The following is a 72,089-nucleotide window of genomic DNA, read 5'->3' as shown; positions in this document are numbered from 1 at the left end:
TATCTCATGACAATCTAATAAAATCAAACATTTAAACCATCTAAACTATATGTTATTATTTTTTTTTATTGTTTATAGGATATAACTTTAGTATATAATTATACATTATAAAAAAAGCAAAGTAAATGTAGAAAAAATAGCAATTAAGGGTTTGAACCCTATTACACAAAAGGTTAGCTTGTAAGATACATAAGTTCTTAATGTAAAACAAAATCAGTGAAAAAATGTAAATGCATGGAATTCTACCCAGATCTCTGTGTTAATACAAGATGTTCATACGAAGTATGCTGGAGGCTATTTTCTATTTTGAAGTAACAAATGACGAAATTATTAAATACATACCGATATAAATTTGCGGCCCCTAAGTTACTATGGACCCTGGGCAACAGTTTGCCCTCCTCCTAAACCGGGCCTGACCTCCCCCGAGACCAAGACATTTAATCATGACTTCTGTCTGTTGCATATCCTGATCTAGTACTTCACGAATATCATTTTCTGCTACGGTTTGAGCAGCAAATGGTGTCCCTGTTCTTGCACCTCGGAATTCAAAAAGTACCGATAGAGTACGACGAAACCACTCACCCCGTTACATCTGTAACAATCAACCGGTCATATGGATAAAATTTAAAAAATTTCAAATAATTTAGAGATAAACAAAACACGAAAAAAATTCAGTAACTAAATGTTAAAAATCTTTTACCCTTTCAAATTATTATCCTTTTAATTTAAATTGGGGTAAGAACGAAATTTAATACATTAAATATTACTGTAATAGGTACAAGGCGTGGACTATGCAAAAAAACAAAAGTAGAAAGATGACTGGTCTGCTTTTCTAAGTCTCCGTCTGGCAACAAGCAATTATTTCAACCCTTTTGACCAACACGATCTTGTTTGACCTGCCCGAAAATATGTGTCCATCCGTTATTTTTTATAATTACATATTTCAATAAATACGCATAAGGATTTAGTATTCGTGTTTGACCCGTAAGCAACAATTTATAAAAACGACATCTTTTGCTAATGGAATAAAACATCTAGCAACAAAATAAAAGTAATTCATGATTTTTTTTTTCTACATATATACTCCTTAATAAATGAAGATTTTTTTTCTACATATCAATCTCTCATGAGTTTTAAAACTTATCATTTTGTGATATTTTATAAATAAATATTATCTATTTGTCAATTTTTAAAATTAAAATCATATACTTATATATGTAAAGTATTAAATATCATATATATGATATTAAATTACAATAAATATGTTTCTTTTTTTCTTATTTTAAAATTGTACATTATAAATTATTTTCTATTTACACTTTAATTTAATGTATAATTTTTGTTTAAATCAACCCGTGTAATACACGGGTCACACATCTATATATATATATATATATATATATATATATATATATATATATATATATATATATATATATATATATATATATATTAAGGGTATGTTCGTTATCTTATAAATGTTTAATTTTTTGTGTTATTGTAAATATTAATAAAAATGTCTAAAAGTTAACAAAATAAATTAAATTTTCAAATTTTTTTAAATAATAATTTTCATTTTTTTAACAAAATGCGGATTTTTTAAATATTTAGAACACATGGTTTATTTTTTTTAATTGCAAATTTTTTAAAAAGCTGCAACTTTTTTAAAAACGGTAATTAAAAAAAAAAAACTAAAATATTTAAAAGAAAAAAACTATAATTTTTTTAATAAAAAATATTAACATTTCTTGTGCATATATGCATATTTTTTCAAATGCATATATGAATATTTCGTATACTATAATGTTCGTAAGTAAATTAAAAAAAAAAAACACTATTTTTATTATCTATAAACACAATAGTAGTAGTTTTTTATTCGATATATAAAATATAAAAAAACAAAAAATGCGAAAAAGATTCAAAGTGTTATCGTGTATTCATATCAAGATTTACATATTTATTTCAGTTTATCAGTTTTCACATTTTCAACATTTTTCATAAATTCTTCCTAATCTACAAGGAACTATTAAAAAATTTTGATTAATACAAGAACACTCACAAAATGTTTATAAATATATTATGTAAGATTCACATGTGATTATATAAATATAATGTGATATGCATATGTGATTGTATCTTTTAGGATACAAATGTGAAATTCATAAGAAAATTTTAAAAAATAATTATCGAAGAACGCTCACACAAAATGCATGTGTATATATAGACGTCATTCATATGTGATTAACTTGTGATTTATATATTAATTACATGTAATTCATATGTGATTCACTTTTGATTTATATGTGAATTACATGTGATTCATATATGATGCACTTATAATTTACATGTGAATAACATGTAATTCATATATGACTCACTTGTGATTTACATGTGAATTACATGTGTTTCATATGTGAATTACTATTGATTTACATGTAATTCATCTCTGATTCATATATGAATTACATGTGATTAATATGTGATTTACTTTCGATTTACATTTGAATCACTACATACCTAATATTCTAGTAGGTAAGAAAATCAAGTTGAATAAAGAGGATAGAAATATGAAAATAAAATATACTTGAGAGCCAACTGGTATGTTGAAGTTGATAGCAGAACATAACAATATCCCCATAACTTTCCATGGTATCAGGATGATCCAATCCTAATTCTGTCTCGTTTATGTCTAAAACTTTCAATTGGTAGATTGTGGCTCCTTGAAAGGCGATTGTCAACATATCATCATTGTAGTTCCATTGTCACAAACAATGGACTGAATATCCTCATAAATATAACATGATATATTTCTCCATTAACTAAGTCCTTTAACACATATTAAATCAGCAAAATGAGTAATCTTTCATTAACCAAATAGAGTAAAAAGTGGTGCGCAATCATTGATACCTAAAATTTGTTACACAAACTAAACGAATACCAACATCAGCTGATGCATGACAAGAAACTAGAACAACATCTGATACATATACTCCTTAATAAATGAAGATTTTTTTCCACATGTCAATCTCTCATGAGTTTTGACACTTATCATTTTTTGGTATTTTTGAAATAAATATTATCCACTTGTCAATTTTTAAAATTAAAGTCATATACTTATATATGTAAAGTATTAAATATCATATATATGATATTAAATTGTAATAAATATGTTTCTTCTTTTCTTATTTTAAAATTGTACATTAAAAATTATTTTCTATTTACACTTTAATTTAATGTATAATTTTTGTTTAAATCAACCCGTATAATACATGGGTCACACACCTAATATATATATATATATATATATATATATATATATATATATATATATATATATATATATATATATATTCATTAAGGGTATGTTCGTCATCTTATTAATGTTTAATTTTTTGTGTTATTGTAAATATTAATAAAAATATCTAAAAGTTAACAAAATAAATTAAATTTTCGGATTTTTTTTAAATAATAATTTTCATTTTTTAACAAAATGCGGATTTTTTTAATATTTAGAACACATGGTTTTTTTTTTTAAATTGAAATCTTTTTTTTTAGTTGCAAATTTTTTAAAAGGCTGCAACTTTTTTAAAAACGGTAATTTAAAAAAAAAAACTAAAATATTTAAAAGAAAAAAACTATAATTTTTTTAATAAAAAATATTAACATTTCTGGTGCATATATGCATATTTTTTCAAATGCATATATGAATATTTCGTATACTAAAATGTTCGTAAGTAAATTAAAAAAAAAACACTATTTTTATTATCTATAAACACAATAGTAGTAGTTTTTTATTCGATATATAAAATATAAAAAAACAAAAAATGCGAAAAAGATTCAAAGTGTTATCGTGTATTCATATCAAGATTTACATATTTATTTCAGTTTATCAGTTTTCACATTTTCAACATTTTTCATAAATTCTTCCTAATCTACAAGGAACTATTAAAAAATTTTTATTAATACAAGAACACTCACAAAATGTTTATAAATATATTATGTAAGATTCACATGTGATTATATAAATATAATGTGATATGCACATGTGATTGTATCTTTTAACATACAAATGTGAAATTCATAAGAAAATTTTAAAAAATAATTATCGAAGAACGCTCACACAAAATGCATGTGTATATATAGACGTCATTCATATGTGATTAACTTGTGATTTATATATTAATCACATGTAATTCATATGTGATTCACTTTTGATTTATATGTGAATTACATGTGATTCATATATGATGCACTTATAATTTACATGTGAATAACATGTAATTCATATATGACTCACTTGTGATTTACATGTGAATTACATGTGTTTCATATGTGAATTACTATTGATTTAAATGTAATTCTTCTCTGATTCATATGTGAATTACATGTGATTTACTTTTGATTTACGTTTGAATCACTACATACCTAATATTCTAGTAAGTAAGAAAATCAAGTTGAATAAAGAGGATAGAAGTATGAAAATAAAATATACTTGAGAGCCAACTGGTATGTTGAAGTTGATAGCAGAACATAACAATATCCCCATAACTTTCCATGGTATCTAGATGATCCAAACCTAATTCTGTTTCGTTTATGTCTAAAACTTTCAATTGGTAGATTGTGGCTCCTTGAAAGGCGATTGTCAACATATCATCATTGTAGTTCCATTGTCACAAACAAGGGGCTGAATATCCTCATAAATATAACATGATATATTTCTCCATTAACTAAGTCCTTTAACACATATTAAATCAGCAAAATGAGTAATCTTTCATTAACCAAATGGAGTAAAAAGTGGTGCGCAATCATAGATACCTAAAATTTGTTACACAAACTAAACGAATACCAACATCAGCTGATGCATGACAAGCAAGTACAACAACATCTGATACATGCTACATAAAACATACTCACATATGAATATTTTAGATCAATAACTTAGATGCATCATTAAAGATTAACATGTCACAGGGCTATAATGTGCACAAATAATATGTAAGAAACTTAGAATCCTGAGTTAGAGAAACATATATAACCATGTTATTAGTTATTAGTTATTACCACTAAGTCTGCCTTGATGGAGTTGAGCCACTCAACTTCTGTAGCCAAAATAGAAGCACGATGTGTAACAGCTATCTCATTATACTTTATCATCAAGTTGGCCCTCCAGCTATCTTATTTTTTGTGTTTGGTGTGATGTTCTCAAGAACATGCTTTTATTTTTGATGTGTTTTCATTTGTGTTTTGTTTTGAATTTGTAACCGAATGATAATGTTAGTTTCCTTGTTTTACACTCGAATTTGGTTTATTTTTGGTTGCATAAGAAATAGGTTTAATGTTCGATAGAAAAAAAATTCGTGACATAATGTTTGAAGACTATAATCAAGAGCCTAAGTGTGGGGTGCACGTCGAGTTTGTGAGAGATTTTTAATTTTATGATGGATTCATAAAGTTTATTTTGAGCCTTGTGATGTTTATACATTGGAGCATCATATACATATGATAAGTTTTAGAAGATTTTTAGTTCTGAGATGCTTGATTCGCATGACATGGATGTTCTATTGCCACGTCATGGAGGTTTACTTTATTGCGATTTCAAAAGACAGTCTTCTTTCCCATGGCGCGGTCGACACTTTCCTACGTCATGGCATCTGCATTGATTGTGATATGTAATTTTTCAGATTCGATGCCATGGCATCGTTAATAACTTACACACGTCATGTTCATTGTTCATTCGATAATTTTGCAAGCTTTTGCACTACCTTTCAGAAGTTGGTGTTCTTGATTCGTCTTCTGGCACATTCAAAAGTAGTAAATTCCATTTTCCACCTTAAATTTGGAGACCTCAATGCTTTTTCCCACAATAATCGATTCGATCTCGCCACTACTACCTAAGGGAGTCTATGCATTTTTCTTCCTTTTATTTCTTTATTGGTTTTATGCATACAATCAGGGCATTGTATGAAATAACTGTAAGGTAGGAGGTCAAAAAAAATTCCAAACATTAAAAGCTTTAGTATTGAAAAATGCTTGATTTAAAAATTCTAAATTATATTATATAGACTTGCAAAAATAGTCTAATTAAAAAAATATGGTACCTTTTTTTAAATTTGATATTATTGCGCTAGGACGAGTTTGGTAGTGTTATGCGAGATGGTTCAAAGAAAACTCTAAGATTTAGTTGAGCCAGTTTGTTATAATGTATTTATGGCTTCATAGACTTAATGAAATCAAGAGAAAAAAATGCGACATTATGCAGTTTGAAGGACATAATATTTTTCAGATTTGATATATGTTTATACCCTAATAAAAGCCTACCGGTGACGATTTATCTCTTAGGTCCTGATTTAAAATAGACTGAGTCAATTTTCCAAGTATTATATGTTTAATTTGTACATTTTGAGTCTAACTATATATAATAAATAATTAATAGTTTAGGAGTGAGATCAATAAGTGGCCTTTGAGACTTGGTGAGTATCCCCTAGGGATATTTATATCTATCCACCTATATGTAAAAACTTGGATGGATGGGAAGAAAATCACTACATGGGCATCGAAAATCACAGGTTCCATTAGTGACCTATGGAATTCCGAATACTCAAATGAATTTCTTAAAAATTCACGAACTATAGTATAGAATAAATAAAGTTGGAAATTATTATTTGCTTGTTTATATGTGAAAGTTGAAATTTAAATCATTGATAAAAGATAGAAAATCTGAAAAATTGTGAAAAAGAGAAATAAAGTTGCAATAAAGTTTAGTTATATTTTTAGGACAATTATATTATATAGTATATTATTTTAAGTCATTTCTCTTGGAAGCTTTACAATAACTTTTGAAATGAAGTGGGTAATAAAAATGTATAAATTGAAGGAATGCAAAAATGAATGTTTTTAAAATGAGGGGGGAATGTTTGTGAGGAAAGTAAGTATTTAGGATTTTAGAAGTACTTAGGTAAAATTAGACACAGATAAATGCATTGAGGCAATGTATAATCAGTAAGTTCAAATTAGATTGTTTTGGGCAATGTTTTGATGTGATGTATTGAAATAAAGTTTTGCTTGGGGACAATCAAAAAACAAATGTGGGGTATTTTGACATTGTTATATTTATACATATATTTATGCATTATTTTAATACATGTTAGCTTTATTTTGGTTAAATACAAAGATATTTGGTACTTATAAAGTATAAATTATATTTTGTAGCCAAAGAAGGGCATTCTCAGGAAAAGAGATCAAAACTAAACAATGTTGGAAAATTAGAAGAGGGGGCTTGCATAAAAAAGAAGAAAAGAAGAATCGTTCATAAAAGAAGAATCCACAACGTGACATTTCCTGATCCACAATGTGTATATGAGAACCTTCTCGATTGGAAGGTGGTCAGACTTGCGGAATACATGTCTAATATGATTTCCATGGTGTCGTGATCATATGGCCACGACTTGGAAGCTAATTTTTGGAGAGTATACATATCGATTTTTAGGTCAAAATTCGGGATGCGTGAAGAGAGAGCTGTTGATATGTTTGATGAAAAGCAACGAAAACCTCTGAGAAAACCCTTGGAGCACTAATTTCATTTGAAGAAAGAGATTTAAAGAGATTGGAGTAAAGATTCATCATTAATCTTTTAATTTTCCTAGATTTTACAATGTTTAACCTAGATTACTTTTTGATTAAGTGTGTTTTTGTTGTAAATACTTTTGTTTAGATTAGATGAACCTTACTACTATGTGTAATTTTATACTTTTATGGATTAATGATGTTGGTTTTAACTTGTGTTTGATAAATCATCATCGTAGCATGTTAAAGTTTCGATCTTTATTGCTTTGCCTTTGAGTTCTATGTAGTTAGATGACCAATTTGATTGTGTGAACTTGTTTCCTAGTTGTTTATGATCATTTAATTTCTAGAGCTAGTGATCGAACAAGTCCTAGTGTAGGTGGTAAAGATAATTACTTTAACTATGTTAGAAAGCATTATTACATCAGAATATGTGCTTGATTGTTTATCTTAACCATAGATAAATACTTTTAGATCTTTTCATTCATAGTCTAAATATATCTTACAATCAACTTGGTGTTCTTAATTTACATGCTCAATGTAGTTAAAGCTCATAAATTGATATATCCTAGCATTGGACTAACATAACTAGCAATATCTAAACTGGTAACCAACAAAATTAATCCATTGTCTTGAAGTTAACCATACGAAAAAGGGGATTCGAACCTAAACGAAAGTATCTTATAAATCTTGATTAAATCTTGTTTTCTAGTTGTTTTATTTAGTTTGAAGTGTTTTTTTTAGTGATTGCTTGAGTACAATTTTTCAGAACTTGAAAATCAGATAAAAACCCTCATTTAAAGTTTATTTCTTTAGTTTAATTTTTAGCATTATTTTCATTAGAATATCGTTCTTTGTGATCGACTCCTTACTTATACTACTTTACTACTACACGACTAAGTACACTGCCTATTGTGTTTAGTTGAGTTGAATAATTAGAATATAAATTTGAAACTTGTGTTCAAACATGTCACACTGTTCGACAACTCGACAGTCCACCACCACTGTCTTTCACCTCCATCTCCACTTAAACTTTAACGTCACTTCATCTCCGCCAAAAAATCATCCCAAAAACAAAAACCATACACACAATTTGGGTTTGTTCTTGAGTTTGTTCCTATCTGACCAATACACACACACACACACAAAGTCAGATATGATGAACACACAAAAAATCAGATCAGATGTATGTACACATACACTACTACAAAAGGGGAAATAGAGTACGGTTAAAATAGGTAATAGAGTACGGTTATAGGAGCGTACTCTAAGGGGGGAGTTTCCTATTTAACGACTAAATAGGGTATGGTTGTATAATCGTACTCTCTAAGTATTATAAAGTACTGTTTCTTAGAAACAACCGTACTTTATAACTAACAAAATTAATAAAAAAAAAATACAATTTAGTGGCTGATACAATGTTATGGCCACCAAATTGTTTCTTTGAGACACCATTTTTTACTCCAATTCATGGAGTCTAATTTATTTTACACTTTGAAACAATACAGGTAGGAGAAATCAAATAAATCATGCATGACTTGATATAAAACATAACAAGCCAAATACCTTATAGTGAGAAATGTGGAGACTCCATCATCAAGTCATTGTAATCATTAAGTTTTTGGTCATCCAAAGCATAATAAGCATTCACACCTGCAATTTCTAAAATAGTGTTAATATCATGGGATGTCGATCAAAAAATATATTTTGTGCATTATGGATTCCAATTGAAGATAATAAAATGAAAGATGTTACATATTGACAAATCCAGAGCTCAACACGTTGTAATCGCTTACAATATTACAACGTACATATTCTGGTAGTGTGTAGCAATTATGAAAAACAAATCTACAAAAAAAAAATAGAAATTAGAAAATGAGGACATCAAGTTAAGTTAATTTTGACTTTCCCAGTACCAAATCAGACCAGACCTAAGGTCAAATACAAGTCCCCAATACTAACTAGATAAATAAAAACAACTTGGTAAGCAAAAATGTTCAAGAAGCAAACCTTGCCTTAAGTATAAGCAAATCTCAATGGAACAAGTGTCCACATAAACATCCTAGGGCCCAAACATGTTCATGAAACAAACATGTTCTCAATGTCACTCTACACATGAACACCTGTTCACAATATGGTAAAATTAATATAGAAAAGCATGACATTATCTGTTTGAATAATCATTTTTTCGCATTTATATGATTACCCATAACCACATGTTGATATTGAAAAAGTCTATTACATTACTTTTCCTTTAATACTCTGGATAGTTAAAAACATTGTAAAGCATATATAGAATTGTAGAGAAAAATTCATCGAAAAGTGGGAACGTAACGAAACTCACCAACATGGGTGATTTAAAGAAGTCTTGTCTCTGATAACTTCCAGCTAATTCATATAAGCTTTTATTTATTCCAATATCATCCTGTAATATAAATATGCAACAAACATTCTAAGAATAAAAATATAAGTTGAGAAATCTAATCTGGATGTGAATGTGAATAGCTCATGTTAAGGATACCAAAAATCTAAAAGAATTTATATCATACCAACATTAGTTCAATTAATCCTTAGAATATTCATGCAATATATATATATATATATATATATATATATATATATATATATATATATATATATATATATAACTTCAACACTGTATTAGCATAAATACAATAAAGAATACGCATGTTGCCACTAAATTCAAGGGAAAAACCAAGGAACCAACAAACCTTGATTTAAATGCTCTTGGTGCCACAATGACTGCATAGTTGCTTCATTAAGTCTTTAAATGCAAGAGAAAGCATTCCCATGTGGCATGTTTGAAAAAGTATAACACTTTTCAAAAACTAAGAACTTATTCAATATTTACCAAACCAAAGTTGCAACATCCTTATGTATGAGGTTGGTCATGTCAAAGACCATTATGAAAAAAAAAACCCCTAAGAAAACTGAAGATCGTAAATACCATAATAAAAAACTTAGGCAAAAAATGTATAGCAATTTTAAAATCCAATTATCCTAAGCAACAAAGGAGGCACCAAAATCTTAAAGATTTAGAATCGCTGATTAATGATTAAGATAATTAAGAAGTAATCTCTTGAACGAACAAATGGTGTGTGCAGAGAAGGCATGACAGTCATGGTGGTGGCAACAGTCGCCGGTGGCTATTGTGGAGCAACATCAATTGGTGGCTATGGTGGTGGCGGCAACAGTTCCTAGTTGTGGTGATGATGCGGCAATCGTAGGATTATAGGAAAGAAACGAACGGTGGTAGAATTAGGGTAAGGACGAGATACAAATTAAAAGATATTTGGCAAATATATTTAGGCGGCAAAATAAATTAATTAGATGAAAAACCGTAATGCATCTTTTTTGATAACCTAATAAAGTACGATCCATTAAAGATGAACGTATTTTTTTTTAGAAAATAAATAGCGCCTTCTAGAATAAAATACCGAATTCTTAAAAACATATTTTAAGGAGAGTTTTCTATTAACCATTTTGTAGTAGTGATACACACATGAAATCTGATGAACACACACACACACACATACATGAAATCAGATGAGCACACACACACAAACACGAAATTAGATGAACACATACACATAGAAAATTTGATGAAAACACACACCCTAACCAAACCATAAACTCTCGATGAACAAAATTGAAGTAGATCTAACAATGAAAAGAAGATTGAACGAAAAAGAAGCATATCTACGTTGCACCTTTCTCAGATCTTTGACGTCGCCCCCTTTTTCTCAGATCTTACATTGACATCGAAGAAGAAGGATTGCCACCCTCAACCATCGTCGAGGTTTGAACATCTATTTTCTCGTTGTCACCCTTGATGTTCCCCAGATCTAGAAGAGGAAAACCCTAACCGAAGAACGAAGTTGTCGTCGAAGAAGAAGATTGTTGAAGCTTTCGTCATTGCTACAAACCCTAGCTTCGATCTATGCGTTGCCACATGAAACACTTAGGGTTAGGTTTTCGCTGTAGGAGTTTGCTAGAGAAGACGAATGGTTTGACGGTATATCTGGGGGTGGTATCCGGTGACCTTGTAGATCTGACTAGACAGAAACGAAAAGAGCAGTCTTCGATGTTTCTTCACCTAGAATACCACTTTGCTTGTGCCTCTCTACTAAATTAACAAGTGTTTCTTCAAGTGGTTCTGTAACTCTATCCAAGTCTTTGTAATTTATCAGATGTAACTAAAAGTATCCCATTTGGATCCGTAAATCTACAACCCAATTGAAGTAAGGTGTGTATTGTAGAGAGAGAGAGAGAGAGAGAGAGAGAGAGAGAGAGAGAGAGAGAGAGAGAGAGAGAGAGAGAGAGATGTATTTTATGGTTCTATTTTTTTATTTCTGTAATAAAAAAAAGTAAAAAATAATAAAATACAAAGGGCAAAATCAGTATTTAAAAAAAAAATTCAAAATAAATTGTACCAATTTGCAACGAAATGAAACCTTTTGAAAGGTAGAGTAGTCCAAACTTGTTTAGACTAAAATGACAATTTTCGAAATACCAAATCATTATTCTTGCAATTTTGTCTTAAAAAAAAAAAAAGGAAACCGGGCGCAATTAACCCGCCGTATGTATTGGATGCTGAAAATTCTGAATTGGTACATTAATAAAAGTTTTGAACATAATAATAATTCAAGGAGAGACCCACACGCACCAACAGCCGCAATCTCTTACCATATCCATACATTACCCAATTTAATATAGATGCAGATCCATATAGCAATCCAATAATCATTCGTTTCATTTGTTGTCTTCCAATTCTTTTAAAATAATGGATGACCGAGAAGTCCCCCACTATTTCATTTGTCCAATTTCTCTGCAAATCATGAAAGATCCGGTGATTGTCGCCAGCGGCATCACCTACGACAGAGAGAGTATTCAACGGTGGCAGTTCCATGGAAAAAACAAGAGTTGTCCAGTCACCAATCAACCGCTACCCATCGCCTCAGAATTCACTCCTAACCACAATCTCCGTCGCCTCATCGAAGCATGGTGTGCATCCGATCGAGTTGTTCCAGCACCATCGAAGCAATCCTCTTTGCAGCTGAAGGTAATCGCCATAAACCTCATCAAGAACCTCAAGCAACAGGAGCTGCAACTTGAATCACTTAAAACTTTGGAAAGTCTTGCATCCGAAAGTAAAAATAATAGAATTTGCTTCAAAGATGTTGGTGTTGTTAGAGCCATGGTTACCATCGTTGTTTCCTGTTATCAGAATCGCACAACCGTTGGTCTAAAAGAAGCTCTTAACGTTCTTTATCTTGTTGGATTTACAGAAGACGAAACACACTCAGTTCTTGAAGAATACGATCGAATCCTAAATTCCTTAACATGGGTATTGGGTTTTGATGCTAGTACTTATAATGATACAACAATGAAACCCCACGCATTAGTTTTATTAAAAGACCTCATAAACTACGCAAAGTCGCATGTTCTTGAGAGATTGAAGCTGGATTTTTTCAAGACGATTGTAGTTATTCTTAGACAACGAGAAAATAAGAATCTTGAACAAAGAATCAAGGAGGGTTTACATGTGTTGCTTAGCACTTGTACCTGGCCAAGAAACTGCTCGATGATGATTCAAGCAGGAGCTGTTTTTGAGCTTGTGGAGCTCGAGCTTGGGTCACCAGACAAGGAAACCACCGAGTTGATTATGGCAGTGTTGTTTCATTTATGTTCTTCAGCCGATGGGAGAGCTCAACTTCTTGGTCATGCAGCCGGATTAGCTATGATCACAAAGAGAATGGGGAAGGTTTCTCATAAGGTTGATGAAAGAGCCTTGATGATTATTTCATTGATATCCAAATTTTCTGCGACAGATGGGGTGCTTCAAGAGATGGTTAGAGTTGGAACAGTTGAGAAACTATGTATGGTGCTACAAGTAAATGGTCGACATTCACATCCAAGGGACAAAGCCAGGGAGATCCTTAAAAGACACTCAAATGTGTGGAAAGACTCTCCTTGTTTAGATATTACTCTCTTAACAAGGAATCCCAGGTAATTCAAATTATATATGTTTTAGTCATTAATCATTCATATTATTGGAAGATTTATTTTGTACTCTATGCAATGAAATAAAGATAGTTATCATATGTTATATTTTGAAACTGTAAATCATACACAGACAATAATTAGTTATGAATAGAAGAAACCAGACGAAAATATATCTATGAATAAAGGAAACTGTGATTGCATATGTTTTTTCACCAATTTCTCTTATATTATAAAAGAATTCCCGTATGTTGGCTAACTAACAAACCAAAAATTCACAATGGATCGCTGTTAGCGTAAGGAAGTTATTGGTGTCACTTTGTATTAGACATTTTATTGTGGGTTTTAGCTAAGATGATCAGCGAATCCTCCCGCTTTGCGTTAAGAATATATATATATATATATATATATATATATATATATATATATATATATATATATATATATATATATATATATATATATATATATATATATATATATATATATATATATATAGGGGTGTTGATCGGGTAATTTTTCGGGTTTCGGGTAATTCGGGTTTTTCATATAAAATAATTTATCCGTTACCCTACCCAAATTAAATTCGGGTAATTCAGGTATGGGTAATTCGGATAATGGGTCGGGTAAGGGTAATTCGAGTATTACCCGATTTTTATTTTTTTTTTTATTTTTTATTTTTTAGTGGCACCTAAAAATAAATGTAATGAAATAAGTATGTCGTGCTAAACTTTCAACATTGAGATTTTTTACTCAATAATATTTGAGATATCAAGTATTCTTTCTAAACTTTCGATCTTGGGTTGAATTCTTTATTTATTTTTTTTTTCTATTTTTCTTGTGGAACTTGATCATGGGTTGGGTTGTCAACTTCAATCGTCTCATCTTCTACTTTAATATAGTCATTCATTGCTGATGAATACCAACAAAGAGCGGACGAGGAACGAGAGTTTTTTGACGTGGGGAAAATAGAACGAGCCTCAACGAGGAAAATTGGGATTTGGAAATTGGAAGTGTTAGATAAATTCATAAAGGGACATTATTTCTTATATATATTTCGGGTAATCGGGTGTACCCGAAACCCAAACAACTTACTCTTTATCCGACCTGAAAAAAATTCGGGTTACCCACTTACCCGAAAAAGTTAACCCGATACCCGATTTACCTATTACCCGAAAAAATCGGGTGGGTAATTCGAGTAACGGGTATTTTTGACAGCGCGATATATATATATATATATATATATATATATATATATATATATATATATATATATATATATATATATATATATATATATAAATAGTCAAGATTAAATAAGAAGAGAATTTTTGGTAGTAAGGTAAGAAGTTTTTTTCTACATATTTTTTTCGCGAACAAACAAAATGAATCATTATATGATTCATTTGTAAGATGATTTACAAAAAAAACAATCTCAAAAAAACATCTCGATGATTCATTTATACAATGATTTTGTTGTTATTCACTAAAATTGTCACAAAAGTGAATTTGTTTTTAATTTACTTAAAAATGAATCATAAAGATGTTTTTTTGGGAATTTTTTCTTGTGAATCATCTTACAAATGAATCATCTAGTGATTCATTTCTTTTGTTCGTCAAAAAAATATGTAGAAAAAAAACTTCTTCCTTCCTACCAAAAAAAAATTCTTACCGGACCTATATCCTATATATATATATATATATATATATATATATATATATATATATATATATATATATATATATATATATATATATATATATATATATATATATATATATATATATATACTTTTTTTTAACGGCAAACACACATACCCACACATATTCTGTAATCCTGCTCATAATTATACAAATTATGATTTAATATTTATACATGAAAAAACAATGTTAATAAAATATATATCAAACATAGGTTGATTTCTATATATAACGAATAACAAATAGCATAAAAATATAGATACTACAACTTTTGATAATTTTATATATCTTTTTAAGTTGTAAATTTTATATAAAATATATATGTTGATTTTTGTATTTTAATCGAATAACAGATATATGAAAAACAAAAATACTACAACTTTTAATAACATAAAAACACTACAACATATATTATAACATTTGTAACAAAAAAAACTTCTTAAAAACTTATAAATCAAACAAAAAACATAGAAATCAACATACATTCTATAATTTTATATATAGAAACATTATTGTTCCATGAAAAATAGCACATAAATAACCATAAAGCGATAATTTTTTTTTTCAACTCTTCATACTTTAAAAAAAAATCTTTTAAAACACCTAATTTTTTTTGTGAGAAATCTTATTTATATTTTGCTAATATAACTACAATGTATATAAATGAAAGGAAAATAAAATAGCACTACCAACTACTAATCATAGTTTAAAAAGCTTTTGAGTTATGATGAATAATAACTTAAAATTTGAAATCATAAGTACACCAAAATTAGAAAAATCTTTTGTTGTTGTAGGAATTTCAAATGAATATGATTTAAGTAAGCTCCATGATTATTAACTTTGAAATAATTATATCTATACGAAGTTTATATAAAACTATTTAGATCATATATATTTGCTGCCTTTTAAGGCATAAAATAAAAATTATTAATAACATTAAAATAATTATGAAAGAAACCTTGTGAAGCTTTGTTATGGTGCAAAGTCATGCTCGGATGTAGTGTTTTTGGTTTTCCTCTTTGTATGTGTAAATGGGTTGAGTATTTCCTATAAATAGGAAGTGAGTGACTCCCATTATGTAAGTGAATCCATTTGGAGTGTTAGACTAGAGAGAGAAATTGTATACAAACTTACTCGTATAATCTTTCTAGATCTAATAAGAGCTTACAAAGATTTATTTACTCCATGTGTTCTTGAATTTGTATGATGAATCACTAGATCTTTCCTAATTCCGCACATGTCATCATAATCAACACCACTACAATTGGTATCAAAGCGGGTGTTCTTGATTTGATCAAGAATTGATCCTTGATGGCTATTTTGATTTGGTGATTCTTCATGTTCTTATTGATCTTCGTGTTTTAGAGAGTTTTTGGATTCTAGAAATCGAATTCATCTTTGATTCTATTCATAATTCGATTTTCTTCACTAGAATTCAAGTGATTTTTACTTTCTCTCTCTAGAAAACCCATTCAAAATCGCTTTCTCTCTCTAGAAATCTTCAAGTTTTTGTGATCATGGTGCGTTTGGAGTATGATTCTTGGATTGTAATCATTGAAGGTGTGAAATACGAAGTCAACGAATTTCAATTCTATGGATTATTGTTGAAAGGAGGTTTGATTTCATGGGATTCTTTGGTTTTCTTATGGAGGTTTGAAAGATGATCATGGAAGATTGATATTTCAAAAACTTTCGAAGATTGAATGTTTGTATGATCTTTCCATGTTCATGATAGCTCGTAGCAAGAATCGAGAGAAGGACAAGAAAGAGACTTGTTTAATAAGAGTTACATTTCTCTTGTTGAAAACCCAAGTGATCTTCAAGCTCTTATGTTTGTTGAAGATGTTCTTGATGATCATCATGTTCTTGATGTTCTTGATATTCAAGAAAAAGGAGTTCAAGTTGATTATCAAGATGAAAAAGTTTTTTGCTCAATTGGAGTTCAAACTGATGATATTTTGTGTTCTTGTGATTCGTTTGAAGGAATGATTCCTTATCGGAAGCCGGTGATCCAAGAAAATCACAAGTATCAAACTCCAAAAGATTTGATTCAAACTCAAAATGTTCATGTTGTTGAAAGTGGGTTTGTTCATGAAGTCAAGTCTTCAAGATGCAAAAAGATGAGAAAGAAAAAGAAGAAGAAGATGAATCGGAAAAACAAGCGGGTTTACTCACAAAAATCGTCAAATGTTGTGAAGCCAAAATCCGTGAAGCAAATTTGGGTTCCAAAGCAACAATCTCCAAAGGTTGCATTGAATTTGAAGTCAAAACTCAAATGTGTTGGTGGTTCTTTTGAAGATGTTCTTGGATCGTTGAAGAACACGAAGAACGAGTTGTACATCTCGCATGGTGGGTGGTACAATGTTTGATTTGGAGATTTTCTCATTCCGACCAAAGAACAAAGATCTTCCAAATTTGATTCGTTCATTGAAAATGGATCTCGATTTGTGAAAAAGGTAACTCAAATTCTCAAATGGATTCCAAAACATCCATGATTTCGATTCGTATTTTTCGTTTTTCATTTTTGATCAATTTGCCTCATTGGATCAAATCCGTTTTCAATCTCATTGATTGATCCAATTATTTTTTTAAGATCAATCCAAAAATCAAAATCATATTCTCATAATTCCAAAATCATTGTCAAATTTTTTTTACTATTCATCTTATCCAACTTTAGTCCAATCAAATTCTCCATTCGTTGATTCGATTCAAGTTAGAAGCCCAAACTTGAAATTTGTTCACTGAGCCCATAATATTTTCGAATACTGTTCATTAAGATATTTGAGCCCAAATCATGAAAATCCTTCATCTGATTCATTCAAATCGTCGATAGGTGTTCATTATCTGACTTGTACACTAGCTTTATCTGGTTGTACAATTGTGTTCTTCATCAGCATCAAAAGCTAAAAGTCAAAATCTGATTTTCAGTTTATCGATTCAGTAAAATTGAAAATCGATTGGTATCGAGTGATTGATGATAGTCGATAGTTTGATGACCAGATTTCAAAGCCAGAGACTCGATTGATGTCGACTGGTGTTGATCGCTAGTTCGTTTTGAAAGTCAAAATCGGAATTGAATTTTTGTGGAGTGTGAGTTCAATCTTGGGTATCACTGATCAAAGAATCGAAGCATGATAATCGATTTGGAGTTGATTGCTAGGTTGTTTGGTTTCGATAGTCGAACTGTAATTGAGGAAAAATTGATTTTGGTATCGATAATGTTTTTTTTTGGCAAAAAGCGAAGCCATGGTTTACAGTTGATTCGTTAGATGTCGAATGGTGCTTTGATTTTGAAGTTTCGAAGGGTCGATTTTCGTTTATTGGTTGGCATCGACTGGGAAAGAATGTTTGAATGGAAAAGCGAATCCAGGGGGTTATCAATTATCGACAGATTTGGGGTCGACTGTTCTTATTGTGAGTCAAAGTATCTTCAAATTAACGAAACTAACTTGGAATCGATCAAGGTTCGCATATTGATTTTAGTTCGCATATTGATTTTGTTCATCATACGAGTTCGTGATTTTGAGTTTGATTAACTGGGAGTCGATATTGCGAAGGATATGTTGGAGTCGATGATTTTATTGATTTGGTTTGAGTTCGCAAGATTGATTTGTGCAAGTGTATTTGGTGTTGATTGAAGTAATGAAAGAACAGATTGATTTATTGTAACAACGCAAATTTTCAAAACAATTTTTTTTTTCATTTTAAAATAAGTATTTCCATCCAAAACAAGGCATAAATAGTTTAAGTATTATGTCAATACAAATAGTCTAAATCCCAAGATCATAAAAACATTCTTCAGTGTGTATCGATCACGCCGGCGCCTTCCCACGGTCCTCGCTAGTACCTGAAACACATGCATAACAACTGTAAGCATAAATGCTTAGTGAGTTCCCCAATATACAACTTACGCACTTACATCTTTCCAGGCCCTGACCTTCCGGTCCATATGTCTCAGGGGACTTCCGTCCCTGCTGGGTAAACTTTCCGGTCCTACCCACGTCGACCTTCCGGTCCATCACACAACATATCGCCTTCCGGCCCATAATATAATCGCCTTCCGGCCCATGACATACATAGCACACATATAACAACTAACTTACCACATATAGCATACATATCACATATCATATCCGACCTTCCGGTCACACAGTCAAACCCTTCCGGGTACAGTATAGTGAGAAGACTCACCTCGTGAATGCTGAAAGCTAGCAAATCCTGAAATCACTCGTGCACACTTCGACGAGCTACAATCTCCCTATAACAACACATATCTCCCATTAACACTTATATCTTATGAGTGTGACTATCCCTAAGAAGACAGACTTAGGTCAACTCTGGTCAACGGTCAACGGTCAACTCGACCGGACTCGGCGAGTGCCATGGCGACTTGGCGAGTCTAGACGTCCTCCCCAACTTCCCCTGATGTTCCCTTTCTACTTGTCGAGTATCCCTCTTGGCTCGACGAGATCCTCTTGGAAGAATCGCGGGGCCACCCCGACTCCACTCGCCGAGTCTGAAGAACAGCTCGACGAGTTCCAGTTAATCTCCAAGCTACTCGCCGAGTCTGTTCATCGGACTCGGCGAGTCCATGCCATGCAGTCGATCAAACTGCTTCCTGAGATAAGTTTTGTCCCGAAATACACAAGCATGGGACCTTCTGGACCTCTAAAGGTCCTAATACAGGGTTATAGTCGTTTGGGTAACAATGTATTAATTCGTCTAATCACCAAATGGGTTCCATAAACCCTAAATCCATGCACACATCAACAATACAGAAAGAATCCAAGATATTACCTGAATAACGCACTCTCTGTGTCCCCAAACCACAGAACTCGAATCCCTTGCTGTTCCTTTGGCCAAAACCCTTCCCCTCCTTGCACAACAATTTCTTCAAAAGCCCTAATACCCTTCAATCTTGCTCTGGATGCCCACAGCCGTTTAGGGTTCTTCTCAGTCGACTAAAGACGAACAATGACGACCTATAAGTGCCTTATATACGTTTCAAAACCAAACGGTTAGGGTTTTCGCTGAACAGCGTCGACTCGCCGAGTCCATATCTGGACTCGTCGAGTCCAGCCGCGATCCCGCGACCAAGTCTGCGATCCTACTCGGCGAGTCTAGGCTCCAACTCGCCAAGTCCCCTCTTAAAATACCCTAAAAACATAATTTAATAATACCTGAGATTTCGGGCTGTTACAACTCTCTCCCACTAGGATTAGACTTCGCCCTCGAAGTCTCACTCTGCAAATAGTTCCGGATGCTGCTCCCGCATCTCACGTTCCGGCTCCCAAGTCATTTCCGAACCTTTCCGGTGTTGCCACTGGACCAACACCAGATGTACCTCCTTGTTCCTCAGAACCTTGATCTTCCGATCCCTGATGGCCACTGGTCTCTCAGCATAATTCAGGCTCGCATCCACCCGAATATCCTCTAATGGAACCACTGCCGACTCATCGGCTATGCACTTCCTCAATTGCGACACATGAAAGGTGTCGTGGATCTGTCCCAACTCCGCTGGCAACTCCAACCGATAGGCTACCCGGCCTATCCTTGCAATCACCCGAAATGGCCCAATATACCGGGGCCCCAACTTGCCTCCCTTCCTGAATCGAATCACTCCTTTCCAAGGAGAGACCTTCAGGAGAACGAAGTCGCCGACTTGAAACTCAAGCTCGGATCGGCGCCTGTCTGCATAACTCTTCTGTCGGCTCTGGGCGGTCAATAACCTCTGTCTAACTTGCTGAATCTGCTCTGCCGTCTGAAGCACGATCTCCGTGCTGCCCATCACTCTCTGCCCCACCTCTCCCCAACAAATGGGGGTCCGACACCTCCTACCATACAACAGCTCAAAAGGTGGCATACCAATGCTCGAATGATGGCTGTTGTTGTAGGAAAACTCTGCTTAGGGTAAATATGCATCCCAGCTACCCCCGAAGTCTAACACACACGCTCGAAGCATGTCCTCCAGCGTCTGAATCGTCCGCTCGCTCTGACCGTCTGTCTGGGGATGGTATGCGGTACTAAAATGCAATTTGGTACCCAGCTCCTCATGAAATTTCTTCCAGAACCTGGAAGTGAAGCGCACATCACGGTCTGAAACAATCGAGATCGGCACTCCATGCCGAGATACCACTTCTCTCACGTATATCTCCGCCAACTTCTCCGCTAAAGAACTCTCGCTGATGGCAAGGAAGTGTGCACTCTTCGTCAACCTATCCACAATCACCCAAATTGCATCAACTCCCCTGGCAGTCCTCGGTAATTTGGTGATGAAATCCATAGTGATCTGTTCCCACTTCCACTCGGGAATCTCCAATGGCTGTAATTTGCCATGCGGTCTCTGGTGCTCGGCCTTAACCCTACGGCAGGTCAAGCACCTCTCAACGAACCATGCGACGTCCCTCTTCATACAGGGCCACCAATACTCCTTCCTCAAATCCAAATACATCTTCGTAGCACCGTGATGGATCGAGAATTTTGATCTATGAGCCTCTTCCATCAAGGTAATACGTGTACCGCCCACGAACGGTACCCAAATCCGACCCTGAAACGTCATAAGCCCTCGACTATCCTTAACAAACTCTGAAATTAACCCCACAACCCGCTCTTTCTTCTGCATTTCTGGTCGCACAGCCTCTGGCTGTGCCCCACGAATAGCATCCAATACTGGAGTCATCACAGTCAGTCTCAAGCATACATCTCGCAATGGAGTGCTCTCCGCCCTGCGGCTCAACGCGTCGGCTACCACATTAGCCTTGCCTGGGTGGTACAGGATCTCACAATCATAATCCTTGACCACATCCAACCACCTCCTCTGACGCATATTTAGGTTGGGCTGATCCATCAAATATTTCAAGCTCTTATGGTCCGTGTATATCGTACATCGAACCCCATACAGGTAGTGACGCCAAATCTTGAGAGCGAACACTACTGCCCCCAACTCTAAATCATGCGTGGGATATCTCGCCTCGTGAGGCTTCAGCTGCCTCGATGCATACGCTATCACATGGCCCCTCTGCATCAACACTGCACCCAGTCCCGAAATCGATGCGTCGCAATATACCACTAAATCTTCCATCCCTTCTGGGAGAGCTAATACCGGGGCTTCGCACAATCTCTGGCGAAGTGTCTCAAAAGAGGTCTGCTGCTCGGGCCCCCATGAGAATGCAACACCCTTCCGGGTCAATCTGGTGAGCGGCACTGCGATCTTGTAGAAATCCTTAATGAATCTCCGATAATATCCTGCCAACCCAAGGAAGCTCCTGGTCTCAGAGGGTGACTTCGGCACTTCCCAACTCATCACTGCCTCAACCTTGGCCGGATCGACCAATATCCCCTTCTGATTAACAACATGTCCTAGAAATTGGACCTCCCGTAACCAGAAGTCACATTTGGAGAACTTTGCATAAAGCTTCTCCGACCTCAATACCCCAAGGACTTCCCTCAAAGGTTCCTCATGCTGCTCTCTAGATCTCGAATATACCAGAATGTCGTCAATAAATACAATCACTGACCGATCCAACATCGGCCTGCATACCCTGTTCATGAGATCCATGAACACAGCCGGGGCATTGGTGAGCCCGAAAGGCATCACCACAAACTCATAATGCCCATATCGCGTCCTAAACGCTGTCTTCTGGACATCCTCATCCCGCACTGTCACCTGATGGTACCCTGACCTCAGATCGATCTTGGAAAACCACGATGCTCCCTGTAACTGATCGAATAAATCATTGATCCTCGGTAACGGGTAACGGTTCTTGACCGTCAACTTGTTCAACTCCCGGTAATCAATGCACATCCGGTGTGAACCATCCTTCTTCTTGACGAACAGAATAGGTGCTCCCCACGGCGAACTGCTCGGCCGAATGAATCCCTTCCCCAGCAACTCCTGGAGCTGCGAGGACAACTCTTGCATCTCTGGAGGTGCAAGACGATAAGGCACCTTAGCAATAGGCGCGGCCCCCGGAACCAGGTCAATACCAAACTCTACTTGTCTCACAGGAGGTACTCCCGGCAGCTCCTCGGGGAAAACATCCGGAAACTCACGCACCACTGGGACCTCCTCCACTGACCTCGGTCTCTCGGAAACCTCCTGCGTATCCATCACATACGCCACAAAACCCTTACAGCCCTGCTGTAGACACTGCCTCGCCCTAGCGGCCGAACAAAAAGCAGATCCCGAACGGGTACCCTCGCCGTACACCGAAAGAACTCCCCCACTATGGTCTCGTATAGTCACCAGCTGACGCTCACAGTCGATGACAGCGCCGAATCGGCTCAACCAGTCCATGCCCACGATGACACAGACGTCACCCATCGCAATAGGAATCAGGTATATCGGGAACTCAACCCCGAAAATCTGTAGCACACATCCCCGAAGAACCTCCGTGGCACAAATCACTTTCTCGTCAGCTATAGAAACTCTCAAAGGTCGACTCAACGACTCGCGACTAACGCTGATGTGCTGACTAAAGGCTAAGGACACAAAGGACCTACTCGCACCCGAGTCAAATAACACTAAGGCAGGCACAGAGTTCACAAGGAAAGTACCTACGCATATAATAACATAAGCATAACATCTCGACATTAAAATAAATACATGAATTACAACATACCTGCCACGACATCGGGCGCAGCGCGGACCTCCTCCGCAGTCAGCTGAAAGGTTTTTCCCCGAGCCCTCGGGGCCTCGGCCTTCACCGGTCGAGTCGCAACAGCTCCGGCAGCAGGTGCAGACCCCTGAAGAAGCTGAGGGCACTCGGCCTTCCTATGGCCTGTCTGGTTGCAATGAAAGCAAACCGTAAATCCCTTGGGGCACTCCCTAGCAATGTGCCCCTCCTTGCCACACTTGTAGCAAGCACCAGATCGACACGCCCCCTCATGACCCTTGCCGCACTTTCCGCAAGTGCGGCCCTTCGAACCTCCTTTGCTTGCATCGGCGGACTTTATCCGCTTGGCTGCCGGCTGGAACTGAGCCGGTCGCCGGTCCACCCGCTGAGACTCGGCCTCCTCCTTGGCCTGGGTCTCCAACTCGATCTCGCGCTTCCTGGCATTCGCCTGAAGCTCAGCAAAAGTATGGTAAGTGGATTTTGACACAAACTCCCGGATATCCCTTCTCAACACTCCCAAGTACCGGCTCATCCGAGCCTGATCAGTGGACACCAGCTTGGGGCAGAACATCGCCCTCTCATGAAACTTCCGCGTGATCACCGCAACAGAATCAGTACCCTGCTTGAGGGTTAAGAACTCCTGAACCAATCGTTCCCTCTCCACCGGGGGAACGTACTCATCTCTGAACATGGCAGTAAACCCCGCCCATGTTACTGCTGTTGTCTCTGCCAAAGTGAAGTTCGCCATCACGAACTTCCACCAGTCCTTCGCTCCCAGACGGAGCTGGTTCAATGCGAACCGTACCCTCAGGTGCTCCGGGCATGAACAAGTGTAGAAGCACCCCTCTAAATCCGCGATCCACCTCATCGCAGCAATCGGATCCTGCGTCCCATCGAACTCTGGTGGCTTCGTGTTGCTGAACTCTCGGAACAGCAACGAGTCACCCCCTGTGGCCTAGCAGCGGCCACAGCTGCGGTAGCTGCAGCGGTTGCAGCCTCAGTCAATGCGGCGTACCGCTCATCGAACGTCTCCATCAGGGTGGTCTTAATAGACCCAAACATCTCCGGGATCTCAGCCCGGATCGCCGCCGCTACTTCCTCGTGAATCATCTGACGAATCTCCTCGTCACTCACACCGCTCGAACTCGCTCCGTGGCGCGGTCTAACCATGATGTCTCTGAAATACAACATAAACTATCAGAGACTCCACCGAGTATAATCGCACCCGATAACGCAACCCTACTCAGCCTCCGATATCCAGGGATTCTTACTTGGGCCTCCCACTGACCCGGTGTCTTCGGTAGTACGGGCCCAATACTACTGACCACACCGCATCAGCAGTCATCCCAAATCTTCCTCCCCAAACCCCGGATAGTGAGTACTCTACTGCTGTTATGCACTATCTACTCGCACACTAACAAAGCATCTCATATTGGCAAACTTCCCTAGACTAAGGCATCACAAATTAGGCCACTCTAGTCCTATCATGAATACCTAGTCTTCTAGCATGCATAACAATTCATATCATATAATATTGTAAGGTATTTTGGGGATCTTTACCGTTCGGGCGCTGACTGATCGTACACACTGCTTCTTTCTTACTTACCACAAAACCATTTACAAAAGTTTATGCCTTTATTTAAAAAACGTTTCCTCAAATCCTCGGTTTGAGTTCAGTTACCCCCGAAGGTGCACCCGAATCCCTCAAACCAAGGCTCTGATACCAATTGTAACAACGCAAATTTTCAAAACAATTTTTTTTTTTCATTTTAAAATAAGTATTTCCATCCAAAACAAGGCATAAATAGTTTAAGTATTATGTCAATACAAATAGTCTAAATCCCAAGATCATAAAAACATTCTTCAGTGTGTATCGATCATGCCGGCGCCTTCCCACGGTCCTCGCTAGTACCTGAAACACATGCATAACAACTGTAAGCATAAATGCTTAGTGAGTTCCCCAATATACAACTTACGCACTTACGCCTTTCCAGGCCCTGACCTTCCGGTCCATGTGTCTCAGGGGACTTCCGTCCCTGCTGGGTAAACCTTCCGGTCCTACCCACGCCGACCTTCCGGTCCATCACACAACATATCGCCTTCCGGCCCATAATATAATCGCCTTCCGGCCCATGACATACATAGCACACATATAACAACTAACTTACCACATATAGCATACATATCACATATCATATCCGACCTTCCGGTCACACAGTCAAACCCTTCCGGGTACAGTATAGTGAGAAGACTCACCTCGTGAATGCTGAAAGCTAGCAAATCCTGAAATCACTCGTGCACACTTCGACGAGCTACAATCTCCCTATAACAACACATATCTCCCATTAACACTTATATCTTATGAGTGTGACTATCCCTAAGAAGACAGACTTAGGTCAACTCTGGTCAACGGTCAACGGTCAACTTGACCGGACTCGGCAAGTGCCATGGCGACTCGGCGAGTCTAGACGTCCTCCCCAACTTCCCCTGATGTTCCCTTTCTACTCGTCGAGTATCCCTCTTGGCTCGACGAGATCCTCTTGGAAGAATCGCGGGGCCACCCCGACTCCACTTGCCGAGTCTGAAGAACAGCTCGACGAGTTCCAGTTAATCTCCAAGCTACTCGCCGAGTCTGTTTATCGGACTCGGCGAGTCCATGCCATGCAGTCGATCAAACTGCTTCCTGAGATAAGTTTTGTCCCGAAATACACAAGCATGGGACCTTCTGGACCTCTAAAGGTCCTAATACAGGGTTATAGTCGTTTGGGTAACAATGTATTAATTCGTCTAATCACCAAATGGGTTCCATAAACCCTAAATCCATGCACACATCAACAATACAGAAAGAATCCGAGATATTGCCTGAATAACGCACTCTCTGTGTCCCCAAACCGCAGAACTCGAATCCCTTGCTGTTCCTTTGGCCAAAACCCTTCCCCTCCTTGCACAACAATTTCTTCAAAAGCCCTAATACCCTTCAATCTTGCTCTGGATGCCCACAACCGTTTAGGGTTCTTCTCAGTCGACTAAAGACGAACAATGACGGCCTATAAGTGCCTTATATACGTTCCAAAACCAAACGGTTAGGGTTTTCGCTGAACAGCATCGACTCGCCGAGTCCATATCTGGACTCGTCGAGTCCAGCCGCGATCCCGCGACCAAGTCTGTGATCCTACTCGGCGAGTCTAGGCTCCAACTCGCCGAGTCCCCTCTTAAAATACCCTAAAAACATAATTTAATAATACCTGAGATTTCGGGCTGTTACATTTATAAATTCGCATTTGGGTCTTAATTTTGGGTTCGCATATTGATCTTGTTTGGAATTGGAGGTTTTTTGATGAACGAACCTTGGATTGTTAATGAAATGCGAATGAAGATAACTGTGTGGTTGATGGTCAAACTCACTTCACATTTGGTTATAGAGACCAATATCAGGTTCGCATCTGAGAGTGAGATTTGTTTAATTTGTGTGAATCAAAATCAGGTTCGCATTTGTGTGAATGGAGTTCCCATTTGGTTGATTGGGGTTAAAAATGCGAAGGTGATTAAGGTTGAAATTCAGTTCGCATTTGGTTACTTGGGATAAAGATGCGAAGTTTTCTTATACATCGTTCGCATTTAGGATTCACAAACGTGCGAAGAGTTAAAGATGCGAAGTAAGGAACATGCGAAGCTTTTCACTGATTAGTGAATTGGGGAAGAAGAAAACAAAGAGTTTCAGTTTGCACCCCTTATATTTTCACGAAATGGCAAAATTAGCCCAGTTTCGCAAATTTGAAGAAAATGCAGAAATTTTTGAAAAGAGTCTCTGCAGTTTTGCATTTTTGGCAACAAATACCCAACTTCGAATATGGGTAATAAAAGCTGAAAAAAATGCAGAATTTTCAGTTCTGGTCCCTGCAGTTTGTGCGAATTTATGTTTTATGCTCGGTTTCGCAAAATGGGCTAGAGTTTCGCATATTTGACTGTTTTTGGCGCAACGGGTCCCTGCAAGTTTCAGAAAGTGTCAATTTTTACCCGGATTTTGAAAAATCTTGCAACTTTCACCCAAAAAGTCAAAAATTTTCATAAATTGGAAATTTTTTGTGGCTTTTTCGTGATTGTTTTTCCGTGCAAGATTTTTGGTGATTCATTTTTGGTACATATCAAGGGGGAGTATTGTGAAGACTATTCCTCGGGCGCTTCTCATCCTTAGTGGGTTTTATAATCATTTTTTGATTATAAAAAGGGGGAGAATGATGGGTATTCGAAGCTTCTCGGGTTTGTCGAATATTCATTTGCGGATTTGAAGACCGATGTTACTTCGAGGGGGAGTTTGAGGGGGAGAATGTTAACTTCGAGGGGGAGAATGTTAGGGTGCAAAGTCATGCTTGGATGTAGTGTTTTAGGCTTTCCTCTTTGTATGTGTAAATGGGTTGAGTCTTTCGTATAAATAGGAAGTGAGTGACTCCCATTATGTAAGTGAATGCATTTGGAGTGTTAGACTAGAGAGAGAAATTGTATACAAACCCATTTGTATAATCTTTCTAGATCTAATAAGAGCTTACAAAGATTTATTTACTCCATGTGTTCTTGAATTTGTATGATGAATCACTAGATCTTTCCTAATTCCGCACATGCCATCATAATCAACACCACTACAAGCTTGTAACTTCATATTTTAGGCCACTTTATATAAGATTTCTACAACTTGCAATAACCATGGACTTGAAATTGAGTTTTTATGAAACAAATTATGGAGAATATCAATATACTTAACATGTATTAATGTAATCAATTACAATATGCGGTTCAAACAACCTTTTATACATGTATAACTACGAATATAAAATGAAACAAAAAAAGTAATAAAAAACAAAACATATTGAAATAATTCAGAATAAAAACGAAAAGATAAAAAATAGGCTAATGATGATGTTCTCACATGTAACTTCGAAAATTGCAAACCACCACTGGAAAAAAACAAATCAAACTGTTAGACATTTATAGGAAAAATAGAAAACATTATATATGACTACCAAACTATGAGTAAATAAGTGATATATTCATCAACAACCTTGACTTGTATAGCTCTTTTAGCCACTCCATCACTGCCATTTTTTTCTTTTAATTTTATTATCCAATCCTTCCTACATTGGGTTTATATAACATGTTTGGTGTTTAATGTTAAAGCATAATTATTATTAGGCAATTGGAAAATCATTTGAGAATATGAAAGGACATAGGAATTTCAAATGAGTATGATGCATAAAAATGCTTTTATTAGGCAATTAAAAAGTCATTTGAGAATATGAAAGGACATATAAGTTTCAAATCAATATGATACTTAGAAAAATGTTTCTATTATAAGATATGCTAGGCGAATGCCCGCGCGTTGCGTGGGATATAAAAAAATATTTTATATTAAAAATAACTAAATCATTGTTATTAACAATTAAATAATAATTTCATAAAAAATATAAAAAATGATTTTTAGTATTGTTATTATGTTGAACTATATTATAAGAGATAAGGTTGGAACTTGAAGTTGTTTTGCATATACAAAGTTATAAGATTAAAATAGAAAAAAAAATTAATTCTTAAAAATAAATAAATCGTTATTGTTATCTATTAAATAATAATTTCATATTAAATTAAAACGTTTATATTAAATATTATCATTATGTTGAAAAATACGATAATAGAGACATTTTTTTTATCTATCTTAAATTTTATCATTCTGTACAACATATGATAATAGAGACAACTTTTTATCTTAAATAGTAAAAAATGTTTTGTATCATAAATATTATCATAATTATGTAGAACATATGATAATAGTGACGTCTTTTATAAGATTAAAACTTTAAATTGTATTATATACATGGTTGTAAAACTTGACTAACACAACCAAATACTTGGCATGCTACTTAAACTCAACCTCCAATGGAAGTGAGTTTGCCTAACTCGGCCAGAAGACACTCGGATCCTTATTAAACGCGATCCAAATCTAAAAAATACGGTCCAAAATCATTTTCGAAATTCTGAAATTTAATTGGTCACTTGTCGACAAAGACAATCTCACCAAAGAATACACTCAACGTCCTACAAAGTTAGATGCAATGAAGATCTCATGGCTTAGTCCTTTTGAAATATTTCACAACATTTCATATTTATAGTGGAGAATACATTCTCTTGTTTACTCTCACGATCAATGTGGGATGAAGACATTTTAATTAAACTCATTTTTTTATTTGCCAATAATTTAATTTTGTTAAATAAAATATTAAATAATAAAAATAAAACGTTATCCAGAAAATTTATTGTTCAATAGTTCCATTTTTCAGTAATCTCATAAGTTGCTATAAAAAATTAAGTTTTTATTGGATAACTTTTTGTTAAATCCTAAAATCATAAATTCAGTTAGGTACTTAATATAGAAAGTTTGTTTATATGTATTTTCATGATTCAAAATGTCATTATAAAATGAATTCATTTATAGAATATAATCGAGTATATATTTCGTGCTTAATTTTATGTTTAGGTAGATTTTTTTATATTTATATAACATTATGTAACTTATAATATTATTATAAACAATTTGAATAATCATGGGAGTTTCAAATGTATGTGGTGAAAGGAAAATGCTTCATTTATCGGTCCAAACTGATCAAACTCAGACCGATTCAGCTTAATATACCAAACTACATAACGTTTTTTCTATTGAAACCCGGTTTGTATATATTTTGTGTTTTTGAATCGAATTTATTTTTCAAACAATTATAATTTTATGTTTAGGTAACTTATTTATAATATTATTAGAAACAATTTGAAAAATTATGGGAGTTTCAAAGGTATGTGCTGAAAGGAAAATGCTTCCTTTATCGGTCCAAATTGATCAAAATCAAACCGATTCAACTCAATATACCAAACTACATAACGGTTTTTCAACTGAAACTCTGTTTAAACCTAAAAAAATCTTGTTCAAAACTATTTTCGGGATTCTAAAACTTAAATGGACAGTTGCCAATAAAGACAATCTCACCAAAGAATACCCTCAACATCTTGAAAAGGTAGGCATAAGGAAGTTCTCATGGTTTGGTCCATTTGAAACATTTCACAACCTTTCTTATGTATAGAAGAGGAAACGTTCTGTTGTTTACTCTCACCATTGATGTGGGATGAAGACATTGTAAAAAAAACACGCTTTCTTGTTTATAAAACATTATTCAATTTATTTAGTAAAATACCCTTTATCTTTTTTACCATTTCTTTATTGTTCAACAGTTCCATTTTTCTATAATCTCGTAAGTTGTTATCCAAAAAAGTAAGTTTTTATTGAATAACTTTTTGTTCAATTCTAAAATCATAAATTTAGTTAGGTACTTAATATAGAAAGTTTGTTTATATGTATTTTCAAGATTCAAAAGTTCATTATAAAAAGATTTCATTTATAAAATATAACTTGCGTATATATTTCGTGCTTTTGATCAAATCGAATTTTCAAACAGTTATAATTTTATGTTGAGGTAGATGTTTTTTTTATATTTATATAACATTATGAAACTTTTTTAAAATATCATTGAAACAATTTGAAAAATCATGGGAGTTTCAAATGTATGTAGTGAAAGGAAAATGTTTCTTTTATGGTCCAAATAGATCAATCTCAGACCGATTCAATTAAATATACCAAGCTACATATTTTTTTTTTCTAGTGAAACCCGATTTGTACATATTTCGTGCTTTTAAATAAAAGTGATTTTTCAAACAATTATAATTTTAGGTTTAGGTAGATGCTTTTTTATATTTATATAAAATTATGTAACTTATTTATAATATTATTAGAAATAATTTGAAAAATCATGAGAGTTTCAAATGTTTGTTGTGAAAGGAAAATGATTCCTTTATCGGTCCAAATTGATCCAGCTCCAGTTCAACTCAATATACCCAAACTGAAACACGGTTTAAACCTGAAAAAAATCGGTTCAAAACCATTTTTGGAATTCTAAAAGTTAACTGGACACTTGCCAATTAGACAATCTCACCAAATAATACCTTCAAAATCCTACAAACGTAGGCATGAGGAAGTTCTCATGGTTTGGTCCCTTTGAAACATTTCACAACCTTTCCTATTTATAGAAGAGGAAACATTCTCTTGTTTACTCTCACCATCGATGTGGGATGAAGACATTGTAATAAAAGACCCTTTCTTGTTTATAGAACATTATTTAACTTATTTATAATATTATTGTAAAGAAATTGAAAAGTCATGGGAGTTTCAAATGAATGTGGTGAAAGGAAATTAAAAAAAGGGGTTTCAAATGCATGAGATTCAAGAAAAAATGCTAGCATTATAAGTATGTATGATATATATATATATATATATATATATATATATATATATATATATGTAGACTTTTAGTTATGTTTCTTTCCGTAATAATTTATAACCGTTTTCTCTCTATTGTTAGCAATGAACAAGGTATGAGAGTTATATCTATCCTATTTATTAATTTGATGATTGAGGAAGACTTTTTCTTGAACACCTGTTTCATATATCAATATGTTAATGTCCATTTATACAGTTATTACCCAAACAATCACTTTGAACGATCCAATATTCTTGAGGCTCAACTTACTCTGCTTTTAGAATCGAATGACACTCTTCTATGATGACGCCTTCAGAAGCATGAAGTCCCTAACCTGAAACTTAAGATTGGATCGATGCCAATCTGTGTAACTCTTCTATCAACTTTGCACAGTCTGTAGTCTTCTGAGCACCTACTGTATTAACCCCATAGTCTTGAGTACAACCTCTGTGCTCCTTATAACTCTTTGACCGACCTCGCCCCAACAAACCAAGGTACAACATTTTCTTCCATAATGCAATCCAAAGGGAGAAATATCGATACTAGAGTGGTAACTGTTGTTGTAGGAGAACTCTGCTAAACAAAAATATGAATCCAAAATCAAGAACTCATTCTTTTGACGTATCCTATAAGGTATGAATAGCATGTTCGCGCTAACCATCAGTTTGCAGATGACAAGTTGTGTTGAAATGTAATCGAGTACCCAAATCGTCTTGGTACCTCCTCCAAAACATAGAAATAAAACGATCATCTATATCGAAAAACAAAGAAATTAGAATCCTATTGAGAGAAACCAGCTCCCGAATAAAGATATCGGCCAACTTCTCGGCTGAGGAACATACCTGGATAGTAATAAAGTGAGCACTCTTAGTCAATCTATCCATGATGACCCAAACAATGTTGAAACTATGCGTTGTCTTTGGTAACTTAATAATGAAGTCCATTGTTATTTGTTTCCATTTCCATAATGGAATATCCAATGGCTTCAACGTGTCATGAGGCTTCTAATGCTCAACCTTGACCTTTCTACATGCCAAACATCTATCCTCATATCATGCCACGTACCGCTTCATGTTGGGCGTAGCATGCCCATTTGTAAAATAAAAAAACCAAATTCCATTCTCCCCCGAATTTATGTACGAATAAAGTGGGAAATGAAAACTATTAGCCCCACACGAAGTTTGTGAATAAGTGATTGTCTGATAATGAGCAAGGAATACCCGTCTTTCTGCTAAAGAGGATGCATTGAACTCATAATTCATTAGATACTTTTTATGAATGTCAACTAAGTACCAATTATCATTCCTCGAATCCCAGTACATCTTCATCATCCCTTGATGGATCAAAAAACTTGATTTATGGGCCTCATCCATCAATAGTTGTCGATCCCCACCCGACTAAGGATCCCAAACTCTACCATGCAAAGTCATTAAACCTTGACTATTGATATCAACCGTTAAAAATTGACCAACTACCCTCTAAATTTTCTGGTTCTATTCATTAATTCTCTCAGCCAACGCTCCCTTAATCATTTCCAGTCATGGATTCACAACGATCATCCTTAATAATAAATCTCAAATAGGTGTGCTAATTGTCTTATGTCTTAGAGAATCGAGCACCACATTGGCCTTAACCAGATAACACATAATCTTCTAGTCGTATTCGGTCGTTGTATCAAGCCATCTATGCTGCCTCATATTCAGATTTGGCTGGTCTATTAAATATCTCAAACTCTTATGATTCATGTAAATGGTACACCAGAATCCATAGAGTTAGTGTCACCAAATCTTGAGGGAAAAAACTACTGCCCCAACTCCTAGTCATAAGTCGAATAATTAGCCTCATGATGGTTTAGATGTCTAAAAGCCTCAAAAATCTTTTGACCATGCAAGAAAATTTCGGGTAAACTTGTGTCCACCAACAGTTGGTATTCTTGGATACTTCTTATGAGAGGTGAGTTGTCTGATCGCATGATGCAATAATGGTTGGGTTTTTTGTTTCTTTTGGGAAGTGTATTGTTGTTTATTGCTTATTGTGGCCATTGTACTTGTGGTATTTGTAAGCTTCCAAAAATAGCCTAGGGATATGTATGCTTGTTGGGATTGTTGCGTCGAAAATGCATGGTACTATGCATACGAGAATGGTGGTGGCATTGGTATGTATGGATGAATGGTTTGTTATGTCGTTATTGTGGTTGTTGATAAATGTTTTTTTTTTGTAAAAAAGGTTGTAAGACATGCATGGTTAACTCATTATCCCTAGGAGTTGAATTAGATGACCTTTTGCACGTGTTCAGTTCTCTTGTGCTGGAGCTACTTGCTATTTCTACCGTGCCTGAATTTGTTTGTCTGGTTGTCGTTTCTTCCGCATGTGATTTCTTATGCAAGCTTTTATTGGCCTGCGCTTTTACCGGAGGGAGGTTCATTGTTATTAATGGAGATGTTGTTAGAAATGACAGAGTGGTGTTTGGTGATGACATTTCATTCAGGGTGAATGTCGGGATTAAATTGGTCGGGCTAAGGAGTGAGTGTGTTATGGGACGTGAGGCTGCTTTCTTATCCTGCATGGTGATTTCGGATGCCGCCAATGAGGCTATGTTGCTTCCCAGACTAGGGTCGATGCTCTAAATAGTCCTTTTGGCTATGCTATAGAGGAAGTTACGATGCAAAATAAGTAAACACACGGTTAAGAAGTACTATCGAGGTCGGGCTCCGATAATTCTCTCCGATACCTAAGCGAGTTATCAGATATTGATGTTCCTTAATTGTTACTAAAGAAGTTCTAGCCTTACCAATTTTTATCGAGATATTTAAACACGGACAAGAGGACCCGGGTTATTGCTATTAGGCAAATGATGGTGTTGTCTAAACATTTAAGGGTAGTACCCTCTAATATAATATTGATGTGTTTTCCATGTTTCCGAGGATATGGTGTATTTGCCTTAATTGTTTATTGATATAAGGTATTCTTTTGTCGATTGCAAAGTTAATCCAGACTGGCAAAGGAAACCAGCCTATTGAGTCATGGGGTTACCGCCTTAATTGGGCCTTTCTTAATATTGCCACATAGCTTCTATGTATGGGATAATCCCATACACCATTAAGTATGACTCTTAATCATGTGATCGAAGCATCACCATAAACCACAAAGTCTTCAACACCCTCGAGAAGGTTAAACACCAACGCCTTACATAGCTTCTGCCTTAAAGTATCAAATGATGCATGTTGCTTAGGCCCACAATGGAAAATAACACCCTTCATAAAATAGGTAAGAGGAATTGCGATCTTGAAAAACCCTGACTGAATCTCCTATAATAACATACTAACCTAAGGAAACTTTAAATCTCAAATGGAGTCTTTAGAGCTTTCCACTACATCACTGCTTCGATCTTGGCTGGCTCAACCAAAATATCATCCTGATTGACGAGGTGTCCCAAAAACTGAACCTCATGCAACTAAAACTCACACATAGAGAACATGACATACAACCTCTCTTTCCTCAATACCTCAAGAAACTCCCATAAATTCTCCACATGTCTTAGAATATACCTATATATCATCACTGAATAAGATCATAAACCAGTCAATCATAATCCTACACCCTCGGTTAATCAGGTCCATGAACGATGCCGATACATTGGTGAGCCCAAATGGCATCACCACGAACACAAAATGACCATGATGAATTTAAAAGTTTATCTTCTTTACATCATCATCTCTTCCTCATCTGATGGTAGCCTGACCTCAAATTAATTTTATAAAACTAAGATGCACCCTAAAGGTGATTAAATAAATTATCAATTATTGATAGTAGATAGCGATTCTTCACCGTTAGCTTGGTTAGTTACCAGTAATCTATTCACATTCAATGTGAACCATCTTTCTCTTGAAAAATAGAACAATTTCTCCCCATGGTGAACTACTTGGTCAAATAAACCCTTTGCCTAACAACTTCGGAAGCTAGAAGGACAACTCCTGCATATCAGATAGCGTCAGAGGATAAGGCAGCTTGGCATTTGGCGCTGCAACAAGGATTAGATCAATCCTGAACTCATCATGCCTCTCCAGAGGCACACCCAAAAAGTCCTCAGGGAGACCATCTGGAAACTCACAACATATAGGCACATCGAAAACCGATCATTTCTTCTCTTCCTGGACGTTGACAACATAAGCAAGATACCCTTAACAACCATGCTACAAATGCCTCCTATCCCTTGTGGCAAAGTAGAAATTTGATCCAAATAAGGCACCCTCTCCATAAATGGTAAAATCTCCTCCACTTGTGGTACGAACCATCATTAACTTATGCTAGTAATCAGTTAGAGCCTCAAACCGAATCAACTAATCCATGCCCACAATCAAACGAACATCACCGATAGGAATGGAAACATGATAAGCCAGGAACCTATCACCAAAAAAAAGTTGCGATATACTCTAAAAATTGTAATTGTACAATCATCGACAATAGCAATCCCTAACGAACAGTCCAGTGCCCTAAAAGCGACGTTGAAGCTCCTACTAAAGGAAAGCGATATAAAGGATTGAATCACCCCCAAAGTAAAACAACACTAAAGTAGGCAAGGCATTTTTTTATAGAACGGATTACACATGCATACACTACTCTAATATAAAATCTAAACATTTCTTACACAGCGGGACTAGAACCCTCAACCTTTGGTTGAGGGGCACCTATCCTTCAGGCACAACCTGTCCTCTTCTGGTGTCATATGATAGGCCTGACCATTGGCGTTCAGGGCCTCAAATCTCCCCTAGCGTCCATAGATAATTTGGAGAGTTGAAAACGAAAAAGCCTATACTGTTCCATATGCATGAAGCATACATGTATCATGAAAATGATCCACCTAGTTGCGGTTGCAACACAACTCTAAACCCTTCTTGCATTCCTTGGTATAACGACCCTCCTTTCCATATTTGTGGAACCCATTAGATCAACACTATCCTTCATACATCTTTTCGTACTTGCTGTAAGTGCGACCACTCTGTCCCCTAGCTATCAAATCAGTGGATTTGAATCGCTTGGCTGCTAACTGCGACTAAGTTGGAGTCTGTCCCTTGCCTCTCTTTTGGGTCTCCAAATCTATCTATCTCATACTCTCCAATGAATTTTATCTCATCTAGGATATGATACTTAAAGTTCACCATGATTTCCTAATCTCGGTCTTCAACATGCTTAGATATCGGGAGATCTTCATCTCCTCACTGGTTGAATACTCTAGACAATATAAAGCTCTATTAGTAAAATTCTTGGTGATCTCAATCACCGACTCTATCGTCTACTTCAAGTACATATACTCCTGAACCGGACGGTCCTCTTTACTTATGAAGGTACTTCACTCTAAACATATCAGTAAACTTATCTCATGTCATCACCTCATGCTCAGCAGGAATAAGGGTCTTGGAAACCAAATCCCATCAATCCTTCAGTCCCTGATTAGAAGATTCAACATAAACTTCACCTTTAACTCATCTTGAAAAAAGAACATGCTAAAATCATTCTTCACATCGGCAATTCATCTCATTCTAACAAAAGGGTCCATGCCACCATCAAAATTAGGATGGTAAGTCATGTAGAACTCATTATTGGTCACTATTCGGGCTCTCTGATGTCTAGTAGCAACAATGACAGAAACAGTGTCTGCAATGGTAGCAACATCAATCATGACAATATATCTCTCGTTAAACATGGGGATTAGTTTGGTCTTGATAGACATGCACATATTTGAAATGATATGCCTCACTACCATAGATACCTCGCTAGAAATCAAATCATAAATCTTTATGTAACTCGGGCATGATCTTTATGGATCACTCATGCTTACTACAAAAACATCACCCGATCTGTTCATCACCATGCTGAAAGATATAAAGGAAATAGGTCAAACCCATATTATAGAGCAAGCTTATATTAATCACTCATCTACCGGTTTCTTAGTAACTCTACGATTGTTCCTGATCCCCGTATGGATCCTATGGTTTTAGTAGTATGGGCCCATATATCTTCGACACATATACGTACTCATCCTAAGAGTTATCTCAAACTCTTAAAGTCACTACACTCGACTATTTCTAGGTGTACTAACACACATTTATGTGCTAAAAAAGAGCCACAAGCTAATCTTCCTAAACTCTCCTTCTTGGATTTATTTCACCTTTGCTCTTGCACCGCTAAAAGTCGTTGTTAGCATTGATGGTCACTTCATGTATTCAAGTCATACTTAATTCAGTATTAGATAGACAGTCGAATAAATGTTTCTAACCTAAGCCCGTAACTAAATAAGGAACAAGAAGTAAAGCTAGATCAATCATTATAAGGTTATAAAGTCCTAGTTGCGTACAACTCTAATGCATACATTTAGAAACTAACAATATTGACATAAACTTTAAGTAGCATATAATAAGCAATTCGTAGGTTACAAGGCATCACAAATACCATTAAATTCCGGAAAGATCCTCAGCCTACGTACTATCATGCATTTCTAACAGTTCACATATCAACAAATATAACTCGGTATGAATATTTTAGGAATAACTTTCCTTCTCGAGCTTCATCTGACTATGTACAATGCATCTCTTTTTCCTTTTTTATTAAAAAATATTTGTAAAAATTCTCAGATCCTATTTTGAGTTTGAAATTACACGAATTTTCATCCTATTCCCTTAAACCGGGGCATGTATACCAACTTGTAATGTCCTAATTTTCATAACATTTTTTTTAACTTATAAATAAAATAAACACTTATTCATAGAGTTATAATCAAAATAAAACGTGTCGTTCATAAACCATAATCCAAAAATAGAGTAATAAAGAAAATCATTGCGAAATCCCAAATCATAAAACTACTGATGTGTGTATATAGTCACTCCTTCGCATTTCCATGATCCGAAAAAGTACATAGAAACATTCAATTTATAACTGTAAAGCTTAGTCAGTTCCCTCAAAATATCACATATAACACAAAATAACTATACATAACGGTAACGAGTATGTTTTAATAAAACGGGTCTGTTTCAACCCAAATGTGTGTTTCAACCCATCAAAGAATGTAAACATACAAGCAACATGTAAGACCTTACTAGTCTAGATAAGCACACAATCATGTCATAGCAACTATGTCATAAGTAATACATACTGAGAAGACTCACCTTATAGAAACCTGGAAATCACAACTATACACGAATAAATGCAAGGTCGGTCTCACGAACCACCTAGGCAATAATTAAAAGTCAAACCTCAATTTGTGACCCAAACCCTAAAGTTTTCTCAAAGGTCAAACTTACTCAAAAAAAGTCAAATTTATGGTCACAAAGTGCCCCACACCCTTTACTGCCCCCATCACCTACTACAGGACACAATAATAGGGACATAGTGTAAAGTATACATGCCTCATAATGAACCAAAAGCACCCTCACACCTGAAAAAGATGCCCCACGTCTATCAAAATTCAACACTTATTTTTCATATTAATCCCTTGTGTCCAGGCTTCCACTTCTGATATATGGATCTAAATGATGCCTTAATGGATAAAGTTTCCAACTTTATCCATCAAAACACCCTAAACCAACTAGATCTAAAACCCTACACTACTAGAAAAACAGCCTTTTACGACGCTCATTGCGCGTCATAAAAGGCTCAGACGACGCGCAAATGCGTGTCAAGGAAGGCCCTGTCATAAAGAGAGACGACGCGCTTTCGCGTGTCGTCTATAGACGACGCGCATTTACGACGCTCATTTACGACGCGCAATTACGACGCGCGTTTACGACACGCAATGTGTATCAAGGAAGGCCCTGTCATAAAGGAAGACGACACGCATTCGCGTGTCGTAACCTTACGACGCGCGTGTTAATGACACGCAATGCGTATCAAGAAAGCCCATGTCAAGAAAGGCCATGTCATAAATGAAGACGACACACATTTTTGCGTATCGTAAATTTAAATGTTTAAAAAAAATAAATTCATATATTTATTAATTTTTAAATTAAATTTGCATTTAATTTCTCATAATAGAAATAAAATACCATATACAAAAAATACAATCCATTGCATAATATAAAATAAAATTTCATACTCAAAAAGAAAAATAAATTGCACAAATTATAATGTCATACAAAGAATCATTCAAATGTTAAATAAAAATAATACATTGCTTACATGGGTTATACATTCCTATAAAACTAACAAATAATCATACAACTCTGTTTGTTACTGGAAAGGAATGTCAAACATGATTACAAGTCTCCCTTAATCTTGATTACTCACCTGCTTAAGTAGAATGTTGTTGTTGAGAAGGTTACCTAGCAACAGAGAAAAACACAACACCTCTCGCACAATCACAACATCATTTACAAAGAAAGGGTTGTCAATTACTTTCATTAAGACTTTCATTCAATCACAAAAATATTAAATAAAAGGGTGAAAAAGTAACTTACTTTTGATAAGTTGATCTCCCTTAGAGCAAACACAGCTAAAGCATTGAACAAGACCCTATTTCAAAATTTTATAAATACACAAATCATGATACCTGATATTGGAATACACACTTTGAGACATGAATTAATACGATTAGATTAACCTGGATACATAGGAAGTAAAGATGGAAGGTGCCAGAACTCCAGGGGCATTGGGTTGGTTCCTTCCCACTCGCACACACCAAGCCAGAACTCCACTTAATCCAGCACCAAAATAAGCCTGCATTCAGAAAGCTGCAGGGGTGAGTCACAATTCAAGAATCTGTTAAAATTTGAGGAATAACATGTTCAACCAAAACAATATTAGAAAACAGGGTTAAATGTGAAACATAGCAATGTAATAATTATCAAGGTGCTGGAATACTTGAAATCTAGATTATTTGCTTGTTTGTACATCCAGACGATTTTATCACGAACATAAGTCATGTTATCAACTTTCTGAAGAAGTATACCAAGACATTTGTAGGATAAGAATACTCTCAATAAGATAATTTAATTAAAAAAATGTAATGATAATGATAATGAGTTCAGACCTGTGAAGTAGTGCAGAATGCTCATCATCATATGTATAAAGCTCATACTGCTTTGCAAAAGCATTTCCAAGAGAAATGACCCAATCAATGTCTTGAACAACATCCAAAGTTTTTGCAAGAAACTGCAAACAAAAAAAGAAATAAATAACAATTAATGACATGAAAAGTAAAATCGCTATCCATATGAATTATAACACATACATTGATTGTCATATCATCCTACGTTTCTTGATAATTAAGGTCTTTAGTGTCACTGACAGCTTTCATTTTTGGAATCTAGAGCTTAACAAAACAATATATAAGTTAGAGTTAGGTCAAAGCATCATAACTAATCCAATTCCAAACACATTAAAAAATAAAAATAAATAAAGATTATTGCAATAGATGCAGGAATCTTGATTCTTGGCCTGCAAACTACATAAAATCAGAAATAAAGACAAAGTGGAGCTTTAATCTTACCTTGAAAACAAACCAAAAATCAAGAATATACCATTCAAACCCAAGCCCAACAAGAATAAGTGACATGAACTCCCAAAATTTTATTGGTTCCATATTCGTTATAAAGTAAGCCTGGAAATTTAAAAAATAATAAAAACTCCATATATTATATTGTCTCAAGTAAAATTGAAAACGTTTATTTAAATTACCTCTCCTGCAGCTCTCTTTGAGGCAGATCCATCTGAAGCTAGAGCTCTTTCAGCACATACACGAGCATGTGCAACATTCTCAACATATGTGAAATCATACATGTTTGTTCCATCCCCTATAATAAACTGGTAATCCAAAAATCAACCAAAGAATGTAAAAATTAAAATCAGTTTCAATTAAATAGAGACTCAATAAAAACTTATATAATCGTTGTGGACGTGGACGTCTTGGCTTCCTTCACTTACTAGGTGTTCTAGAAATTGAGTTAGTAAACGAAGTCGGTTCCTGTAGGATTTAAAACAAATTGATATGTTAATAACAGTATGAGGATAAATACAAGTAAGAGAAGAAAAAACAAACCTTTTTTCACACTCATCCACAAGAGGCTCGACTGGAAGAAGAGATCGAACGGATAGGATTAAACCTTTGATGAAATCCTCGGGGCATTCATCGTCTAGGAGTTGTCCGACAACTAAGGGAGCATTCCCTGGGTTGACCTATAAAGATAACAGATAAGTCTTTAGATATACCTGGAATTTTGTTGGATGGAATTGAATGAGTGGTGATATTTTAATATTTTATACCTTCTAAACATAACCTTCGATATACCGAAGCATGTTGTTGGTATAAAGGTAGTGAGTGAGATCTGGAACAAAGCCAAAGCGATCACACACGTTGATTAATGGCCTTGCATCAGGAAGCTTGGCTTCCATTAGGAAATTCTTGGTCTTTTCAGCATCATAGAAATTTGATTCCCGTGTTACTCGTTCAACCTCCTTGATTTGCCCTGTCTTTGCAGTTGCCTCGATGTACTTGAAGTGTATGTCAGGATCCTCACTGTGATAATGATTGGTGTTGGTAAAATTGGAAGTATGCAAGCACGAAAGACAAAATCCAAGTTATCTGAAGAGAAAGAGATTACCTTGAGCTCAAATACGACCCCAAGAAGAAGTAAAGGCCTTCATATGATTTAAATTGTTCGAAAATTTTAATGCATGATTCAACACCCAGCTGCTCACAATACTCCTTGGCAACCTACATTCCAAACAATAGTATCAGTACCAAATAGGTTCAACTCTGATGTTCAAATAATAACCATTAACATAGAAAAATCAAATCAATTGTTACCTGGACGATGATCTGAAGGTTTCCTCTTAAATTGACCAATAAAATGACACGTTTGATATCTGGCAACTCGCTGTAATGCTGCAAATAAATAAATAAATAAATCAAACAAGTGATAGAGGTTTTAAGGTAAAAAAAATATAAAAAAAAACAAGTAAATTCTGGATATTAACCAACCTAAAGGGCCCGGACATAAAGACCTGCTTTCTCACAAAGTTGAGCAATTCGAGGGCGATCATAGTGACTGAACATCCCATTAGCTAATATGGCATCAGCAACATTAGGGAATGTTACAAGGTTGATTTCAAGGACCTGTGGAAAATAAGAAGAATGAATTTAAAGTTGGTTTAATGAAAAGGTGATTATAAATTGTGTGTGAGGATATATCATATATGTAACCTTGGTTTGGAGGTGGGCATGTTCGGGTAAATTGGGTTTAAGAACATCCAAGAGGAAAGCTGTTGCCTCTCGTATCAAGTTCCTCTGAGGATATGGAAGAAAAAGTTTAAAATTAGTTTAACTAAGAAGTAATTTATTTAAATATTTAAAACTGTTTATGAAATGTTATAAGGATTGTTAACATGCCTGAAGGAAAAGATCTGTAATGGTGTTGTAATCAACAGGACATCCTCCTTCCATTTGGGACATCATTAAAGCAAAATTTACAGCACCCTGCAAAAAACAATTATGTTAATGATCTAACTTCCATGCACCTATATTTATGTCATCCAAATTGAGAATAGAGGATTTATAATAGTAAAACTTTTTCACTATTTTTTGTGCCACATCACCGCCAACTCAACATATTTCTATTATAGTAAATCACTGAGCTTATTTATGGGTCCTACCAATTTCAGTTTATTAATTTAAAAAAAAAAAAAACTCTTATGGATGTTTAATACCTGAGGATCTGATCGAAGAATTGTTTGTAGAAGGAAGAGATAATCAGGTGAATACCCAACCTGCGTGAATTAAAGACAATTTTATAAGGATCTAAAGCAAGATGAAGACTAAATGTAGAGAAATTAGTAAATTACTGCAGTTAAAGATATGCAGCATACCTGCTTGGAGTAAATCAGAATTTTATCAAACTCCCTTCTTTCAGCAAAAGCTGCAACAACTTTGGGAGTGGCTCTAGCTTTTATGTAAATTTTTAATGCAAGATCATTGTCCACTGTCTACAATTCAAAGAAGATAACACAAATGTCAAAATTAGTAAAAACACAAAACCTTGTAAACTTCGAGCTGATGAAAGGCTTCTACCAATGGCTTTAATTAGAAGGAAGTTCAAGTAAACAATTGGATTTTCAAAGAAATTTGAGAGAATGCTGATTTATGTGTGTGTTGGAATCACCAAAAAAGATTCATGGAAAGCATTAAATCTAAGAAAGAATACGACCTGTGAGGTTCAAGAAAACCCCATCCGTTTACCTTCAATCACCAAAGACCACCACTTCTTCATTCTTCTTCCTTCGATGTGTCCAAACCCCAAAGGTCCTCCGATTTCTACCGATGACGGAGTCTAAGAAGCCAAGGAAGGCTCACTGGGAACCAATAATTTCCTCCTCCTCCTCATGAATAGATCGATCATCCTGATCTACCAGTCGTTACTTGCCCTACTCCATCGGACTAGTTGAGTCCCCTCCCTACATGTAATCTGCTGGCGACAAGGAAGAACAGCCAAGGAGACCGCCGGAGCACCTCCCCCCCCAAGCTGTGGCAGACAAGAGAAGCGTCGCTGCTTCTCCCTTCTCCTTTTGTCAAATCGATCCCGCACCAGAGGTGCTTCCCCTTTCTCGATTGATTTCCATCATCGAGCCACCATGGCTGCTTGTGTTCCCATCTTCCTTTCTTGATAGATGAACCACGACCACCGGACCAAAACTCCCGCTACCTTCGTCATTCTAATTCCCCTTTTTCGATTTATCTGTGGGGAATAAGAAACAAACGAGAATCAATATTTGGATTCTAATATTGAGACTTGAGAGTATAATACTTAATTAGGGCTTTTTCTAAAAATTTCAACATCGAGTGGGGAATAAGAAAACTATTGGCGAGTATTCTCAATAACAGCAGAGAGATGAAGAAGGTGAAATTACAGCAACGATGAAGTAGATGAATGGAAATCAGAAGCCCTTTTTCTTGATTGAGATGATGAAGTCGAGAGATGGAGATGAAATCGTAACCTTCGATCTTTGATTGAGAAGTTGCACAACAGTGTGAGGAGAATGAAAGATGCGTGAAAATGCTTAGGGCAGGGAGGGTAGCGGGCTTTTCTAATTTTTTGGCTTTTCTTTTCCCGCTTGTAACTAAGGAACGCACGTTCATTAAAATTATAAAGCGACACATATAGAGGGCGCGCATTTAAGGTACAGCGCCCTCCGTGTTTTTAATTTTTTTTTTCTTTTGACACTATTTTAAAGGCACGCAATAATGCGTGACCTAAATCCTTATATTTTTTGAAGAGATGACACTTTTTTAATGTCACTCTCGTATGCGTAACATATATTAATGAGTGTCGTAATTTGCGCGTCGTAAAAGGCTATTTTTCTAGTAGTGCTAGTTTCTAAAAAATACCAAGAGCCCATTTTTCTTCACGCATAGAGTAAAGAGAGCTCTTGCATGCACTTTCTACTCCACTTAAAAATTAGATCTGAAGTAGATCATTACTCAAAGAACACATAGTTGTTGAACCTCCATAGATCAATCCGTAAACGAACCAAATCTTCATAAATAAAGGCTAAAACACCAAATACTCTTAGATCTAAAAAGGAAGCTCAATAAAGCATGGATATTTATGATTTAAAGATCTTCAAACTTCAAGCTCACAAACACCATATTTCTTGATTCCTTCACCAAAACACCGAAAAAGAGCACTAAATGAGGTTCAAGGAAAGCAGATAAGTTCACAACGCTTAAAGAAGGGTAGGATTTCTCTTATAAGGCATTCTAGGAATAAGAGAGGCTGAAAAATGGCAAACCCTATCAGCTAAGATGCATTTCATAGCCTCAAAAAACCTAAAGGCCATTCAGCCTATAGGCATGGGCGCCCATAACACCCCCAAATAAAAACCCCAGATTTTAAATTTTATAGATTTCAGCGAATTCAGTAAATTAAAGACAGAACAATATATGTACCAGGAACTCGGATATTACAGATGATTGAAACTAATCTTAAACATAAATTTATATCAAATAAAAATGCAACTAAATAACTTATGAAATTCAAATAATTAAAAGCAATTTCAGTTACACGATGACGCTACTAGTCATGCAAATAACTTCCAGATTGATTGTTTGAATTATGCTCTACCTAAACTGATACTAAAATCTTTAACAAACTCTAACAATTTTATTTTACTGAATTTTTTAATCAAAGTATGCACTATAAATTAAGCATGTTTTTTGCTACCTTAACCAACAAACAAGTTCTTAATAAATTTAGAAAGGTAGTATTAATTACAATGTCAAAATTCCCAATAACGTTTAATACTCCTCATAATTTCGAAAGCGTAAAAGCTTGTTCGATTAGTTTATATTAGAATTAAATCCTATTACTGAACTAATCTAATATTCTATAACACCCAGTTCCTGGTACATATTTATTTTGATTAAAAGCTCTTTTTGGAAGAACTACTCGGCGAGTTGTAGCCCTAACTCGCCGAGTAGATGTCGAGAAGGGTGCGGGCTTTAAGTGAGCTACTCGGCGACTCCATGCCTGGACTCGGCGAGTAGGCCAATCAGGAGGAGACCCAAATCCTTAGGGTATGCACCCTATTTAAACGTCCTTATAGCCCCATCTCAGCCTCTATCATCCTCAGAACGTTCATTATCGAAACCCTAACCTCCATTGGCAAGTTTGAGTGATTGTTGTCTTGTGAAGGGACTTTTGGGGCACTTTAGAGCAAGTGGAAGAAGAGAGAGATTTAAGAGGTCAAGGAAGGGGACTTAGATCCCGAACACATTCATTTGTAGTCATCCATCCTGGTAATAAAGTTTCCATCTTGATTATTGATCTATTAGATCTTGTTTGTCCCTAAATTGTTACTTTTAAGCCCTAAAACCCCAAATCATTGAAGAGAAACCTTACGGTTGGGTTATACTCCAAATCTAGACCTTATGGACGTGTTAGAAGCATAAAGTTGTTGTGGTTGAAGTGATTAAGGACCCCATTGAGTGCATGACCTCTTAAAGGGCTTGGAATTGCATTTTGAGCTTATAGGGACATGAATGCACGTAAAGGTTGCAACTTTACGTGTTAAGCATGCCCTAGGAGCATGGATCTGTGGTTTTGAAGTGTTGCATGTCTCTGTTTCGGCTCATATGGAAACTGGGTCAAGGGACTCGGCGAGTCCCAAGGTGGAACTCGGCAAGTTCTATGAAGATGGCCTTAGACTCGGCGAGTTGGAAGAACAACTCGGCGAGTCCTATGAAGATTGCCTGGTACTCAACGAGTTGTTCATACAACTCGGCGAGTAGGATGAAGGACTATTGGACTTTGGTTTAGAGGGAAAAATCGTCGAGTCAATGCTTAACTCGACGAGTAGAGACGGGTTTATGGTCAGAAAAAGGGATAGGGACTAGGCGAGTTGGCAAGCCAACTCGGCGAGTCGGGTCAACTGACAGTTGACTTTGACCTTGACTCTTGGGATGGTTAGGGGGTAAATGGTCATTTTACCCTAAGGTCAGTTATCAGTATTTGACTAAGTGATTTGTAAGAATTGTAGCCGGAGGAATTCCGTGACAGCAGCAGCAGAAGACAATCAGTTCCCATGCAGACCGGTAGCTATCTTTCGAGGTGAGTTTCCTTCCAGTAGTAACGGGTCTAAGGCACCAAGGCCGGAACGTATAGACGATATGTTAGTGTCGGAGTGTGGGCAGAGCCCGTATCTCATAGTTGAGTTTGATTATGATGTATGCCAGTATGATAGAATTGTTTATACTCGTTGTCTGTGTGATAATTGTAAGTTACGGTTGAGCAACTGAGTGTGGGCGAGGCCCATATCTCTCTGATAATAGAGTGTGGGCGAGGCCCGTATCTCTCTGATAGTGGAGTGTGGGCGAGGCCCGTATATCTCAGGTAGCAGAGTGTGGGCAAGGCCCGTATCTCTCGGATAGCGGAGTGTGGGCGAGGCCCGTATCTCCCAGCTAGCGGAGTGTGGGCAAGGCCCGTATCTTCATGAGTGTGGGCGAGGCCCGTATCTCCTAGCTGTCTTTGTATGTTTGTATGGTATGAGGTATTATGGGGGAACTCACTAAGCTTCGTGCTTACAGTTTTCAGTTTTGGTTTCAGGTACCTCTTCTTCGAAGGGGAAGGAGTTGGTGCGGTAGCGGCCCATCACACACATGCCTCGTATTTCCACACTAGGAGATCTTCGTGGGGATATGTACTCTGACATTTGTTATGTTTTTTGAAAAAGTTTTCCAGACACGCGATATCTTTTATGAAATGTTATTGTCGGTGAACATTTTATTTCTAATGTTTTACTAAGTATATGTTTTAAAAATGAAATTTTTGGCTCGTATTTTTGGGATGTTACAAGTTGGTTTCAAAGCCTTGGTTTGAGGGATTCGGACACACCTTCGGGGGTTTCCAAACTCAAATCGAGGGATTAAAATATTTTAAAGAAGAAAAATGTTTTCTAAAAGCTAAGTAAAGAGTTTTAAGAAGGAACGAAGTGTGTGATGTGTGCTACCGGCCGAGCTCAAGTAAGTATTCCCCAAAGTACCCATACAAGCTTATGTTATGTTTATCCGTTTCAGTAGAACAGCATGCTAGAATAGGACTAAGGATCTAGGAGTGATGCCTTATGTGCCTTAGTGTATGGAAATTGCATGCTAGAGTTGAGTAGGCAGCAGTAGGATAGCCTGTTAGGGTTATGCCCGATAGTATGAGTTTAGCATTGTATGCTAGTTCAGTTCTCTCTATGAGAGCGGAGTTGCTTGAAATTGTTTCCTTTTGTCTGAATGCTGCTTGCTTTGTGCTTCGTGGGACTCTGAGTGATGGGAGTTAGTCATTAGGTGAATACGTTACGTCGCATGTGATCAGGGTTGAATAATCTTAGAGTGTTGGATTTGGCCGTATTGCGCATCTCTTGTCTGAGTCTAACCATTGTAGGGCCGAGTCTACTACTTGAAGGATTATCTGAGCCTCACCACATGTGATGGTATTTAGGTAATGGCTAATTGGCGTTACAAAGAGACCTTTAGCAGCTGAGGACTAGGTGGAGTGGAGTCAGAGGTTTCCTAGGATAAGCCTAGGATGAGTATAGCAGTGATCATCGGTAGTGAAAGGGACCCGATGGAGTCAAGGCAGTCCTTGGAGAAGGTATGGATAGATGTGGAAGGTAGTATGGGACCGTACTGCTGAAAGTAGAGGATCCGTACTCGAACTAAGGAAGGCTGAGACAAGACCAGGGAACTTGAAATAAATGTGATCCCTTTAGGGGTATTAGTATCACTAATGGTTGTCTGTGTGTATTGCAGAATGGTGGTACTACGCCACAGGCCAGCTGGTGGCAGTTCTGGAGAGGGATCGGGTTCAGGATCAGGTTCCGAGCCAGTAGATGAGCGGCTACGCGAGTTCATCGCGCCAGAGATCACCAGAGGCATCCTTGAGTCGACTCCCATCATTTTCGGTTCGATCAAGGAAGGGATAGTTGAGCTGATGGAGGGTCGCCTCAGGGCGTTCAAGAGTGGTGCGCCGGATTTCCATGGGGCGAAGGACCCTATTGCTGCCAGACGATGGATTGCTGACACTGAGTCCGCACAGCTGACCAGCTTCTGCCCCGAGGGGTCGAAGGTGAGATATGCATCAGGATGTTTACGAGACCGAGCTATAGATTGGTGGGAGTCCATCGGTGACTCGTTGGGAGCCTCGGCTATTGAGGCTATGACCTGGTCGGACTTTATGACCAGGTTCAGGGCAGAGTTTGCGCCGGCTGTCGAGCTTCAACAGCTGGCCATAGAGTTTTTAGACATGAGGCAGACTACAGAGACCATGGAGGAGATCACCGCCAAGTTCCGGGAGAGGGCATTGCTGGTGCCCCAGTATGCGGGAGATGAGGATATGAGGAGGACCCGCTATCATGACATGCTACGGGCTGACATCTGGGAGCATGTTAGCTTTTCAGCTTGCCTTACCCTGGAGTCCATGATTGCCAAGGCGAGGGAAAGGGAGATTGATTTAGAGCACATTCGGAAGAAGCCCAAGGGATCAGATGGGAGGCCGAAAGGCCAAGGAGGGCCGGGCTGCTGCAGGAAATGCGACAGGTCGCATGAGGGAGCTTGTAGATTGGGATCATCAGGCTGCTATAAGTGCGGCAAGGTGGGGCACTTTAGCAGGGATTGTACCGCCCCTATGTCGACTGTACAGACATCCGATTTATTGTGTTTCCACTGCAACCAGAGGGGCCAGAAGAGGGCCAATTGCCCCCAGTTGACAGCATCAACGCCGGTCAAGGCGTCGGCTCTAGCTACCCTGTGGATTACAGATGGCCGGCAGGGCAAGGCAGAAGCTCCGGTGGTGAGGAGTCGGGCGTTTCAGCTGACGACTGAGGAGGCACGCGCCGCACCCGATGTTGTTCTAATATTGATATGTGCTCTATATTGATATGTGCTCTATATATATATGCATTAGGATCGTTCCATGTGAACGGTATTCCTGTTCAGGTGTTGTTTGACTCGGGTGCCACCCGCTCATTTGTTTCCTTTGCGCTTAGCAAGAGGTTTACTGAGTCTTCGGGCATGTTAGATTGCCCTTTAGAGGTGGAGATTGCAGATGATCGATCAGTGCAAGCATCAGCAGTGTTTAGGGATTGTGTTATGAGGTTGTTTGAGGAGCGCTACTTGGTGGATTTGGTTCCCATTCTGTTGCGTGGGAACAAGGTGATTATAGGCATGGATTGGTTGAGCCCTAATGGGGCGGTGATAGATTGCGCACAGCAGCTGGTGCGGATCAGGACCCCGAGTGGGGGAGAGTTGGTGATCCACAGAGAGAGGCCACAGCGTGGACCCACGGTATGTTCAGCAGTAAGGGCTAGGCGCTACCTTCAGCAGGGTTGCGCGTGTTATGTCACGTACGTTATGGATACCCGGGAGGCGGGTAAGGCAACGGTGAGCGAGGTTCCAGTGGTGCGAGACTACGCTGACGTGTTCCCGGAGGAGCTTCCTGGAATACCTCCGGAGCGTCAGGTAGAGTTCAGGATCGACCTAGTTCCTGGTGCGGCTCCGATAGCCAAGGCACCCTATCGGTTGGCTCCTCCCGAAATGCAGGAGTTGTGTACGCAGTTGCAAGAGCTGCTAGACAAGGGATTTATTCGACCAAGCAGTTTACCCTGGGGAGCCCCGATCCTGTTTGTGAAGAAGAAGGATGGGTCGCATCGGATGTGTATTGATTATCGGGAGCTGAATAAGGTAACAATGAAGAACCGTTACCCACTCCCGAGGATTGATGACCTCTTTGATCAGTTGTAGGGAGCATCTTGGTTCTCCAAGATCGATTTGCGTTCAGGGTATCATCAGATGAGGGTCCGAGAGGAGGATGTAAGAAGACCGCGTTTCGGACGCGTTACGACCATTATGAGTTCGCGGTGATGTCGTTTGGGCTCACCAATGCTCCTGCCACGTTCATGGACCTCATGAATTGCGTATGAAGACCGATGTTTGATTAGTCTGTGATAGTATTCATTGATGACATCTTGGTTTAATCCAAGACATGGGAGGAGCACGAGGAGCATCTGAGGGAGGTTTTGGAGACCTTGAGGAGGGAGAGCTTGTACGCCAAGTTCTCAAAATGTGAGTTTTGGTTGCGCGAGGTGCAGTTTCTTGGGCACCTCGTCAACCAGAACGGGATTTCAGTAGACCCGGCCAAGGTGGAGGCCGTGATGAGGTGGGAGGTTCCGAAGTCTCCATCCGAGATTCGTAGTTTTCTAGGATTAGCAGGCTACTATCGGAGATTCATTCAGGGTTTCTCCAAGATAGCCGTACCCCTGACACGGTTGACTAGGAAAGTCGTGGTCTTTCGATGTGGGCCTGAGCAACAGACAACGTTCGAGATTCTGAGGCAGAGATTGTGCGAGGCGCCAATCTTAGCCCTGCCCGAGGGCGTAGAGGATTTTGTGGTATACTGTGATGCGTCTATCTCAGGCTTAGGCGCAGTATTGAAGCAGAGGGGTCGCTTCGAGGCAGCAGAAGCCTCACGAGGCGAACTACCCGACGCACAATTTAGAGTTGGGGGCAGTGGTCTTCGCCCTCAAGGTTTGGCGACATTACCTGTATGGGGTTCGGTGTACCATTTACACGGACCACAAGAGTTTGAGGTACCTCATGGATAAGCCGAATCTGAACATGAGGCAGCGTTGGTGGCTCGATGTGGTGAAGGATTATGATTGTGAGATCCTTTACCACTCGGGGAAGGCCAATGTGGTGGCCGATGCGCTTATCCGTAAGGCAGCGCCGATCAGGGATATTTGCATGCGGATGACAGTGGTGACCCCGCTTTTGGAGCGGATTCAGGAGGCCCAGCAGGAGGCCATGAAGGAGGAACATCGGAAGAGTGAGCGCATAGTGAGTCAGGTTTCCTCTTTCGACTACGATAGCAGGGGATTATTGTCCTTACACCGTAGGGTGTGGGTGCCGTATGTCGGAGGCGTGCGCCAGGTCTTGATGGAGGAGGCGCACAAATCTCGATTCTCCATTCATCCCGGGGCAACGAATATGTATAGGGATCTTCGTCTGGACTATTGGTGGCCCTACATGAAGCGGGATGTGGATTGGTATGTCGAGCGGTGCTTGAACTGCAGGAAGGTCAAGGCCGAGCATCAGAGACCGCACAACAAGATGCAGCCGTTGGATATCCAGTCGTGGAAATGGGAAGATATTATGATGGACTTTATCACGAAGCTATCCAGGACCACGCGGGGAGTGGATTCTATATGGGTCATCGTGGATCGGTTGACCAAGAGCGCCAATTTTATCCCTATTCAGGAGAGCATCTCGGCCGAGAAGTTGGCCGACATCTATATCAGGGAGGTAGTGGCGCGGCATGGGGTGCCCGTATCAGTGATTTCAGACAGAGATGTGCGATTTACTTCCAGGTTTTGGAAGAAATTCCATGACGAGTTGGGTACTCGTCTGCATCTTAGCACCACCTTTCATCCGCAGACTGATGGTCAGAGCGAGCGCACCATCCAGACTCTGGAGGATATGTTACGAGCGTGCATACTAGACTTCGGTGGTAGTTGGGATACCTATCTTCCCTTGGCTGAGTTCTTGTACAACAACAGCTATCATGCGAGTATTGACCGCCCTCCTTTCGAGATGCTCTACGGGAGAAAGTGCAGGACCCCGATTTGTTGGGGCGAGGTCGGTCAGTGCGTCATTGGGAGCACCGAAGTGGTGCTCAAGACGACAGAGTTAATCCAGCAAGTTCGTAGTAGACTGCAGACTGTGCAGAGTCGGCAGAAGAGTTACGCCGACAGAAGGCCTTCAGATTTGGAGTTTCAGGTGGGTGACATGGTCCTCCTGAAGGTATCATCCTGGAAGGGTGTCATTAGGTTCTGGAAGAGGGTCAAGTTGGGCCTCAGGTTCATTGGTCCTTTTAGGGTTTCGGCCCGGGTGTGTCGGGCCGCCTATAGATTGGATCTTCCAGCAGAGCTTAGCCAGATCAACAACACTTTCCATGTTTCTCGGTTGAGAAAGTGTTTGGTGGACGAGTCAGCAGTTGTACCCTTGGAGGATATTCAGGTTGATAGCAGCCTGGATTATATCGAGAGACCAGTTGCAATCTTAGATCGAAAGACGAAGACCTTGAGAAACAAGGTGGTTCAGTTGGTGAAGGTGAAGTGGCAGCACCGTAGGGGTTCAGAGTGGACATGGGAGGCGGAGGAGGAGATGAGGGAGCACTACCCAGAGTTGTTTCTGGAGTCAGCAGACTTCGAGGACGAAGTATAAGATAAGTGGGGGAGATTTGTAACGCCCAGTTCCTGGTACGTATTTATTTTGATTAAAAGCTCTTTTTGGAAGAACTACTCGGTGAGTTGAAGCCCTAACTCGCCGAGTAGATGTCGAGATGGGTGCAGGCTTTAAGTGAGCTACTCGGTGACTCCACGCCTGGACTCGGCGAGTAGGCCAATCAGGAGGAGACCCAAATCCTTAGGGTTTGCACCCTATTTAAACGTCCTTATAGCCTGTAACAACAGCAAAATTCAGGTCAAAATTTAAACTTTTATAAAACCGTAATTAAGTATACTAAGTGGTAGATATTGTAACAAGGTTTTCATACATATAAATAACACTAAAATCCGAGTTATAATGAAGAAGTTATGACTATTCTAAGTTTTCCGACAAAAACCGGCAATACGAAGTTACGTAAAAACGCAAAGTTTCAATAAAACACTTTTTGACCTTAGGTGTCTAAATGAAAATCATAGATATCATTAAACTACAAACGTACATAAAAAGAACGCTCAAATCGGACATCGTATGAAAAAGTTATGAATTTTTAACGAATTTTATTACCCCGACCTTTTAAAAATAAATAATAAAAATAATTTCGGAATTTGCCGACGGAATCTAAACGAAAGTTGTAGATCTTAGTCTCACCTACGCGTGGATATAAAGAACGTTGAAAACGGAGTTCGTATGAAGGAGATATGAATTTTAGAAGTTTATTTAAAATAAATATAAATTTAAATATAAACTCCCGGTATTATCCGAAGAACGAGTCAGCGGTCCGATCCTTCGTACGCCCCGCGTACCCTCGTACGCCCATCGTACTCGGATATTAGGCTCCGGTTCGTCCACGTCGCCCCTAATCCTCTATGCCCTCCCATCCGAAGTACGTAAGCGATGACGCCCCAGTACGCCCCGCGTACCCTCGTACGCCCAGCGTACCAAGGCGGTTCAGCACCCCTATAAAAGGAATGCGAGGGTTCCGGGGAAACTTGCTCATTTTCTCTCGTTTTTCTTGCGTTTTGCCTCGTTTTCCGTGCAATAATTATCCCGAAGCCCCGGTTCCCATACTCGAGCCCCGAAGGAAGTTTTACGCTCCCGAGATTCCCAAGAATCCCGAGAAAATCCACTTTTTCAAGTCAAAGTTCTGCTCGGTTTTCGTCACACCTTCTGCAATCTATCAGGTGAGTTCATACCCCTACAAACACACTTTAAATACGTTTTTAAATGCTTTTTATACTCTTTTAGGGGGGGGAATACAAGTAAAAACACGACTAAAATCATGTGAAACATCGATCTTTTGATATACTTTTCATACTGTTGTTTTAACTATCTTATTAAGTTATTATCATGCAAAACACCTCACAACACAGCTTTACCCTCTTGGGATACAATATGCTTTATAAATAGAAATATGTTTTATTTATACATTTACATACAAATACATCATATCAAGGGTAACCATCGTTACTAAACTGTTTTATACATTCAAAGAACTTATGATTTATGCTTTGTCAAACATTGTGAAAAAGGATAAACTTTGCATACAAAACTATTACTTTAATACAGACTTAGTTGAGAATCCGTGAGGCGTGTACATCTTCAATTACTACCTTTTTGTTAGAAGGTATCGCTACAAGTCCTGTCTATAACCAGAGTCTCCCGTTCGGAGAACGTGTCAAATGTGTATAGATCTATACGGGAAGTCATGATCCCGCGCCCTGACTGTTAGCTACAGTCCGTCCTTTGGGGTGACAGTTTGTCATAACGCTACGACGCCTGAAGAACGTCGCTACAGGCATATTATGTTTAGTATGGTTATAAAACTCACCGGATATACAATAATTATGGTATTATGCTTTTATGAACGAGTAGCTATTAAAACTATTCTTCATCTAACAAGTGCGATCTTCGTATAGCTTTATTATATAAAACTATGACACAACTTTTAAGCACGTCGGTTTCTTGCGATTTTCGGTCTTAGAGACTGCCAGTTATGTTAGGAAAATAAGGGTTTTTCCTGTATACAAACCAAACAACTAATAGGAAAATAAGGGATTTTCCGGGTGCAATTATTTATAACTTATAACACGAACATTCATATGCATTTCATACTTTTATAAGAAAATAAGGTTTTTTCTTGGAAAACACAACAATTCATATCTCAACTATTAGGGAAAATGTGGGATTTTCTGGATCTAATACATTCATTTTCAACACAACGAATCATAACTCTTTACATTTGAAATACTGCGTTTTCTGGAAAACATACACGAACTTTCGAATGGCGTACATTTTCTCAAAATACTACTCATGAACTCACCAACTTAATTGTTGACACTTTCTTTTTGAAATAACTTGTATTCTCAGGGAACCGCTAAGCAGATTTGGAAATCAACTTTTGGGGATTAACGTGCTGATGTTAATTACTTCTTTTGAAAGATGTTTATGTATTTAACTTTTGAACATGTAACGAATACAATTATGTAAACATTTTTGGAAACTTTAATATATATGGTGGTGTGTACTTTCCTTTCTATGAACTGTTATGATACTGAATATGACGTCCTCCGCTCCCGAACGTTTCCGCCGTTCTGGTTTGGGGGTGTGACATAGCCCCATCTCATCCTCTATCATCCTTAGAGCGTTCCTTATCGAAACCCTAACCTCCATTGGCAAGTTTGAGTGATTGTTGTCTTGTGAAGGGACTTTTGGGGCACTTTGGAGCAAGTGGAAGAAGAGAGAGATTTAAGAGGTCAAGGAAGGGGACTTAGATCTAGAACACATTCATTTGTAGTCATCCATACTGGTAATAAAGTTTCCATCTTGGTTATTGATTTATTAGATCTTGTTTGTCCCAAAATTGTTACTTTTAAGCCCTAAAACCCCAAATCCTTGAAGAAAAACCTTATGGTTGGGTTATACTCCAAATCTAGACCTTATGGACGTGTTAGAAGCATAAAGTTGTTGTGGTTGAAGTGATTAAGGACCCCATTGAGAGCATGACCTCTTAAAGGACTTGGAATTGCATTTTGAGCTTATAGGGCCATGAATGCACGTAAAGGTTGCAACTTTACGTGTTAAGCATGCCCTAGGAGCATGGATATGTGGTTTTGAAGTGTTGCATGTCTCTGTTTCGGCTCATATGGAAACTGGGTCAAGGGACTCGGCGAGTTCTGTGAAGATGGCCTTAGACTCGGCGAGTTGGAAGAACAACTCGGCGAGTCCTATGAAGATTGCCTGGTACTTGACGAATTTTTCATACAACTCGGCGAGTAGGATGAAGGACTATTGGACTTTGGTTTAGAGGGAAAAATCATCGATTCAATGCTCAACTCGACGAGTAGAGACATGTTTATGGTCAGACAAATGGATAGGGACTCGGCGAGTTGGCAAGCCAACTCGGCGAGTCGGGTCAACTGACAGTTGACTTTGACCTTGACTCTTGGGATGGTTAGGGGGGGGGGGGGTAAATGGTCATTTTACCCTAAGGTCGGTTAGTAGTATTTGACTAAGTGATTTGTGGGAATTGTAGCCGGAGGAATTCCGGGACAGCAGCAGCAGAAGACAATCAGTTCCCACGCAGACCAGTAGCTAGCTTTCGAGGTGAGTTTCCTTCCAGTAGTAACAAGTCTAAGGCACCAAGGCCGGCACGTATAGACGATATGTTAGTGTCGGATTGTGGGTAGAGCCCGTATCTCATAGTTGAGTTTGATTATGATGTATGCAAGTATGATAGAATTGTTTATACTCGTTGTCTGTGTGATACTTGTATATCACAGTTGAGCAACTGAGTGTGGGCGAGGCCCGTATCTCTCTGATAGTAGAGTGTGGGCGAGGCCCGTATCTCTCTGATAGTGGAGTGTGGGCGAGGCCCGTATATCTCAGGTAGCAGAGTGTGGGCGAGGCCCGTATCTCTCGGATAGCGGAGTGTGGGCGAGGCACGTGTCTCCCACCTAGCGGAGTGTGGGCAAGGCCCGTCTCTTCATGAGTGTGGGTGAGGCCCGTATCTCCTAGCTGTCTTTGTATGTTTGTATGGTATGAGGTATTATGGGGGAACTCACTAAGCTTCGTGCTTACAGTTTTCCGTTTTGGTTTCAGGTACCTCTTCTTCGAAGGGGAAGGAGTTGGCGCGGTAGCGGCCCATCACACACATGCCTCGTATTTCCACACTAGGAGATCTTCCTAGGGATTTGTACTCTGACATTTGTTATGTTTTCTGAAAATGTTTTCCAGACACACGATATCTTTTATTAAATGTTATTGTCGGTGAACATTTTATTTCTAATGTTTTACTAAGTATATGTTTTAAAAATGAAATTTTTGGCTCGTATTTTTGGGATGTTACATATACTTTACTTATTACCACTTAATTAAAACGATTACGAATTGTAATAATCAATTAACTACAAATATCAATTCAAGTGGCCAACAAAAATTGAATAAAAAATCGAACATTTAATTAAACACGAAACTGATCATACTAAACAGAAATCACAACAAAAATTCAAGCTTAATGATTACTTGCACAAAGAGTCGAGTCGATGTGAAATTTTAGTCAAAAATAGATAAAAACAAATTACAAGTCGTAAAAATAAAGTCTAAATGACAAATCTTACTACATAAAAGTAATACGTTAAATTTTGTTATTCGGATCTTGGATATTCACTGGAGATCTTCAAAAACTAGCCAAAAATTCATTTGGAACAAGGTTAACTTTTCTGGAAAGAAAAGAAATCCGATTTATAAGAGTAGGTTGCAGTAGATAAGAGATTGATGGACTTCACAATTGTATTTTTGGGAAACATGATTGTATTTTTGGAAAATGTGCATCCCAAATAAGTGAAATGAAGTACGTTTCAATTCTTGGTCTCAAAGTGGAATAACATAATTGTGTTTTGTGAACCATGATTGTGTTTCTCATTTCCACGTTTGTGTTCTTAGATCGAGGCATGTCTTCGAGGTTTTTCAAGAAAAAATAGATTCCGTAAGTAAAACATGATCATGTTTTTTAGAGTAGATCGTGTTTATGCTTCGAGGATCCAAAATGCATAAAAATATTTGTAAAAGTCTTCAAGAGCTTTACACGATATGTAAGTTGAAGAGCGATCATGTATCTCCAATATTGCATAGTATGGAGTTAATTCTCCAATAAAAATAGCTTCCAATGATTCCTTAGTATCAATCGACAATGTCCAACTTCGGTTAAGCTCCAATGCTTCCTTAAATTCATCCTCAAATTGTCATATTCTCATCCTGATCTAATTAACACTGGAATAACAAAAATGAGTAGTATGGGACATTCTCTCTCTCTCTCTCTCTCTCTCTCTCTCTATATATATATATATATATATATATATATATATATATATATATATATATATATATAGGGTTAGGTTATTTTGTTTTCACTATCTATTGTGTGCACGTATGACTGATTCTGGACCAATCATTTTAGTTATTTTAAGAAAGTAATTAATGCATATTACTTGTTGAAGATATAATAGGTATTAATTACATCTTCAGCATTTAATATGCATTAATTACTTTCTTAAAATAACTAAAATGATTGGTCCAGAATCAGTTATACATGCACACAATAGATAGGGAAAACATTTGAACCTAACTCTCTCTCTCTCTCTCTCTCTCTCTCTCTCTCTATATATATATATATATATATATATATATATATATATATATATATATATATATATATATATATATATATATATATAATAGGAAATATGTATTTTATCAAAATATGTGAGAAAAGACTAGAAAACGATAAGACATTAATGATGAAAATGTGGTAAAAGACGCATAGAAAATGCATCACACACACACACACACACATATATATATATATATATATATATATATATATATATATATATATATATATATATATATATATATATATATATATATATATATATATATATATATGGGAAAAGTGAATATACATTACAACCCCACCTAAGGTTAGGTACCAAACCTCATGAAAATATGTTGTTTTACTACATAAAGGTTGCGATTAAGGATTCACAATTAACACTTGAAGATGTAGATTCACGATGTACACAATAGTTTTGATACAAAAGCAAGAACATTAATTATTTTCGACCTTTGTGACGATGGAAAACAATATTGTTCACTAGGATGAAGTAATAATCGATAATGGAGTAAAGAAAACAAGGATAGTAAAACAATAATGGAGGGAATAAATGTTATTGGGGACGATATATTTACCAAGTGAAAACCAAATCAAGTATAATTACTAAGTTAAAACGATATATTTTAGAGGTTTAGTACCTAAAATTATGTGGGGCTGTAATGTATATTCCCTATCCCCTATATAGATATATTTATATATATATATATATATATATATATATATACACACACACACACACGAAGATATTCAAATAGAAACCCCTAAATGTTAGAAACTTTAGAAAACCATTTTACTGTATTAAAACGTGAATGTTGCTTAATTGGGTTAACATCGCATTTTTTGTTTTTTCCTTTTTTGGTAAGAAACGACAAAATCTTCATCTTCACAGTTTAATATGTCCATTAAAATTATCATTCATAGTTAAATACTATCAATCATTGTAACATCCTCTTAGGGCACAAATCACAATATTATCTGTTTTGGGCCACCTAACACGAAAACATCCCAAGGTTACTTTATGAAGTTGTTCTTGCCTTAGCACATTTAACTACAATCTTATTATGGGACTGATTGACCTCATGACTTTAAAATACAGTGTGAGTGTGATAGGGAAGATATGCAAATCCCTTATAAGGTGATGCTTACTTATCTTTCCCTGTAGGATCATATATATTTCCCTCCTTCACCCCTCACTACAAGGTTTGATGTCTTCATTAAACACATAAACTTGTGCCCACTCTTTAATATATATTTCCCTCCTTTACCCCTCACTACAAGGTTTGATGTCTTCATTAAACTCATAAACTTGTGCCCACTCTTTAATACCATTTGTAACTTCCGTATGGTTATGTACCACAATATTTTCTGCTTTAGGCATCCTAACACAAAACTTCCTAATCGAAGAACGAAACATATGGTAGTGAGATGGTCCCGAGCTATAAATGATGGAAAATAATATGATAATCATATCAATATGTCTCATCTGCTCATAGATAACAAGATTCTTTGTAGTCTGCATCACCTTTCAATTCACTAGTACACATAACTTCATTAGTTACCCAAAAAAAAATGACCACAAATATTCACTCGTGTTTTTTTCATTGAAAACATAATCTATTTTCAAGTCAATTTTTAAAATTAATAGTTATATTTAGTTTATGTGACTATATCATATGGAAAACTATGGCTAAGGAGAAAACAAATTGAGTATATGGTTGCGATTTTTATAGTTGTGTCAATGTCTGTTTTGATAACCATAACCATGAAATAGTTATAGTCACATGATTTTTCTTTTATGATGACTATTATTTATGTTTAATCACACCTAAAATAAAAAATTAAACTGTGACCATAAAATAATTGTAGTCATTGTTTTTTATTTTATCATTGACTATTGTTTACTTTATAGACACACATAAAAAATGAAATTGTTACCACAACTTTTTACTTTTATTATAACAATTTTTACTTTTCGACATGGATAAAATTTCTCTTGTAACAATAAAATAGGTCTAGTCATAATGTTTTCGTTTACCATGACTCTTTTTCCCCTATAGACATGTAATAAATTAATTGTGACCATAAAATAGTTATAGCATAAATTTTTATTTTATTTTATCTTTGACGGTTATTTATTTTAGACATTAATAAACAATTAAACAATGACAATAAAATACACATTTACATGTTTTTCTTTAATCATAATTAACTATTATAAGAAATTAAAGCATAACCATCGACATACATATGAAATGAAACCATATCCATTAAATATTTATAGTTACAATTTTTTATTTTATAATGACACTTGCAAACTCTTAAGCATGCTTAACAAATTCAATCGTAAACATGAATTTTTTTTTTTTTTTTTTTTTTTTTTTTTTTTTTTTTTTTTTATACTTACATGCTATTTTGTTTATCATAACTATTGTTTACTTTTACACACATAACTAATTAAATTAAACAATAATAAAAAAAATACTATAAATTTCTTTAATACGACAATTGTATATTTTTAGACAAAAATAAAAAATTAAATTATAGCCAAAATATATGTATAGTCAAAGTTTTATTTCATTTATCATGATTTTTTTTCCACACGGTATTCTTGGCTTCTTATGTTAGCAGGTGGGCAAACATTTGTTTGCCTACTGTTTGGGTCTGAGAAGGCATGAAAAACCTCTTTTCAAGTTGCATACCTCTTCTAATTGGAAAATGGTCTTGGCGGTGGTTTTGACTCATTTTCTTACCAAATTTGGCCATTCTCGCAAAAGCTTGTTAACTTTTTTTTTTTTTTTTTTTTTTTTTTTTTTTTTTTAACTCTTTGGGTTTTGCACATAATTCTCGTTATCTCACCGAGAAATTAATCATCCCATTTGCATTGAGTAATATAATCATTATCTAAAATAAATGCCTTTAATAATATGTTATCTTGTTATAGGGTAAGAATGTTATAATATAGAATATAAATTTATGATCAAAATATTTTATGTATGTAAAAATTTATTATCTAGAATATAAATTTACGACCCATGTATGTTGTCTCCATTTATATTTTTTCTTGGATAACACACAAAATAATGTATATATAATGGCTTTTTAATAAGATTTTCATTAATATATAACATCATTTGGTACATTAAAAAAATTATTTTTTTAAATATCGTTTTCAAAATGCATATGCTTAGTCTAAATCTTGCATACATTTTACCTTTTAAAAAATAAATAACACTTTAATGTTAGGTTATCATATCCAGATAATATAATGCTTACTAACATGTATAAGAGGATTTTGTTGTTTGAAATCATGTCTAACTTGTATAACAATTTCAAATCACTATTTTCTTTAGTTTTTATGCCGGTCAGTCTTCTTTATTAACAAGAAATTGCCCTGGTCAAGGTTCTAAATGGCGTGAGGCGTGACGTGGCGGCAAGGCCAAACCTCAAGCTTAATGAGTCATGGTGAGCCATGACGTTTTTCAAGGTGTGATGTAAGGCAGCGATTTTTTATTAATTTAAAATTATATTAACACATAAATATAAATTTATATTAAATATAACTACTTTTTAGAAGTGTTAGATCAATAACTAATAACAAAAAGTTAACAAAAACCACAATACTTATATCTCCGATTTGAAAAGACATATCAAAGAGCAAAAAACTGTGTCTCAAACGAAAAAACATGCGCCATAACACGCCATAACGCGCCATGGCGTACCATATCACGCATTGCCACGCGCCACGCCTAACAACAACGTTATGAAGCTTTTTGTAACGGGGAAGCCACGCCTTACGCCATGTCACGCCTTGGCGCGCCTTTTAGAACACTGGCCCTAGTAAATTCCAATTATCTTGGCCAAACCTAGAAGTTCTAATGTCATGCTTTGCAAGGGGTGTAATCTCTAAATTTTTATTGAACGTGGAGCATATTCTATTTTTTTTTAAATGCATGGACCATCGGTTATAAAACAAATTTTGCCTAGAGACATTTTCTGTAAATTACAATAACAATTTTGTTATTTTCTATATAGTAACCAAATCAAATTCAAAATCAAATAGTATATTACTTAAACACATAGACCATTTATTTAAAAAATGCGCATAGACGTTTTCTATAAATTATAAGGACAAATTTTCAACTTATTTTCTTTATAGGGACCAAACCTACTAACCTACGAAAATATTATAGCTAAAGTTTAAAACTCAAAAGTATCATGGCCAAAGTCTAAAACCAAAAATTACTATTTTAAGTTGTCATCATCAAGAAAACCAAAGCAATGATGAATTGCATGGTCGATATGTCTTGCGAGATGTTGTTGATTAAACATAAAAAAAGACATCCAACCTCCTTATCAATCTAATTATTATGGAATGACTGAGAAATGAATTCCACGATATTCATGTATTTGTGACATCACTCAAATTGAGGAAGAATTCAAAGAAATTCCTCAAACTAGGGAATGGAACAACTTAATCATTCTTATCATTCAAACAATAGGCATGTAACTATGAGTAGCTAGTTTTCCGAGCAAATACTATTGATGGCTACGAATAGAAATGAAGAGAGTTAAAGACCAGTTTTGTCAAACAAAGAAGTATCCTGTACATTATGTGATCGAATTGTAATACTATCGTTTACCTTGATTTGGAGGTGTAAGTGATAACAATGAGAGTAGATATAAACCTCTTGAAAATACATTGGTTTACTATATAAAGATTATGGTTAATGGATTCACGATTAATACTTCAAGATGTAAATTCAAGATCGACTTAATAGGGTTTAGGGTTTAGGGTTTAGGTTTATGTTTAGGGTTTAGGGTTTAGGGTTTAGGGTTAGGGTTTAGGGTTTAGGGTTTAGGGTTTAGTGTTTAGATTTATGGCTTAGGGTTTAGCTTTAGTGTTTAGGGTTTAAATTTAGGGTTTAGGTTTAGGTTTAGGGTTTAGTAATGTTCACTTGGATGAAGTCATAAACGATAATTGAGGAAAGAAAACGGAGATGATAAAACGATAATGAAAGAAAGAAATGTTATGGAGAATGATATATTTACCAAGTGAAACCAAATCGGGTATATTTAGCATGTTAAAACGACATATTTTAGAGGTTTAGTACCTAAGCTTAGGTGTGGTTGTAATGTATATTCGCTATCCCCATATATATATATATATATATATATATATATATATATATATATATATATATATATAGTAGCCGTTTATCCGCGCCAAACAACGGGTACGAATAGTTTTTCAGAAATTAGTTTGTAGAGATGATTAGTTTTTTATGCAAATTGATTACTACACCAAATAAACGGTGTGTGTGTGTGTGTGTGTGTGTTTTGAAAACTCAATTCAAGGTAACCTTAAAACTTTCATACTCAACTCACCTGACTATATACAATGTTCATTAACATTAACTCAATCCATTCAAATTAGACTCATCCACAACATTACAATGTTATATAATACCTTTAATAGCAATCAAATTATAAGTCGGCGAATAGTTTATTTTGGAAATTAGCTTTTTTTGGGAGACACTGATTAGTTACAATTTAACGGTTAGTTTGGTATAGAAAACATATCATATTAAAAATAAGACACAATATATTGTAAATTAGAGTTTAGAGTTTAGTGTTTAATGTCGAGGGGGAGGGGGTTCACTTAATAAAGATAAGTATGCTATAGTTTAGTCCACCCTAATAAATAAATATCTTTTTGTCACATGTTACATTCTCATTTATTTTGCCACATGTAATTTTGTGGTTATTTTAAATTAATTTTTATTCCACATGGTTTTTCATTTTACTAAATTCCAAATAGTATTTTAAATGTAATAATAAATGCTTATCAATTTCATTAATGAACTTTCTTTCTAATTTCAAAATTACTAAACTAAAGATTCATTAATTTTCTTTATTTATTTATCTAAATTATTTGTTTAAATCTAAAAGAGAAAAAAAACACTTTAATTTTTATAATTCAATATCTTCTTTCTTTTCTTATAAATCAAACTTCTTAAATTTTTAGAAATTTGTATTTAGTTTTTCTTTTAGATAAACTCATGAAATACATGGGTTTCACACCTAGTTTTAGAATATAATATGTTACTTTGGGTTAAAAATAAGGGAAAATGACACATACGCCCTATGAAGTTTCTAGGGTTGACCTTTTTAGTCATTTGAGTTTTTTCGTGGCTTTATGAGCGAACCAAGTTGTGGGCAACCTGTTCTTTTAGTCCCCTTTACTTGTTTTAGCCAGTTTAGAGGTCATATAGACAAAAATTGGGGCCATCTCTCTCTCTCTCTCTCTCTCTCCAGAAAAACCCAGCAACAACCAAAGATGTTGCCTTCTTCAGCCCATCCTCTCGTCTTCATTCTATTTTGATTGCAGACTGATCCAATCACCACCAAACCACCGCCATGGCCAGTTGAAGCAAGCCTCCGACCACAAAGAGGACCATCAACACTGTTCACCGGAGAAGAAGAAGCGGCGAGAATCACCATTTTCCCTCCTGTCTTCATCTCTTTTCGACCTTCAAGCAGCTTCCAATCATTTTTCCTTACTCCTCCATCAATCTTAGGTAACCCCCTCCCCTTTTTTTTTTCAGAACTCATTCAAAAATCTCCAAGAACAATCAACACCTGTCATGATGGCCGGTGACTTGAACTATTCCGACGGGATGGTCCCGGTGATAGGTTCGGTCGTAAACAGATATATGTAATTCCTTCTTCCGTTGTTTTTCTGTTTTGGAGGTGTTTAGGTCGAAAATTAAAAAGAGTAGTTCTACAGGTCTCCTCTGGCGAGCTCCTCATCGTCATTACTCTTCTGGTCGTCACCTATTAGAGCCAAGAACTGCAGGAGTAATGGGTGTTGAATATCACCAGTGATGATGGGTACCACCAACCACAGCAGTGGCAACGAGTGGTGGTAGCACATCAGCTCTGCTGCTTCCGCCTTCCTAATCCAACGGTGATCGAATAGGAAATAAGGATCATATATCAGGGTTGTTTGGGTGGGGCTGCGGTGGTTCTATGGTGGACGATGGTGATTTCCAGTGAGGAAGAAGGTGATGGCAATGGTGGAGCAAGGTTGATTTAAGTTGAGAGAGAGAGAGAGAGAGAGAGAGAGAGAGAGAGAGAGATGGCGTGAGACCTTTTAGTTTTTTTAATTTATTAAAATATAAAAATAAATGAGGTGACGTAAAGGGGTAACCGGGTTACCCCTTCATTTTCTCAAAAAGGATCTATTAGAATGGACAAAACCAAATTTGTTCCCTTAAAAAACCACTAAAAAAGTTAAGTGACTAAAATGGTCAACCCTAGAAACTTCATAAGACGTATGTGTCATTTTCCTTTTAAAAATAAAAATAACAACTGTTAACCTAAATAATTATATTGGTGTTATGGTTTACAAATGAATCTTATGTTACTATTTATTAAAATGAAAATGTTTGTTGTTATTTTAGGTTTAAAAAATTTGGAAGTAAAGACGTAAAAATATGATTACGTTTTACGTTAAATGTGACATATTTTTTGGGGTTAAAGATAAAAATATCTTATCTTTTTTTGTTTAAAAACATGTTTATGTCCCTTTTTGTTAAAAAGATATACGTTTAAACATTTTATTTATTTTAATTTATTTTTTAATAAATAAGTTATTCAGTGAAATAATTTAAAATAATTTATAAAAAAGTCTTAAAATCATATGTATACAATCGATAAGTTATTATTGACAGTTTTTAAATATTTTTTAATTAGATATGTTTTATTTTAAGCAATTAAAAATACTAAAATTGCTTATTTGCAAATATAACGAAATTAATATAATGGGTTTGAATTCTTTTGGAGACAATCGTTTACACTTTTTGTTTATTCTTACAAACTAGGTGTGAGACCTATATATTACACGGGTTGATTTAAAAAAAAAAATTAAACACTAAAGTGTAAATTTTTAATATTTTTTAATGTACAACTTTAAAATAAGAAAGAAAGAAATATATTTATTGCAATTTAATATATATATATATATATATATATATATATATATATATATATATATATATATATATATATATGATATTTAATATTTTACATATATAGTATATGACTTTAATTTAAAAAAAACAAACCAAAAATTGACAAGTGGATAATATTTCTTTCAAAAATACCACAAAATGACAAGTGTCAAAACTCATGAGAGAATGACATGTGACAAAAAAAACCTTTATTTATTAAGGAGGATTAAGAAAGAAATTTGACAGGGCACATTGCAAACCGACTATGTGCACCCTAAATGAAAAAAAAAATATTAAATTAAATTTTATCAAAAAACCAAAAAAATTCTTGTCTTCGTAATTAAACAAACATACAAGTTAACTTCTAAACAAGTTAGCAAAACAAAAAAAAGTCTTTATTTCTCTTTTTGCTAGAGAACCAACCAACATGTTACCAACTGAACCAATTGAATTGGTAGTCAACATGTTCGGTAGCCAATATGTTTGGTCGGTATTACCATACCAATTAAGTAAACTTGGTACGGTAACGGTATAAAATTTTGAATACCACGGTTCTACCGTACCAACCAATTCATATATATATATATATATATATATATATATATATATATATATATATATATATATATATATATATATATATATATATATATATATATATATATATCAATTAATACATATGAAGAAATATTAATTATCACATTTTTATGTTTCAATTAAGAGTAGCAAGCTAGTCTGGCATTACTTATACATTACTCGATTACTTGTATATTACTCAAAACAAGAAAACAAAAAACAATTAACTAATCACTTCTTATATTAGTATATATTTTTTTGTTAATTCTTTATATATAATGTTTACAACAAGACGGTGAGACAACGATATAGTTACTATATAACAACGTCATAGTTGAATACATTTACTTTTTATTGTGCATGATAGTTATTTTATTTTATATGCATATAAAAGGTACTAAACATCAATGACAATTTTTTTGTTTAATTTGTTTTCTATTATGGAAAATTTCTAATCGGTGGGTTGGATGATGATTACAATGTGAAGCCTAATATAGTTAATCATGTGTCAAACTCTTCAAATTTAAAAATTAGTTAAAGCATTTGGTATATACCAGTACCAATATGTACCAATCAAATTTTTTGGTAGCCAAATAAACTGGTACTAAGTATAGTTGGTACAGTACTGGTAGTTAAATTCTCCTACCAACTGTAGTTGGTACGGTACGCGGTTTGAAGAAAAAAAAGTCGGTACCATACCAATTTCACCCTTACTTTTTGCTACCTATTCGTTAAACATAAAACCAAACCATTTCCTTGCAATTACTAAAAAGGAAATCAGGATGTAGTATAAAAAGTTGGCTAATTCATAAAGGAAACCCAATCACATTCTGGAAACACAAAAACCTATCACACCATGTTTCATTTGATTTGCATCTTTTTGCATGTCCTGTCTTCTCTTCAGCATTTGCTACTCCATTTGGTATTTTTACAACTGCAAAATATTCAAAATGAAGACAAAACCCTTGAAATTTACCATTGATAAAGATACTAAGACTCTATTCCATTTATTTTGAAAGTATATAAATGAATAATGGGATAATTGTTTTCATACTTAACATACAATCAACTATCAACAAAAAACTAAATATGTAGTTACCGGGATAACAAATCGATGAAGAGGACGGTAATGTCCAGATCTATACAGCCAACAAAAAACCCAAATCAATTATTAACAACAAAAAAGATTGATTATCTCCTCTGTGTATCTGCCAAGAGCGATTCCATCAGGGGCGTTTTTGTCTGACTAAGACCAAAAAGAGCAAAATCTATATCCAATCCCCACATTGTTATTTCTATATCATGGGTAAGAGAAACAAAACACCAAAAGGGAGCCAAACCAAATAGAAGCAATAGTCGCAACAACTAACAATCAGAAAAAGACAAACAACCAAACATGGGTGGAACGCCAAAGAATAAAGGAAACATGAACAGAAACAACACCGCTACCAGAAAGAGAAACAGAAAAAGAAAGTCACGACATCACCAACACGCCACATCACAATAGACAGACCATAACGCCCTTGGGGTAGAAAAGTCCAATACAAAACAAAAACGCCAGAATGCAAGAAAAGCACCACCAAGAAAGCCCATTGGGACATATCGATCAGGACAAGCAGGGGGGGATAAAATGACGCCTACTAAAAGTTGTAATGAAGCATAACCAAAGAAACAAACAAGGGCAAAATCAATAAACTGCAACATGCACCTCTCCAAACTTGAAAAAAGCAAGATATAAAATCATACTTACATATGCTCTTCTTTCACATTTGAACATTTAATATCTTTAGCATCTCTTAAAACACCCTGGGGAAATACAAAAGTAACAATCAGATTCACAATTCTGTAATGATGATTCTTTTCTATTTAGTAAAATTATAGAAACAATATTCTACCTGATGTTCTATTTGTAAATTCAGCAACACATTTTTGGGATCTGGTCTTAGTTCATCTATTGAACCAACGTCCTTTGGTGCCCAGTAGCATCAAGTTTGCCTACTCCAAAGCTACATTCCAAAAATAGAAATCAAAAACAGAAAAGACTTATAAATGTATGGATTTCTATTAATAGAGATTAAAAAAAGTTCGATATAAACAGTCATGATACCCATTGCCTTAATTATACTTCTAAATTGTAACTTCATAGTCTGTTGTATGTTCCTATTTTCTGAATTTAGCAAATACATGTATAACCAAAGTTAAAACAAATAATATAACCTCTCTACTCCTCAGTAACAATTACATGTTTTTTGGATCAAGAACATCATCTTTTAGTACAAATACATTGAATATGTCTTAATCATAAGAAAAAAATACAAAAGAAATAGATAAATCGTAAATATATAGAGTAAAATAAGTTTGATAAAAGTAAATAGAGATGTTGTGCAACAAATAAGAAAAACTTAAAAAAAAACAAACCAAATCCATAGGTTGTTTACTTACTTATGTGGATCGAAAGAAGAAGAGATAAGAAAGAGAAGTGGTCTTGTAGTGGCGAGAGGAAGAAAAACTTCAAAAAAAAACTCAACCTTTCTTTCATACCAGAGAGCTCTAAAAGGGTCAAATGCCTGAAAACTACAACCTGAAACACAGATTTGATAAATAATCTAGTAAACATCCAGGCAAAAATCAAATAAATGTTTCTCCACATTGAAGCAAAGTATTTACCACAATCTAAAAAAAGGATTTGTTTTTACCTCAAACCATGGATTTGGTTTTAGTAGCTACAAAAATCAAGAAAGCCACATATCATGGAATTAAACTTGTACTTCAGTTGAGAATTGTCAATTTCGACCACAGAAACCAGGTTGTTCGCAGGAAATGAAAAATACCAAGATTAAACCAATAAGCAGATAGAAAATATGTCAAACAAAAGCTTCCCACCAGTTGATGGCTAACCCTTGTCCAGATTGGAAACAACACCAACAAAAGCCTGAATTTAGATTACCAACGGTACTAAAATATGATCGATTTACGAAATTAAGAATATATATTCTTAAAAATTGTTAACATCAGTTTCAATTTTACACAAGATCGATAAGAAATTATGAAAAATATGATCGATTTTTGCATACCTGAATGGTTCCTAGGGCAAAAAGTGTGATTTCGGATGTTGCAGTGAGTGTTGTATTCGATTCCCACGGAGTCGCTGCCAAGTTTGAGTCCGGTGGCCCATCTGGCTACTCCGACGACATAGGCGGAAGTTTGGCAGGTGACGTGGATCAGGTATTTACGCAAAGGAGGTAGTGGTGGATGCTCACCACCGTGCGCACTGAAGAGATCAGCAACGACGCCAAGAGAGAGACGGTAAAGATGAGAGAGACGGTAGAGATTCGGTTTGCTTTGGTGAGTATGGATCGATTCGGTTGATGGCGGTGTTGTGTGTTTAGGAGATTAGGGTATAGGTAATACTGTGTACCCTGTAGCATTAATACGTGTATGATTGCTTATATGCTTAATATTATTAATATTATTGTACATGAGGTAATACATATTGTATCTCTTAATTTTCAAGAAAGAGACAATATGTTTAATAATATATGTATATATATATATATATATATATATATATATATATATATATATATATATATATATATATAGCAATTAGTATATACTTATTGTATGGGAAGTGCTTCGTACACAATAATTTTTTGCCATCCACAACAATTTATGCATTATATAGTTGTACAATACAACATTTTAAAGCATCAATTGTTGTGTATGGGAAAAAAATTGTTGTGTACAATTAATAGCCACTAAAAGTGGATGTGTATTAGAAACTAATATTTCATACATGTTGCTATCAACTCAAGATATAGACGTATA

General features: G+C 36.0%; 3 protein-coding genes and 2 long non-coding RNA genes across 17 annotated transcripts; 1 reads left to right on the top strand and 4 right to left on the bottom strand.

Moving 5' to 3' along the window:
- Window positions 1–8,359: 8,359 nt before the first annotated feature.
- On the bottom strand, window positions 8,360–12,118 carry LOC111904388 (uncharacterized). 13 transcript variants are annotated; one of them, XR_006185505.2, is made up of 6 exons: window positions 10,296–12,118; window positions 9,908–9,988; window positions 9,574–9,686; window positions 9,319–9,411; window positions 9,130–9,225; window positions 8,360–8,684 (listed from the first exon to the last, which is right to left on the bottom strand). It is a non-coding gene; the product is annotated as an uncharacterized LOC111904388 (long non-coding RNA). The 13 variants fall into 13 exon arrangements; XR_006185507.2 differs by having other exon boundaries at window positions 9,130–9,216; XR_002854500.3 differs by having other exon boundaries at window positions 9,360–9,411.
- A 124-nt stretch (window positions 12,119–12,242) lies between these two features.
- Window positions 12,243–14,745, top strand: LOC111904390 (E3 ubiquitin-protein ligase PUB24). Its single transcript, XM_023900165.3, has 2 exons — window positions 12,243–13,593; window positions 14,490–14,745. Exons 1-2 carry the CDS (start codon window positions 12,368–12,370, stop codon window positions 14,557–14,559), a joined length of 1,296 nt encoding a protein of 431 aa, XP_023755933.1. The 5' UTR covers window positions 12,243–12,367; the 3' UTR covers window positions 14,560–14,745.
- A 26,193-nt stretch (window positions 14,746–40,938) lies between these two features.
- LOC128127701 (uncharacterized) lies at window positions 40,939–42,022 on the bottom strand. The gene is made up of 5 exons (XM_052766376.1): window positions 41,921–42,022; window positions 41,733–41,843; window positions 41,274–41,395; window positions 41,105–41,218; window positions 40,939–41,002 (listed from the first exon to the last, which is right to left on the bottom strand). The coding sequence occupies exons 1-5, from the start codon at window positions 42,020–42,022 to the stop codon at window positions 40,939–40,941; spliced, it is 513 nt and encodes a 170-aa protein (XP_052622336.1).
- A 107-nt stretch (window positions 42,023–42,129) lies between these two features.
- On the bottom strand, window positions 42,130–43,093 carry LOC111904418 (uncharacterized). The gene is made up of 5 exons (XR_008225492.1): window positions 43,050–43,093; window positions 42,844–42,956; window positions 42,506–42,758; window positions 42,282–42,418; window positions 42,130–42,206 (listed from the first exon to the last, which is right to left on the bottom strand). It is a non-coding gene; the product is annotated as an uncharacterized LOC111904418 (long non-coding RNA).
- Window positions 43,092–66,285, bottom strand: LOC111904434 (clathrin heavy chain 1-like). Its single transcript, XM_023900204.3, has 7 exons — window positions 65,995–66,285; window positions 44,108–44,224; window positions 43,949–44,008; window positions 43,632–43,718; window positions 43,446–43,529; window positions 43,224–43,358; window positions 43,092–43,127 (listed from the first exon to the last, which is right to left on the bottom strand). The coding sequence occupies exons 1-6, from the start codon at window positions 66,283–66,285 to the stop codon at window positions 43,224–43,226; spliced, it is 774 nt and encodes a 257-aa protein (XP_023755972.3). The 3' UTR covers window positions 43,092–43,127.
- Window positions 66,286–72,089: the final 5,804 nt, after the last annotated feature.

This window comes from Lactuca sativa, chromosome 8, assembly GCF_002870075.4.
Source record: "Lactuca sativa cultivar Salinas chromosome 8, Lsat_Salinas_v11, whole genome shotgun sequence".
In the NCBI taxonomy this organism is placed as follows: Eukaryota; Viridiplantae; Streptophyta; class Magnoliopsida; order Asterales; family Asteraceae; genus Lactuca; species Lactuca sativa.
The sequence above is the reverse complement of the archived record's forward strand: the minus strand, read 5'-3'. Positions and strand labels throughout refer to the sequence as shown.

Coding starts and splice junctions, on each gene's coding strand:
- LOC111904390 (XM_023900165.3), top strand. CDS start 12,368: ATGGATGACCGAGAAGTCCCCCACTATTTCATTTGTCCAATTTCTCTG. Junction 13,594..14,489: donor CTCTTAACAAGGAATCCCAG/GTAATTCAAATT, acceptor ACTTTAATATAG/TCATTCATTGCTGATGAATA.
- LOC128127701 (XM_052766376.1), bottom strand. CDS start 42,022: ATGTATGATTTCACATATGTTGAGAATGTTGCACATGCTCGTGTATGT. Junction 41,844..41,920: donor CAAAGAGAGCTGCAGGAGAG/GTAATTTAAATA, acceptor TTAAATTTCCAG/GCTTACTTTATAACGAATAT. Junction 41,219..41,273: donor CATTCTGCACTACTTCACAG/GTCTGAACTCAT, acceptor TATCTTATTGAG/AGTATTCTTATCCTACAAAT.
- LOC111904434 (XM_023900204.3), bottom strand. CDS start 66,285: ATGAGTTCTGAAAAAAAAAAGGGGAGGGGGTTACCTAAGATTGATGGA. Junction 44,225..65,994: donor ACATCTTTGGTTGTTGCTGG/GTTTTTCTGGAG, acceptor TTTGAATTGTAG/ACAGTGGACAATGATCTTGC. Junction 43,359..43,445: donor ATGCCCACCTCCAAACCAAG/GTTACATATATG, acceptor TATTTTCCACAG/GTCCTTGAAATCAACCTTGT.